The 72,089-nt window shown below is 43.1% G+C and overlaps 1 protein-coding gene across 2 annotated transcripts; it reads left to right on the top strand.

The window, feature by feature from the left end:
• Positions 1–14,645: 14,645 nt before the first annotated feature.
• Positions 14,646–63,188, top strand: TBP (TATA-box binding protein). Of its 2 annotated transcripts, none has more exons than XM_075203414.1 (8): positions 14,646–14,802; positions 24,190–24,317; positions 40,116–40,438; positions 47,033–47,120; positions 52,969–53,060; positions 53,576–53,743; positions 56,356–56,450; positions 62,317–63,188. In XM_075203414.1, exons 2-8 carry the CDS (start codon positions 24,270–24,272, stop codon positions 62,394–62,396), a joined length of 894 nt encoding a protein of 297 aa, XP_075059515.1. In that variant the 5' UTR covers positions 14,646–14,802; positions 24,190–24,269; the 3' UTR covers positions 62,397–63,188. The 2 variants fall into 2 exon arrangements, with proteins under 2 accessions (XP_075059515.1, XP_075059516.1); XM_075203415.1 differs by lacking the exon at positions 14,646–14,802 and adding an exon at positions 14,833–14,885.
• The last annotated feature ends 8,901 nt before the right edge of the window (positions 63,189–72,089 follow it).

Here is a 72,089-nt window from a genome sequence, read left to right as displayed (position 1 = left end):
ATTAAGAAGGGAGATTGGTCTATAGTTCTGACATTTAGATGGGTCCTTGCCCGGTTTGGGTATCGTGACAATACGTGACTCCAGCATCTCAGCAGGGAAATTCCCCTGATGAGTGCCTGCATTAAATAACTGTTCTAGGAGTGGGGTAAGTTCGGTCTGGAATGTAGCATAAAAATTGTTAATAAATCCGTCAGCTTCCGGAGCTTTATCTTTAGGTAGGGATTTAATAACGCGTGTAATCTCAGCCTGAGACCATGGGGCATTCAAGGAAATCAGAGAGTCAGAGTCTAAAGATGGTAATTTTAGTTGGCTCAAAAAGTTCTCAATCAAATTTGGGGTCGGTTGGGGGGAGATATCACACTCAGACAGATTGTAAAGTTTAGAGTAGTAAGCTGCGAATTTATTGGCTATATCTCGTGGGTTGTACGTTCTGAGATCGGTTTCATCTACTAAAAATTTAATACGATTTTGGGCCCTTTGCCCTCTCAACTTTCTAGCGAGCAACCTCCCTGCTCTATTCCCTGAAACGTAGTATTTCTGTCTCAGTTTACTCAAGGCTTGTTGAGTATGAAAAAGTAATAATTTTTGCAATTGATCTTTTACTAGGGATAGGCGAGCCTTAAGACCTTCTGAGGGATGGGCTTTATTCAAAGACTCAAGGGAGGACAACTCCGTCTCCAACCTCCTTTGGTTGCTAAGGTATGCGCGCTTGAGTCTGGCTCCAGTCTGAATAGCTGTGCCTCGCATTACAGCTTTGAGCGTGTTAGGAACTCCCAAGTCAGTACAGTGAAACTCGGTAACTACTCTGAAGGCCAGGTGTTCGCTGGAGCCCCTAGTGGTGGGGACAGACTGGGCTGCGGGCCGACCGAGGGTCGAGTAACGTATACTGACTTAAAGGAGTTCCCAGGAGTGGAGTGATTGGTGGACTGTAGTATAAGAAGAATCCTAGGTCAAAAGATAACAGGCACAGATGCAATATCCAAGGGCAAGCGAAGGGTCAAACTCACAGGCAGAGAAGCAAAATCCGAATTCCAGGCAAAAGGTCAAGGTCAGAAGAGAAGGGTCACAGGTTCAATAACAAGCAGGGGTCAAAACACGGGTAGTCAAATCCAAGGTAGCAGGAACCAAAATGGATAGCACAAGCAGGCAGCAGAACTAAGGACAGAATGCTATGACCGGCAGTGAGGCTGCAGACCTCACTGCCCTAAATACCACAAGCCACCAATCAGAGCCTAGCTCTAAATCTCTAACAGCCCCCATGATAATTACATTAATCAGCCCACAGGCTGTGTTAAATTGCACGCATGCGCCCGGCCACTAGTACAGCCGGGACGCAGCTCTAGATTATCAGCGTTGGACCGTTGCCTTGGCAACGGCCGACCAGGAAGTGGAAATGATGTCCCGGTCATCAAGGTGACAGCTGGGACGCTAGCAGAAGCAGGAGACGAGCCGCGGCGGCTCGTAACAGTACCCCCCTTGAGGAGGGGTTAAGGAACCCCGACACCCCGGTTTAGTAGGAAATTTCCTGAAAAATTCTCTAATGAGTCTCCCAGCATGGAGACGCCTCCGCATTATCCAGCATCGCTCCTCAGGGCCATAACCCTTCCAGTGTACCAGAAACTGAACTTGGCCTTGGACTCTCCTTGAGTCAAGGATTCTTTCAATGATATATTCCTGGTCTCCATTCACATCCAACGGCTGGGGCCTGCTAGAGGAAGGCTGACTGAATCTGCTGGGAGCAGCGACTTTCTTCAGAAGCGAACAATGGAAAGTAGATGGTATTTTTAAAGACGGTGGGAGTTTCAACCTGAAAGCCACTTATCTTTTTCTCAATTGAAAATGGTCCAATGTATCGGGGCCCCAGTTTCTTGCAAGGTTGCCTCAACTTGATGTTCCGTGTGGACAACAAAACTCGATCTCCCACCTTCAGAGAACATGGCACACGATGACGATCAGCGAAAGCCTTGGATTTTTGCGAGGCTTGACCCAGGGCAGAGTGCACCTTTTTCCAGATAGATCTCAACCTAGCCGTAAAAGCAGGTGTTCCAGAATCCCCACTGGGAACAGCAGTAGAGAAAGAGTTAGACTTCGGGTGAAATCCAAGGTTGCAGAAGAACGGAGATGTGTGTATTGTGGAATGGCAGGAATTGTTGTAAGCTAATTCCGCCCAGGGCAAGAGAGAGGACCAGTTATCATGAAATTTTGAAACATAGATGCGTAAAAACTGTTCCAAGGACTGTTCGGTTCTTTCTGTCTGACCATTCGACTGCGGGTGATACGCTGAGGACAAACTGATAGTGATCCCAATGGACTTACAAAAAGATCTCCAGAATCGTGCAATAAACTGAGATCCTCTGTCCGAGACGATGTCTTCAGGAAGACCATGGAGACGAAAGATGTGGGTCAGGAACAAGGTAGCCAAAGTCCTGGCATCCGGTAGTTTGGGTAAGGATATAAAATGTGCCATCTTACTGAATCGGTCCACGACTACCCAAATGGTGTTATGGCCTGCAGATACTGGAAGGTCAACAATAAAATCCATGGAGCAGGCAAAGGTAGCAGTAGACCAGCAGGACGGTTCCTAGCAGATTTGTTTCTAGCACACTCAGGACAGTCACGAACGTAAGTCTCCACATCATCCGATAAGGTGGGCCACCAAAGCCAGCGAGAAAGGATTTCAATAGTCCTACGAATTCCCGGATGACCAGCAGAGCGGTTGTTGTGACCCTCTATGAGGACAGGTTTCCTTAGATGAACCGGGACAAATAACTTGTTGAGAGGTGTCTGAACGGGAGCAATTTTCTGGAAGTGTTGGATAGTGGCTCCCAGATCCTGGGTGAGTCCGAGATGAATTGAAGTGGAAGGAATAATAGACTGCGAGTCAGGAGTTTGAGGATGCTGAGCCAAAAAACTTTGGGACAAAGAATCAGCCTTAATATTTTTTGCACCTGGACGAAATGTGATGATGAACCTAAATCTGGTGAAGAATAAGGCCCAGCAAGCCTGCCTGGGATTCAGAGTTTTTGCAGTCTGAATATATTGGAGGTTTTTATGGTCTGTGAAGATGGTAATGGTGTGTGCAGCCCCCTCCAACCAATGTCGCCATTCCTCCAATGGCAACTTAACAGCCAATAGTTCACGGTTTCCGACGTCATAATTACATTCCGCTGGCAGAAATTTTCTCGAGAAAAATGCACAAGGATGTAGTTTTTTACTCTGTGAGTCTTTCTGAGAGAGAATGGCACCAGCACCGACATCCGAAGCATTCACCTCCACAATAAACGGAAGTCCTGGGTCAGGGTGTCTAAGGACTGGGGCGGAAATGAATGCAGCTTTGAGAGCTGAAAAACTCGCCAGTGCTTCTGCGGACCACTCCGCTGGGTTTGCTCCTTTTCGAGTAAGGGCAGTGATAGGAGCCACTAACGAGGAGAATGAGCCAATAAACCTACGGTAATAATTGGCGAAGCCAAGGAATCTTTGGATCGCCTTCAAGTTAGTAGGTAGGACCCAATCCTGAATTGCCTGCACCTTGGCGGGATCCATAGCGAATCCTGATGAGGAGATGATATAACCCAGGAATGCCACTGTGGACACCTCGAATTCGCATTTCTCCCGTTTTGCGTACAGATGATGTTCACGCAATCTCAATAAAACCTGGCAGACATGCTGACGATGCTGAGATAGGGATTCAGAATAAATTAAGATGTCATCCAAATAAACAACCACTGTTTTTCCCAAGAACTCACGTAATACATCATTAATCAGATCCTGAAAGACTGCCGGGGCGTTGCACAAACCGAATGGCATTACGAGATATTCGTAATGTCCCGAGTGGGTATTAAAGGCAGTCTTCCACTCATCCCCCTTCCTGATTCGGATAAGATTGTAGGCCCCTCGGAGGTCAATTTTAGAGAATACAGTAGCTGTTTTTAATTGATCGAACAGAACAGAGATCAAGGGTAACGGATACATGTTCTTAATCGTGATGCTATTTAGTCCACGGAAATCGATGCAAGGCCTGAGGCTGCCATCTTTTTTAGAAACGAAAAAACAACCTGCGCCAACCGGGGACTTAGAAGGGCGGATGAACCCTTTCTCCAGGTTTTCTTTTACGTATAATTCCATCACATCACTGAAGTCCTGATAGGGTACCGGCAACAATTCTGGACTAGGCTGTATAATTCTAAGAGGCAAGGTCAAGCAGGACGTAGAGCACCCGGGACTCCAACGGACAATCTCCCCTGTTTTCCAATCAATAAGAGGGTTATGACTGCGACGCCATGGATACCCCAATATCAAAGGAGCAGAGGGACAAGAGATGAGATAAAAGGAGAGCTCCTCCGTATGGAGGACTCCTACAGACAACCGAACCATTGGAGTCCTGGCGAGAATCCTTCCCCCAGGCAAGGGGTTACCATCCAAACCACATGTGGTGATGCTTGATCCTAACCTGATATGTGGAATATCAAGTGTCTGAGCCAAATGCATATCCAGGAAATTACCAGCCGCACCACTGTCAAGAAAAGCTTTCAGGTCCATGGATCTCTCACGGAAAGTTAGACGTCCAGGGACTAATAAGAAATTGTCTGAAGAGGTAATCTGAAGACCCAAGCGCACCTCTTCACCTGCACTTAGGCTTTGGAGTTTCCCGGCTTGCTGGGACATGAACGGACTAAGTGGCCTGGTTGACCACAATACATACACAAACCTAGTGAGCGTCTTCTGGAGCGTTCCTCCGGAGGCAAACTATAAGCGCCCAATTGCATAGATTCAGAGGAATCGGGCAAAGTGTTATCGGAGCTTGTGAAAACGTCCATCGGAGCAGCGGACTCCCGTTCAGCCTTTCTCTCTCTGATCCGACGATCAATTTTTATGACAAGTTGCATCAGGTTCTCCAGCGTGTCGGATATCGGATACTGAACTAAGGAATCCTTAATCTGCTCAGTAAGTCCTAAGCGAAATTGGCTTCGCAATGCTGGGTCGTTCCAGGCGCTATCAGTGGACCATCGCCGAAATTGGGCACAATACTCTTCCGCTGAGCGACGTCCTTGCCTTAGCGTACGGAGATGAGCCTCAGCTGAGGCTACCCTGTCCGGGTCATCGTACTATAACCCCAGAGCTTGAAAGAAGGCATCCACAGACTGTAAGGCTGGACTTGTTGAAGGCAAGGAGAAGGCCCAAGACTGCGGGTCGCCCTGGAGTAATGAGATGATGATCCCTACCCTCTGCTGTTCGGAACCAGAGGAACGTGGTTTCAGACGAAAGTACAATTTGCAGCTCTCTTTGAAATTCCGGAAGGCTGGCCTGCTTCCAGAGAATCGGTCAGGCAAATTCATCTTAGGCTCCGGTGTGTCACCAGCGGGAACTTGCTGGAGCTGCCGGTCTCTGGAAACCCCTTCTTGGACTGCCAGACGCTGGGATAAGGTCTGCACCACTTGGGAAACCGCCTGTATCTGTTTGGCCAGAATCTGGGCTGGGGACAGATTCGACTCTTCTCCGTCCATGGCCGTATGATACCAATCCTTCTTGGCCGGTTATAATGTTAGGAACTCCCAAGTCAGTACAGTGAAACTCGGGAACTACTCTGAAGGCCAGGTGTTCGCTGGAGCCCCTAGTGGTGGGGACAGACTGGGCTGCGGGCCGACCAAGGGTCAAGTAACGTATACTGACTTAAAGGAGTTCCCAGGAGTGGAGTGATTGGTGGACTGTAGTATTAGAAGAATCCTAGGTCAAAAGGTCACAGGCACAGATGCAATATCCAAGGGCAAGAGAAGGGTCAAACTCAAAGGCAGAGAAGCAAAATCCGAATTCCAGGCAAAAGGTCAAGGTCAGAAGAGAAGGGTCACAGGTCCAATAACAAGCAGGGGTCAAAACACGGGTAGTCAAATCCAAGGTAGCAGGAACCAAAATGGATAGCACAAGCAGGCAGCAGAACTGAGGACAGAACGCTATAACCGGCAGTGAGGCTGCAGACCTCACTGCCCTAAATACCACAAGCCACCAATCAGAGCCTAGCTCTGAGTCTCACACAGCCCCCATGATAATTACATTAATCAGCACACAGGCTGTGTTAAATTGCGCGCATGCGCCCGCCACTAGTACCTGCGGGACGCAGCGCTAGATTATCAGCGTCGGACCGTTGCCTTGGCAACGGCCGACCAGGAAGTGGAAATGACGTCCCGGTCGTCAAGGTGACGGCTGGGACGCTAGCAGAAGCAGGAGACGAGCCGCGGCGGCTCGTAACAGAGCGTGCAGCAGAAATTAAAGGAGGTATCCTCCGGAGAGTTGGTGTCAGTATATATATCAAGCGTTTCTTTATGGGCAAGCTTTGCCTCGAGAGAGGTCAGAAGGTATGGGGCCATTCACCAAGAACCAGGGGGAATTACTTGCTGTGGGTATCGCCAGGTCCAAACCACCGAAGCATGGTCAGACCACGATATCGGGAGGATTTTAGTTGACTTGGTATTCTGCAAAGACCATTTGTCCGACAGGATGAGGTCTATTCTAGAATAGGAGTTATGTACCGCAGAGTAGTATGTGAAATCTTGCTCTAGGGGGGCGTGCGTCCTCCAGACATCGTAGAGTCCATACTCCGCCAATAGTCTGGCAAAGGCAGCAGAGGGACCCTGAGTATTATCCGCTGAGCGGGAAGAAGTCAATGATGATCTGTCTAATTTAGGGTCAGAAACAATGTTAAAGTCTCCCATAAGAATGAGCGTGCCCTGTTTATATTTCTCAATTTTTCGAAATGTGCTTCTGAGGAAAGGGATTTGTCTTGAATTGGGCGCATATAGTGAGACGATTGTGACCAATTTACCATCTAGCAATCCCACCACAACAAGATATCTCCCATTTTTATCCTCGAACTTAGAGATAAGAGTAAAATTAGATTTGGAGCTGAACAGGAGAGCTACTCCGCTGCGTTTAAAGGGAGCATTTGCTGTATAGCAAACTGGGAATCTGTGGTCTTTAAAGGTAGGGGGGGCTCTAGCCAAGAAATGGGTTTCTTGTACTGCTACAATATCGGCTTTTTGCTTATAAAAAAAAGATAATGCTAAACGTCTTTTAGCAGGAGAGTTCAATCCCCTTACATTTAGAGATAGAAACTTGACCATTTTGGCTTACTATGAGTCTTTGGGGACCTCGCGGAGAGATTACCCTTGGTAAGTAGAAAGACGTGCTTGCCTACAGGGGAAGGGGGACTAAGGGGAAGAGGAAAGCTGCAGGGAGGATGGAAGGATGATAAAAAACAAAAACAAACATAAATAACCCCAATGCTGGGATTAAAGTAGTTGCCAGAGAGAGACATCATCTGGCAAAATGATGTGACTATGGGGACATGGCCCTAGAAAACAGTGTACCCACCCAGGATAGTAACAGAGTTGAATGGCAAAGAGCAACAAAAAAATGAAAAATACCATAAACAAAATAAAAACAATTACAATTATCACCTGTAAAGTTAACATTACGTGAAACACAGAAAATCCTGCTATATATTGAAGGAGTAAATAAATAACCTGAACAAGCCTATCAATTAAGGATATAATTTTGTTATTAAGTAAGAAAAAATATATATCAACTAGATATCCTATATATATACACGTTCAAGGAGTCCCACTCAGCTCTAAGGCTGAAACTGCTCACCGACCGAAGGTATGCGATCTGACCTCCCTCTGGGACTTCACTTCGTTATTAGTTGGGATCGTAAACTGTAGTGAAGCAGACTTCAAAGAGACCAGAGGGCATAATGTAGAACTGGATCGCCTCGCCAGGAGGCAGGCCTTCAGATAGAAGTGGTAGCCGTAGTCAAGAGATAATCTGCGAGACTGCATGCAAACACGGCTAGACCTTCCAAGATCAAGACGACAGGGCTGAGGCTGTGGTCGCGGTTTGAATGTCCCAGAATTTCAGGAGTTGGATACCTTCCTCCACAGCGGCAATCACATGGGTGGAATTGTTACGCTGGATAATAAGCTTAACTGGAAAGCCCCAACGATATTGAATTTGGTTCTCCCTGAGCGCTTTAGTTATAGGCTGGAACGTGCGGCGTTTAGCAACAGTGGCTGTGGAAAAGTCCGGAAACAATTGCAGATTTTGTAAAGCCTCTTCCGCAGCCTGTGTTCTGGCTGCCCGTAGGATTCTTTCCTTGATGTGGAAGAAGTGTATCTGCATTAGCATGTCGCGAGGTGCCGACTCCAGCCCGCCTCTCGGTTTCGGCAATCTATGAATGCAGTCTAGAAGTAGATCTTGATCAGAGGCTTCAGGAAGGAGTTTCTTGAATAGGCTTTTAGCAAAGTCCGGAAGTTCTGAAATTGAGATCGATTCTGGGACGCCCCGCAGCTTCAAGTTGTTTCTCCTGGATCGATCTTCCACATCAGCCAACTTATCAGCCATCCCATAGACATAGGTTTCCAATTTCTCGTGGGACGTAATAAGGGCATTATGAGATGCTGCAAACTCTTCCATCTTGTCTTCAATGTGGGAGGTTCTCCCACCAACTTCCGCCACCTGCGCTTTGACCTCTCGGATCGAGGAGCGCATCTCAGATAGAACATCAGTTTTGAAAGAGTCAAACATTAATTGCATGGATTTAATAGTGACAGGGGCGTCCTGGTCCATTTGTGATAGAACCGAGGCGGCGGTAGACTGGATCTGAACTGGTGAGGTTGCTCTGGATCCCGGGCCGTCTGGACCTATGTGTTTAGGGACCGCTCCTGCGGAAGGTGAGGACTGAGGTTCGAAAAATTGCACGGCCGATGGTGTCTTTGAACACCTATGCCTTTTAGGAGCCATAGCGAGGCCAAGTCCCAAATGACGTATAGACGGGACTAGATACTTTAGATAATTTAAAAGATGGATCCGAGAGCCACGGTTGTTAACGTAGTGAGAGGCTAATCTAGGAGTAGCATATTTAGAAACTATACAGGTGATGAAGGGTTTAAAGCATCCTGGGTGGGTTACCCATTTCACGGTCACATTTGTCGCATCTCCATGTGTAACTTGCGTGTGGGTGGAGACTTAAATACAAGACTTGTTTAGCCGTGGAAGCCGGTCCGATGGCCGGGTAGGTCTGAATCTTTACACTTTCCAGACAAGTGGGGATCAGCCCTCACCAAAGTGGTATGTGATGGTAGGTCTGCATCTGGCTGCGCCCCTCAGGGGCCACCAAGAAAGGCCTTTCCTGCTTCTATACTGTTGTGGCAGCGATTGGTCTGGGGCCGTCCAATATTCTGTAAGCTGTCTTAGGAGATTTGGTTGCCCTTACCATAGGAGTAAGGAGTGCTGGCTCACTTTATTTATTTATTATTATTTTTTATGACCTGCCTGCTGGCATCTGTATGACTTGGACCTCAGCCGATGGGGTTAGCCTGGGCAGCATAGGCTGCCTGAATCTCTGGGCACACTGTGAATCGGAGACTTCAGCAGCATATATTTACCGCCGTGTCTGAGACAGTTGGCTCTTTCAGCCCAGATCCGGAGTCACCTCGCGAACCGGAAGTGCGGCCGCGGCAACGGACCGGGGACTTTCGTTTTTTGTGTGCCGCGAGTGAGATGTGGACCAGGAGGCTCGCGGGGAGCAGAAGCCAGACCGCCAATCAGAACAGGTAGGAGCATGTCTCCGTCAGGCGCCGGCACACACAGCGGTACCGCTCCATCCTCCCGGTGTCCCTCACCTAGCTGGTGGACATGAGGTGGTTATGAGGGGTGCTGGGTGCACAGGAAATGGGAGGGCTGCGGGCAGCTCAGGACCCGATAATGAAGGCTCCACTGATGGTTTTACTCGAGGCCGGGGATCTCCTCTCCGCTTGGCCCAGGTATCTCTCAGACGGCCCACAGCCACTATCTAGAGGTTTTGACCCCCAGGATCTCATGAGGGGGCATAACCCTAAAGGAGGCAAGAATTAGAGGCTGTTGTAGAGGCCAAACAAGGTCGAAAATTGCGGATTTCTGGTGTATCCTAGAGGAGCTGACAAACGCCATGTCTAGACAGTATGGCTGACAAGCCACGTCCCCCCGGTTTTTTAGTTAATATGGTAAGTCAGGCTGGGCTGGTAGATGTGCATATTCGTCACTCTCCAGACCTCACAGGGTTCTCCTTTTTTAGAGGTAGAAGTAGGTCAAGAATAGATAGGTTTTTTGTTAAAGGGAGCTCTGTCACATCAACTCCAAAGTTGATGACGGTAGAGTTCTCGGATCACGTTTGATTTTGCGTGTCTTTGAACACTTCAGAAACCCCTCAGAAAGGCAGAGGCCTGTGGCGTCTGAACTCCAGCCTTCTGGATGATGAGGAGGTTAGACAATCCTTTAGGGACTTCCTTGAAACCCATGAAACACTTTTGGACACAGCTTGGGCTAGGCCAGAGTGGTGGGAGGAATTTAAAGGAAGAACTCGGAGGTTCTTTAGGGAACTTGTAGTTCATAGGAATTGGATAAAAAAGAACGTCTGCCATGCCTTGAGATGGAAACTCGATTTCCTGATTTCTGAGGGTGGAGATAGTGGGGAAATCTCCCGGGTAAAATCCCATATAAAAGAGTGCCAGTATGACCGTTATGCCTCTTTGGTTTTGGAAAGGGACTACGGTAAGTACCACTCTCCGGATCCCTACCTTAACTGTAAGAGTTCGGTTGATGCGAAGGAGGTGAGGGAACTGCGCGATGACAGAGGGGTCCTCCGGAAGGACCAAGGAGGTATCTTGTTAGTCGTGCACTCCTTCTACTCTGGCCTTTTGTCTGGGAAGGTACTTATCAGAGAGAAGATGGACGGATTTTTGAGGGGCGTGTCTGGGCTTGGTGGCCATCAGGCTTCTATTGATCCCTTGGATTCTGAGATAACGGTGGACGAGGTCAGGAGGGCGATTGATAGTTTATCAAATAAAAAATCCCCAGGCCCAAATGGTTTAACTTCCTAGTTTTATAAAGCCTTTGTGGACCTCCTGGCCCCGCACCTAGTGGCGGTTTTTAACGAGAGCCTGGGTAGAGGGTTACTCCCTCCCTCCATGAGGCAATCCGCCCTTATTTTGCTATCCAAGGGAAAAGACCCATCCAGGATTGAGAATTGCCGCCCCATCGCTCTTCTCAATTCTGATAGAAAGATTCTGGCAAAGGTCATTTTTAACAGGATTATGGAAGTATCAGGCCTGTTGCTTTCCACTTCTCAGCACTGTACTGTGAAGGGTCGAAGCATCTTTAATGCTGTCCTTGGCATCCGGGAGGCTGTGGAGTGGTGCAGGGCTGAGAAGTGGGGTAAGTACCTTCTGGCGCTGGATCAATCTAAGATGTTTGATCGTGTCAATCATGAATATATGTGGGCACTTCTTGAAAGGTATGGTCTGCCAGTGAGGTTGGTTGATTGGCTACGTACCATTTATAGGCAGGCCGAGAGATTCCCTCTTGTAAATGGTTGGGTGGGTCCTACTTTTGCGGTGTCATCTGGATCCAGACAAGGTTGTCCCTTGAGCCCTCTCCTCTATGTATTTGCGATTGATCCTTTTATCAGGAGGATTGTGTCACACGCCGGACTCCCGCCGTCTCCCCGGGAGCCGGCGCGTGTGTCCGCTGATCCCTCTTCCCAAAGCCCTTCTTTTCCCTACTTACCTGGATCCACGCTGCTGCACCATCCAGCGCTGTCTGTCTCCTTCTTCCGTCCGGAGCCACTGGTTCTGCGCATGCGCAGAACTGTCTGGTCCTTTTCTGTGCTTGCACTGCCCTCTATTGGCTGACTAATTGGAACTGCACTATATCTACTCTCACTAATCAGAACTCAATGCTGGTTCTTTCAGTCAGTCCCTGACTCTAGTATTGGATACAGCTCCTGTGTTTTTGCTATTCTCCAACTTCCCAAGCTGCTATCTCTCCGGGAGAACCACCTCTAGGTGGCTACACTACCGAAGTTCCGATAGCCTTTCCAAGTGGCAACTTTATTCTTTTTCTTGCAAACCAGCTCCCAAGTGACTACGTTGCAGAACAACCCTGCTATTCCCACTCCCAAGTGGCAACGCTGCCGAACGTTCCGGCTTATCGCCATTATCAAGTGGCAAGACTATTCCTAACTGATTCTACGCTCCTTCTGTTGTGGTTCACTGGGACTTCCTTAGGGGACCGCGACCTGCAAGTGGAAGCCGCAAAAGCCCATATTCCCTTGCGGGAATCACTGGTGAACACCTTTCACTTGTTAGACTCCGCGCCCCTAGCGAGAGTAACGCCAATCCCGGCTGAACTACCAGGATCCGGTTTTAACCCCTCTGGTAACGTGACAGATTTAGAACAGTGCAGCTGGCTGTGGATGTTCCCTTGACGGTAGCGGCCTACACTGATGATGTCACAGTCGTCTTGTCAGACATGGCCGAGGCGCGTGGCATTGAAAATCTATTCTGCGAATATTCTGAGGCTTCGGGCTCAGAGATAAACCAAGATAAGAGTGAAGTTCTCTGGTTAGGGGAGGTAGGACTGCAGTTTGTCCTTCCGGATGCGCTCCCTCAGGCCAGTCAAGAGGTTAAAATCTTAGGCATTCTATTTGGTTCGGGTGATTATGCCCAGCTAAATTGGGAATTGAAACTGGCAGATGCCGCCTCTAAGGTGGATAACTGGAAGCTGCCCTACAGAGAACGGATTGATTTGATCAAGACTTACTTGATCCCAATTTTTTTGTACGTCAGTTACATATTTCTGTTGCCAGAATCATTAAGGGTCAAGGTCAGTTCCTTGTTCTTTCAGTTGTTATGGGGGAACAAGTTGAACCTCATCAAGAGGAATGTGACCTACAAACCGAAGGGTGAAGGTGGCCTGGTAATGGTAAACCCAGTGCTGTTCTTTAGTACTGCCTTCTTGAAGCTTCATCTCGGGAGTCTCTTTTTGGAGTTTCCCCCTCGGTGGGTAGCTGGCTTTTGTGTTTGGGTGCACCCCTTTCTCAACGCATGGTTGGATAGCGGGTCTCGTAAAAAGTCTTCGAGTTAAGCATGGTTCAGGGTTTAAAGGTGACAAGAAAATGGCAGATTGAGGTGGGTGAGGCAAAAAGCTCCTCTAGAAGGGTGTTGGAGAGGAGGATTTTGCGTACTCACTTTGATGTGCCCGTTACTAAAGGATTGCCCAGGTGATATGAGCTCGAAGGGTCTGTCTTTGGTGAATTCCAAGCGGATTCCTCCGAAGTTTAGAGATCTCACTTAGTTTACATTTCACAGGAGGCTCTTTGTTAAGGGGAACCTGAAGCATAGGGGTGTCGATGATCGTGGTTGTCCACGGGAGGAATGTCATGGGGAGGTGGAGACAATGGACCACTTCTTGCTTCAGTGTCCTTTTAATATAGAGGTTTACAAGGGAGTGTCCCACGCCTTAGGCCTTCCCTGTCTTTCGGGGCTTAGTTACCCTGAGTGGGTGTATGGAGCGCTCAAAAGGTGTGGGGATTTTGATTTAAGCCCTCGTTTTTTAGTTAGCGTAGTTGTTAGGTTTTACACATGGAGCACACAGTGTTTAGTGTCCATTAGGGGCAAAATCCTTCCCTGTAGTGAGGTGGTGGATAGTATTCTGCACGAGGTTTGGAAAATAAGGGAAATGGAGAGGGGCCGGATGGATGCTGCGAGCTGGCAGTCTCTGCATTCTTGGCTATCTATCCTGTTTTATCACTATTAGATTTTGTGGAAACACCTTTTTTTTTAAGTAAGGTTTACATACATTTAAAGTTTGCTTTCATTACCTGACAGTAAAGGATGTGTGGGTGGTATTATAGATTGGTGGCAGGGTTGTGGTAATGCAGAGTATTAGTGCTAAGGGTTGGCATGTTTTTCTCGTGAAAAGTTTTTTCTTTGAGTTGCGTTTTTTTGTCTTTTTTTTATATTTGTGAAGTGGTGTATTAGTTGTTTAGTGGTGGGATTGTAGTAGAATTGGGTGTGTGGAGGTTTGTTCATATTGGTCCTTTTTACCCTTTGGATAATGCATATAGTCTATTTTATCTTGGACAAAGTGATATTGATTTATTTCTGTTGCAATTTTTAATAAAAACATCAACACTTGCAAATCTGCAGCTACTTATTCAAAATGCTATCTGTGCCCACTTCGCCCCGATTGCATGCCCAAAACAGCGTTGGGCCAGGCAAAAGACAGATGTTTTATATGTAACTGACCACCCTGTGTTGATTCCCACTGTCAAATTGCTGGCCCAACGGCATTTAACACTTGCAAATCTGCAGCTACTTATTCAAAATTATAAAATATGGTGACTTTGCCTCCTGATTTCATGCCCATAACCTTGTTGGGTCAGGCGAAATGCTAATGCATTTTGTATAAGGGACCCCCTGTAGTGTTAATTTGATGTGAAATCAGTGATCCAAATTGATTTAATGCTTTAAAATAAGCTTTTCTGAATAAGAAGCTGGAGCATGAATTAGAAACTAATAAGAAACTGGCCGAATAAGAAGCTAACTTCAGCCTCGTTGAATAAACAACAACTGGATCGCTATTGCCATGTCGGAGAATACTGCTAATTGCTGCCTTGGATCTACCAGTGTCAATTTGTAATACCTAGCCAGAGCCATCATAGCAAACATTTTATTCCTTGTTGTCACGCTACAGGAGTTACCAATGAGCGACGCGTATAATAAACCACACCCATCCACTTCCTAAATACAAGATAGCCTAGCTGCTTCCATCTGTTCCCGGGTTGGGTGCACAGCGCGTAGTGAGCGGACGTGACGTGCCGGGTTGTGTACAAGATGTGGATTGGCTAAATAGTGTGTGAACAGGTCTGTGAGCTCATGCGCAGACGCTAGTGGCGCCGATGGTATGGTGTGCAGGTTTCGAGACGAAAAAGTGAGTGTGGGGCTGTGCCAATTGTTGCGGGGAATGGTAGCCAAGCTGACACGTGTGGAGCTCAGATCCGACAGTTTCCATTGGTACCCCGCACTTATTGCATTTTCTGTTTATTGTAACGTTATTTTAATGTCACATACCGCTAACTCTCACCGTGTATCACTAGTACATCGGTATAATCTCCCGCTCTCAATTTCTTTAGAATATCAGTAATAAGGACGAATTCGCCCCTACCCCCTTAAAAACAAGGGCACCGTTCTTCCTATATTTTTGTGTTTACTAATAGGTTGTATTCCCCACATATACTCTTTTGGCGTTTACCAAATCCTCATGCATGAATTTGGCTGAATGCTATAAATAAAAAAGCTGCCAAAATATAATAACTATAGAGAAAGCTTTTTGTGTGACCATGGTGTAACCAAGACAAATAATTTAGTTGCCCTACTGTTTTGGGTCAGTGTAAATGCCTCTTACTGACATTGCCTGCAACCGCCCCCTCCCAGTCTCATGCTGTTTATAACTAGTGTCTGTAGCCGTCCTCTCTTGGTTCACCTTGTACAACTTTAGCCGATCATCTCAGTCTCTACCTCCACTTTCCTGTTCTCTCTGGGGTCCATCATGTCTCTGTCCTTGGGCACCCTGCTGTTTTTGCTTTACACCTCCTCTCTGGGTGAGCTAATCTGCTCCTTTGGACCACAGTACCACCTTTGTGCGGGTAATATCTAGTATTGGCCTGACCTCCCTTGATCTCTCTCCATCCCTCCTCTAGCAGATTTCCAGTTGTGTCTGCATTCTCCTCCTGGTTGTCACAATGCTAAATATGTCCAAAGCCAAGCTCATTGTGTTAATTCCTTTGCAAGTCACTACTCCGTCCCTCCTCTCCTTCCTTGTTAGCAACACTACAATCTCCTCTGTACCTGAAATCTGCTGGATGATCATGACCCTTGACTGTTTTCTCTTATTCACTCACATCCAATCCCTCTCCCAATTCTGTTGCTTCCATCTCTGGAACATTGACAGAATGTGACCCTTCCTCTCCCTTGATGCCACCATCAACTCTTCTCGTGCTTCAACTATTGTAACCTTCTTCTATCAGAACCTACCTCCTCTTCAATCCACCCTTAATACAGCAGCAAGGCTGATCTCTCATGCTGCTCTGCTTCTGCCTTCCCCCTCTACCAATCCATCCACTGGCTCCCCATCCCATATAGAATCCAAATTAAACTACTCATTCTCCCCTATAGATTTCTTGCCTGCTTCTCTACCCCTTACATCTCCAGCCTCACATGACGCCACTTCTCACTCCTGATTTCAAGACTTTTCTCGTGCTTCTCCCCAACTACTTTCTACCTCTCTGACACTCCCTCAGTCTCCAATGCTTCACACGCTCTATCAAAACTTTTGTTCATCAGGCTGCTGTTGTTGCCCTCTTGTTGCCTCCCACTACCTACCTGTCTCGTCACCTTTGGCTACTCTTGCCATCCTTGGTATTGTCCCTTTGTAGTATTACTTGGTTTATGTTCCCCTTGAATTACTGCTTTTGTTACCTGTGCATTTCAGTTCTACTTATGCTATGTACATTTTTTTGTGACTGTTCTTTGCTTCTGAACTATGTCTTCCTTGTTTGTATTACTGCAGTGTACAGAGCTGCAGAACTTTGTAGTGCACAATAAATGCTAATGTAATGCAATAATTTTTTTCTTGCAAATTTGCTATTTTATTTTTTATTTGGGAAAAAAAAGTTTAATGTCACTGTTAAATGTAAATCTTGGTGTTATATTGCACATGTGGTTGTCTGCCAAGAGATTGCCCATTTCATAATACACCATTTCTAATTCTTGATAAAAATTACCCCTAAAAGGCCCACTTACCCCTCTTGATTGCTTTTCTGTAATTTCTGAAACAATAGTAGCTGTCGGAATTCTCAAAATGTGATTTCACTCAAGGCAGACTGGGGTGGGTTGGGTACGATATAACTATCCTGAGAATTCCGACACGCAGAATTCCTGCCAAAAAAAACCCGAAGGAGTGAAAAAACAAAAGCAAATTAAACAGACTTACCTTCAATCCAATGCTGGACACAGCATGGTGACAGCAAGGTATTCCAATGAAAGAACTGCGGCAATGCAATTTGACGTCATCGCAACGTCTGTCAATCTAAATTTAAAGCAGCAATGTGGGGACCCCTAAGGTCAAGTGTTTAAACACTCGGCCCCACATTACTGCTTTAAATTTAGATTGACAGACATCACGATGACGTCAAATTGCATTGCTGCACAGTTCTTTCATCGGAATACCTTGCTGTCACCATGCTGTGTCCAGCATTGGATTGAAGGTAAGTCTGTTTAATTTGCTTTTGTTTTTTCAGTCTTCTGGGTTTTTTTGGCAGGAATTCTGCATGTCGGAATGGTGGTAATCGTAAAAACGATTACCACCGGGTTGGGGCATGTTTCAACCTGCACTAACTGGTTCATTCTTGCTGAGCCTGCAATGTGGCAAGTCTGTCCTCTGTTATCTGTTTTAGAGTGAAGGTGTTCTGTATCAGAGGATACTGTTACACTAGAATGTTTAATTTTTCTCGTGGTTATTTTGTGTTTAATTCTGATGTTGTAAACAAATTTTAGAAATTGTGTTTTCCAGAAATGTCTTAAACTGTGAACAGCCTGAAAAGCTATTATGCATAATGTGGCATAATTCATACTAAATTAAGAAGCTCAAGAAATCACTTTTACAATTTCACAAGCCAACAAATATTATTTTTGATGTATTCATGAAAGATCCCAAACATTCAATTTCCATTACAAAAATGATTCTTAATGGACAAAGAAACAGATAAATTACAACTTGTACTATTAGCAGTATTGCCAGCATTAATGATTTAGCCTAATATAAAAGGCATATTCAAACTAGTTCAAGTTTGAAATACGTCGGCTTAATTACTCATAATTGTTGGAGATGCCTGATGTCTAACTGAAGTTTAAACTGTACTGCCGTTGTACATGATCAACTTCCTTTTCAGAGAAGTAATACATTATTCCAGTACCCTTTGTGATGGGGGGTGGACAGAGAAAATAATACATACAGGAACGTAACAAATGTCTTTATTTTGTAGAGACCAGTGAAATGATTGAGCAAGGCCATAGGGGTGCATGAATTTAACTTCAACAACACATTCCCCCTCATCTTTTGATGGGCAGTTTTTTTTTGATTGGTACCATCATAAACCCATGCTTTCTCTTTCCTACCATTGGGGGACACTGAGACATTGGGGTCTAGGAGTCTTAGCACTTATCAACTTGTTTGATGTTCACTCTCCTCTCCTACTATGCCCCCTCCTCTCCTGTAGCTTCCTCAGTTTAATTTAAGTGCCTAGGAGATTGGTCACTTTCTGTATAGGTACCTGCCTATACTTGTATTGGTTAGTGTTTTTTTTTCATGTTTTTATTTTACTTTCCCTTTCAGGTGCAGTGCTGGGATTGAATTCAAGCCCAGAGGAGTGAATAAGACTTTAGTTCTATTCACTCTGGGGTCCCAGCGCAGGTAAGCAGTAGCTTAGCCTCTGTTACCTCGCACCTCTGCCGGCAGCCTGTCCATCCCCTAGACCAGGGGTGTCCAACCTTTTAGCTTCCCTGGGCCACATTGGAAGACGACGAGTTGGTTTGGGCTGCACATAAGATACACTAACAATAACGATAGCTGATCATCCAAAAAACCATAGAAAACATAGTTAACATATATATATATATATATATATATATATATATATATATATATATATGAGAAAAAAAAGTGATTATATATATATATATATATATATATATATATATATATATATATATATATATATATATATATATATATATATATATTCTCTAGCTAGCTATCTCTTTTTTTTTTTTTTTCTTTCTTCAAATCCCCCTATACTTACCTTTCAATCGCCCTGTTCAAAAAATCTTCTATTTATTATATTATAATCACTTTTTGTATTGTTTCGATGCAATATCAATAAAGTGCATTTAAGCCAGGCATTGTATATCAGGGTGCCCTGACCAGGCCTGCGGTATCTGACATATACATCACTGTGACCCCAAATTGTGACCTGTTTTGCTTATTACACCACTATGTTAGTTAAGGGATAACAACTTATAATGGGCCAAAGAGAATAATATATAATACCCCATTAGTATTACAAGTAGAAGTATGTAGCAGGGAGATAAGGTCCATGATGCTCCAGGATCAGGTGACTTTTATTCACTGGTCAGCGTCCCTTGAAATAATAAAAAAAAAATGCCCCTTAACTTACCTTTTAATCGGCTTGTTCTCCTGTCCTCTTCTCTTCTTTTCTCCAATTCTGTGCTGCTGGTTGTTCTTCTCGCGCGGGTGTGTCCTCTGTGCTGCGCTCCGCAATGGATGTTGGGCGTGATGAGATCACCCCCGACATTCATTGCGAGCACCGTACGGAGGAGGAGACAAGGGAGGGAGCCGGAGTACCAGCTGACGTGACCGCAAGGTAAGTATTTTCTTTTTTTCTTTTTTTTTTTCAGGACTTTTTTTGCCCATTAACAGTGCTGCCCCCTTGCCACAACCAAAACTCCTTCTGGGCCACATTTACAGGCGTGCTGGGTCGCATGCTGATCGGCACTTCATGCAGGCGGCCATATTATTGGAGGCGGAACTTCCGTTCAGGCTCTACTCGGTTTCCTGGCACGGACGGTTCCCATTGAAAACACTGCAATCACATGCGGTGGCCAGAACAAAGAAGCCAGCACTATGGCTGAGAAGGGGACAATAAAGAGCAAAGGACCCTCTGGTTCTGCTGTGTTATACTATACCTGTGCCAAGTGTAATTGTAAATTATCTATTGGGCAGACGACCCAGAATGCTCTTTGTGCAGCTTGTACCGCTGATACCCAGCAGCAACGCAACCCAGCTCAGGTGTCTGCGGCTCTGGAGGAACCAATCTGGTTTAGATCCTTGACAACGGCCATGGCGGAACTCCCTAAGGTGATGATACGGTCCACAGAGGTGCGTGAACACTATTTCCAACTCATTTTCACCCAGTCAGGATGGTGTAGACGTTCCTTCAGGGGATTCTCCACGTGCAACCCTCCCCTTTCATCACCCAGTGGAGCCCTGGAACCTCAATTTAGTGCTCAATGCACTCATCAGGCCTCCGTTTGAACCCTTAGTCAGTGGACTTACGCCATCCCACTTGGAAGACTTTGTTCCTGTTGAAGACCAAGGATATCTTTGTTTCGACGCTGGCCACCCCATTTATGCGCCTCAGAGAGGACAATCGATTGCCCGCTTGATTATCTCCACCATTCGGGTGTCATGTTCGGGCCAAGCAGCCTGTTCCGACCAGATTAAAAGGGCATTCTACTAGGGAGGTAGGCGCCTCTTGGACGGTGCATCGGCGGAGCAGTTGCGAAGCCAGCGATGTGGTTATCCGTCCACACCTTCACTAAGTTATACACTGCAGGGCTTCGCGTCTGCCGATGCAAGCTTTGGCCGCAGGATTCTGCGCGCAGCAGTTCCAGAGAAATCCCTTCCTTGAGGAAGCTTTGGTATATCCCCAATGTCTTGCAGTGTCCCCCAATGGTAGGAAAGAAAAGAAGATTTTTACTCGCCGTAAAATCCATTTCTCTGACTATTGGGGGACACTGCGCACCCTCCCTTGCTCTGTATATAGTTTTATGTGTGTGTATAAAATGTTTTAATTGTTTAAACCCTACGGGTGTCTCCCTTTCCTCGCACACTTGGTTAGTCAAAACTGAAGTAGCTACAGGAGAGGAGGGGCATAGTAGGAGAGGAGAGTGAAGATCAAACAAGTTGATAAGTGCCAAGACTCCTAGACCCACTTGCTATACCCCAATGTCTTGCAGTGTCCCCCAATGGAGTCGGAGAAATGGATTTTACGGTGAGTAAAAATCTTATGTATGAATTTGTACTGATTTGTGACATATTCACTGATGGATTTTTCTGATTTGAGAAATGGAAAATGGAACTGAAGTTTTTATCTGAACTTGCTTTGTTCCTATTAAATTGTTAGATACAGTGATGAAATCCTCTTGCACCGGGTACTGTTTTTGCCTTGGAAAAGCAGTCTTGTAGTTGCTTGTGTGTTTCTGAAAGTGTTTCTTTTGATGTTAGCATGTAATTTATATTTGCAACTCTTGACTTGCAGAAATTGAAGACTTTTTCTGCTGAGTCGATCACATCACCTGTTAGTATCTGTAGGCTATCTCTGGCAACCAGATGCTTATTTGTTCCACCAATGCCATCACAAGGAGATCTAGCATGACTGGTTGTAAAAAAATGCACATGATGCTTTCAAAGTGAAGTCTTGATCATGGCAGTATGAGTTGAAAAAGTTTTTGCAATTCTTATAATGCCCAGCACACCATCACTGAAATAACACACATTTTTCACAGCAGGAATGTTTATCTTGATGTAATGAATAATTAATTTCTGTGTTTGGTACACAAATGCTACATCATGCTCCAATTCATCAGACAAGACACATAAACTTGTGATGGACAGGTTATCAGACTGGGGAACATGAGTGTAGATTACAGCTGGGCACAATGTACAACCATTGTTTGTCCAATGATACCCTTGAACTTCATCCTGAATAACGTAAGAATTGTTTTCACTAAAGTCCAGTAGAACAATAGCTGTGTCAATTTCAAGGTTGGTCTTTATTTCTTTTACAACTGATTGTGCCTTAGCATTAAATGAACGAGACAAGTTTTTTTTTTTTTTCTATTTTATCGATCAAAGTTTCTAAATGTTCATCAAATGTTGCAGTGCTTCTCAACATCTGTCCTGTCAGAAGATACCCACTAACTGTAAGAAACTTCATCTTAACGGTCAGTCTTCAAATTTCTCAAGTAGAATTCTTTTTCATTTTTCACTTGGACACTGATAACAGTGTTGTAGCATGTGATCTGTTATATTTTGAACAGACTAAATATGTAATTAGGTCCTGGTAGGTCTCTTCTGTATGACAGGCATAAAGCAGAGGATTTACATTTTGATGGATTGTGCAAACACATACATGGGGGAATTCAATTGGCCACGTTACTGTTAAAAGTAACGCGGCCTGCGCATTATTACCCTTATTACGGTAATAGTGCCCGTAATTCTAATGCTGGCTTTTTGCTCCCTGAGCTGTGAGCAAAAAGCCAGGTTAATATTACCATAATAACGGTAATATATTTAGCGTGGCAGACCCTGCCAACAAGCACCATTTTGGATACAGAATTTCGAGAAGCCTATTTTAATGCTAGGCTATTTTAATTTGAATGCAACATAATTAATTTAAATTAGAACGTAACAACCATTTTTGCATATTTACATTTTTTTTTTCACCTGTCTCTGGAATATTCATCATTTTGGAAAGGTTTTCTAAAACGTCTCATGGTTTTGTTTTGTGTGTTTTTTTTTTTTTGTTTTTTTTCCTTGTCTCCAGTAAAGCAGACATTCCCTTTTCATTAAGGAGCACTCTTGCTTGACAGACTGCATACTCGCTAACATATATTTCCATAACTTTTTTTTTTTTTACTCCATGAAGTAGGAGCTAGAGTCAAAAACTTGTATGTATTCTCTTCATGTCATCAGTGTCATAAGTTTTTAGGTTTAATTTTACAAGTTTATCCATATCGCTTGCTTTTTGTTGCAAATGTTTTGGCAGTCCTTCTCGAGAGAATATTCTTTGTCTATGATTCTACTAACCTTATTTCTCAGAGTGGAGCGTACAGATTTAATTTTTCTTTTAGTATATGAAGATTTGCTATGGGATTCAATTGCATGGAATTTCAAAGGTGACTCCCCTAATTCTGTCAGTATTTGCTCCAAGTTTCATCTTTTGAAATTGATGTTTCTAAATAGGACATACTCTGGTCATTGTTTAAATCCACCTCTTCAATGTCATGAGCCAGGTTTACAAATTTTGGGTGTTTCTGTACCTTTTCTTGACATGCTTCACATATTTTCTGACCAGGGATTGATTTTACAAGATCTTGGATTTTATTTCGTTTTTCAGAGAAGTCACTGTCTATAATCCTAAGTGCTTTTGTTTTATTTTTTTTCTTCATGTGAAGCTTAAATGGATCCATACAAGCTGTCTGATATATACTGTATTTCTTGCTATAATATGCTTTGTGATGCTCACCAACATTTAATAACATAGAATGTGTTGCACCACTGCAGGACAAAAGGTCATTTTCTGGAACACTTAATGTTTTGGATTAAACCCAGTTTGACCACTTTTGTGTAGCTGGTGTTCTGGCACTCCATTTCAGTTTCTTTTCCGACACTACAGTTTTTCAACAGGCTGTTTTAGTTTCGGACGTTTTTGGAAAACACAGAAATTTCTTTTACAACAGTAGAATAAAACACAAAATAATTCTAGTGTAACGGTATCTTCTACAGAACACTTTCACTCTAAAACAGATAGCAGCAGATGAACCTGTTAAGGCAGGTTGGAGCATGATTCAACTTGCACTGAGTGAAATCACCTTTTGAGAATGCCGACAGCTACTATTGTTTCAGAAATTACAGATTGTGATTGGCAAAGGATACAAATTTCAAAGTGATATGTGGATTAGGCGCTGAGATGTGAATTGTTTTTTGAGACATGGCACACTAAAAATGGAGAATCAGGAGTGGCATTTCTGAGCAATTTTACATAACTGTGACCCCCTATATTTGAAACTGAGGCCTAGAGAAGATACATTTTACATGGGTTAGTAGATGTATGGTAGTATTGTGTACTAAGTTTCATAAAAATCTGAGTTGGTGGTTGTCATCGCCTGGGTCAACTAACATGGATTGACCCTGGGTGCAGTGTAATACTTTGCAATAATATTGAAAAATGTTGGAGGTTATTGCGCTCATACCTCCTAATACTGGTGGTCAGTGGTCTCACACACACTACTAACTAATGCTCATGTACTGTCTGTTCTAATAGGAGAAATTGGCTTATTCCATTATAATAATTTGACTATTTGTCTCCAAGCACTGGGTGGCAAAAAAAACCAGCGGGGTGGAGAGACACTTACCATGAAACCTTGAGAAATAAAGCTGCACAAAGTGGGCTCCAGGGAGGGGTTGCGCTAATTGGCTGTAGGTGGTGAAGCAGCTTTACGAGATGTTATAAAAAGTAACCCTTACATATGCACTGTCTTCCCTGGTGTTGAGCTTCCAAAATAGTAGAGACACTGGACATGGTAACATGTTTAGGGTATGTTTTCTGATCTTGTGTAATGGCTAACATGAAGGCATTTATTTGTCAGACCTACAACAGAAGCGATAGCTGTACCAGATCTGTATTGGTGCTTCTATGTTAGTTTATCAGTTATTTTTTTTGGTGCTTTTCCCCAGATTGAGAACCTGTTGGGATGATTTGAGAAAAACACATCGAAATAGGGAACGTTTGGAAATCTGATTGAACTGCAAAGAAAATGGATCAAAACAGTTTGCCGCCTTTCCAGGGGCTGGCATCACCCCAAGTGAGTAAATTATCACTTTTCTTTGAACAATTGAGAGGTAATGCTTTCCTGAAAGTATAGCACTTGTGTTAATTGTGGATCTAATTAAGGATGTAAAGCCGATGGCCAGGTAAGAATTTGGGGCCTCACTTAGAGTAAAACAAGAAGCAAAATGTTGCAGCGCTTTCACTAAATTCCCTTGCAGTGCTTTTACAGCTCTCAACGATGATAGGAATTGAAGTATGGAGTACAAAGCATGTCTGTTAAAGGTGCTTTAAAATTAAACACATTGGGTATTTTGTTTTTCCTTTTTGTATTTTTTTTAATGGGACAGTTTAGATATGTATGATCTAGAACTTTACCTATATTCTCTGTATTTTACTGCTTGCAGAGCTCACTATTCAGTAGTGTGCCGTTCTTTGTCTCATAATCTCTTTTCTTCCAACTCCCTCTTGTAAATCTTATATGGGTGTGTTCCTAGTGGCATTGTGATCATTGCCAACACCCAAAGGGTCCAAAAATGGTACAAGGAAAAGGTGGTAGATGCCACTCCCTAAGTTTGCTGATAGCCTGCATAGAAGGATAGAACGGAACAATGTCTACCATTTGCATTCCCAGGTTCTTTCAGTTAAGGAAATACTTTTTTAGAGTGCCTTAAATTGCCCAGAATGCTCATATTAGACATAATTGTAAGATGTATTTTACTACAGGTTACATGTAAATATAGGGTGTTTTTGTCTTCCTTTTGCCTGCTTTGCTGCCACACCCCCAGTAATGGCAGTCATAATTTGCCACTAGAATATGCCTACAAAAGCTGTTATATTGTGAAAGGATTATCGCACATACGTAAAACACATGGTAGAAGTTTGCGAGAGAGCTATTTTGGTCCCATAATCTGCTTGTTTGCAGAGTTTAGGTTAGTTAGTTTAGAGTTTGTAACAACACCTTTCGAGTAAAAATGGTGCATATAGGTGGAAAATGTAAATTTGTAAGTGCAAAAGAAAAAAACTACCTCCTTTTTTAAATGTGAAAATTACCAGAGTTGTGTAAAAATATTTTACCAAAAAATAACATCTTTGCTTTAAAGTTAAATCTGTGCAGCTATTTATGGTATCATACCTCCCAGTGTCCCGATTTCAGTGGACCGTCCCGCCCGACTTACAATTTGTCCCACTATCGGAGCGCCACGCACTGTTTCCATAGCAGCCAGTTTCCCTGGTGGTCTAGCAGGACAGGACGTCTGTCCAAAAATCAATACTGTACAAGCGCGAACTGCGCAAACAGGAAGTTCCTGGGTGGTAATTGGGCTTGATGGTGGGGGGGACGGACGACGACAACTTGGGGGTCATGTCTTATTTGTTCCTCTTTTGGAACTACAAATGTTGGGATGTATGTGGTATTCATTTACAATCAGTGCTTTCATAAACTGTTTGTACACATACTTTATGTAACCTGGAGAGGCACCATTTAAGTGGAAAGTCTCTAGCATCTAATAAATGATATAAATTAGTTTGTTAATGTCACATTTACTGATGTAAAAAATGTATAAAAACACTTATTATATTCATGTGACTTTGCAATAAACACTCAAATATCGCACTACCTGTGTGCTAACGTAATGTGTTGCACGCCTAATGGTAAAATCTTTTTAAAAAAAAATAAATAAAAAAAATAATTAAAATCCATTTCTGTTGAGTAGAGAAGGTGCTGCCCATTAGGAAGCGTCATATTTGTTACAAAGTAATCTGCAACAGGTTATGAAATGTGCCGTAGGATGCTGTATTACCATGTCAACAAACTTGGTTGGAATCTAAATTTGTAGCAAATAGTTATGCCATATGTAACTAGAAGTCATTGAAATTGGGACCTTTTGAATGACAAGCAATATTGTAATGGTTTAAGTTCCAAGAAGAGGCATCCAACTGCTCCCAGTGGCTGCAAAGGAGCAACAATTGCTCTGGGCAAATGGAGGATGGCAGCAGGTAAGTGATACCCCTTCCCAGTTCACTGTGTGGGGGAGGAAGGTAAAAGACAGTGAGCCCTCTGGTTGTCTTTCCTAATAGAGGCAGCCATGCACTGGATTGGTGGAGGGGGCTATCCTGCAAAAGGGCAGCCTGAAAGAAAATCTGCTTTGTTTTTTGTTTTTTTTTTATTAAACCCCCCCCCCCCCCCAACCGCATTTTTTTTCAGTTTTTCAATTGCTGTAATTCATTACAGGGGATTCCTCAGGTTTTTGGGTCCATATCAAAGTTTCTCTGATGGAATTGAGGAAACAAGAAATCCCATCACAACAGCTACAGTGCTGGAGGTCCAGACATCCTATAAGACAGTGTCCTCACAGGAAAGGTGTATAAAAATCCATTTGTTAACATCCTCTATAATGAACTGCACACTCTGCATCAGTAAGGAAGGTGCTTTGGTGGTGGTTTCCTCCTCCATAGGAGATTTCCTATGGTGAGATGGCATATGTGAGATCTCCAGTTGGAATTTAAAAGATGGCATCACAGAAAGACTTCTCTAAATCATTCCATTACCATGTCAGGACACCAGACAGTATCTCAGGAGGTGGCTAAAGACAGTGTCCCTTTTGGAGTCTGAGTCCAATTCTTGGAACAGATACCAGTACCACAGCCTGGGAAGCTCTGCTTCAGGGACTAGTCAATTGGTCAAGAAAATTCTTAAAAAATGTAAAAATATTCAAGAAAAATCCTACTCTCGTATCGATCTGTTTCTGAGCTGAGCACAAATGTTTCAGCACATTACTTTGGCGAACATCATACCAAATACGTGGTCTGACCACTCCATCCTATCGCTGATGATCAACCTCCTTCAAAACCCTCGGGGACGGACCTCGTGGAAACTGAATGAGACGGTCCTTAAACTACCCCAGTTCAAGGAGAACGTTTCGTCATCATACAGTACTTCACGTTAAATTCTGATTTGGAGGTCCATATGCCCACAACTTGGGAGGCCCATAAGGCAGTTATATGGGGGGGAGATTATTCAGTTTGCTTCCAGGCGGAAAAAAGAACGCTCTCTGACACTCCATAAATTGTCTGACCAACTCGGAGATCTCGAAACTCTACACTAGCAGACTCATTGCCACACACTATTCCAAAGTATACAAATAATCAGGGGAGAGATCCAAACGATACAATGGGAGCGAACTGACCGCCAACTTAGATGGTTAAAGCAGACATTTTATTAACCGGGAGACAAGGCGGACAGAATACTGGCCAACAGGCTTAAGGCAAAACGCACCTTGCAGGCCATTCCCTCAATTAGGGATAAAAAAGGAGCCTTGTCTTTTTACCCAAGAGTTATCAACAACACATTCCGATCCTATTACGAGGCAATTGTACAACCTCCACCCTGCACATTCTACTCCGGACCCAGATGATGGACACCTATCTGGATAAATGCTCCATACCCACGCTTTCCCAACCATAGATAACCGCCCTCAACTGTGAAATCACGGAAGAGGAAGTAACATTGGCCCTCATATCCCAGAAGAGCTCTAAGGCCCCAGGCACTGTTGGATTTATGATGTCCTATTAGAAGATCTTTTCCAAAGAACTAATGCCCCAACTAACTTCGATGTATAACCACCTAATGCAGGGAGGGACATTCCATAACGAAACCACACGTTCTACTATAGTTGTAATTCCAAAACCAAACAAGGACCTGACGCGTTGCACCAATTATCACCCAATGTCACTTCTCAATGCGGATATAAAACTATTTGCCATGGTATTAGCTACTTGTCTAAACTGCCACCTAACATTTTTCCTGACCAGGTAGGCTTTGTTCCCACCAGACTAGCCCTGGAGAACACAAGTAGAACTATAGCCATTATCGCACACGCCAATAAAAATAAAGTTTCCTCGTTCATCCTAGCTCTAGACGCAGAGAAGGCCTTTGTCCTTCATGGTCCTTTATGTTCCACACACTTAGGCTCCTTGGAAGCAAAAGTCTCTTTCTCACCGCTATTCAAGTCCTCTATCATCTCCCCTCTTCATCTGTACATACCAATAGGTTACTGTCTTCCGCCTTCCCCTTAAGAAATGGTACAAGACAGGGATACCCTCTATCGCCTCTAATCTACGCCCTTTGTATAGAACCCCTAGCAGCTGCAATTCACCAGAATCCAGATATTCTGGGGATTCAAATAGGACCTTGCCATTTTAAACTGTCCTTATTTTCAGATGATGTCTTAATGCTCTCCAACCCCATAATCTCACTTCCCTACTTGCTTAAGGAGCTAGCGGAATATGGCTATCTCAAATTATAAAATCAATAGCTCTACATCTGAGGCCCTTGCCCTCCAGGGATCGGATGTAATAAACCTCTATGCTCAAGATTAAATTCTCATTTCAATGGCGCCCCAAATCTCTACGTTACCTAGGGATACTTATTACCACACACTTTTCTAAACTAACTATATCCCACTTTTAGGCACAATCAAAAGGGACTTAATCAAATGGAATCCCCTATACATCTTGTGGTTTGGTAGAATAAATGTGATAACAATGAATGTCCTCCCCCCAAAGTTTTATACCTTCGGCGCTCCTGCTTAGCCAAACCGCCTGTATCTGGGGGGTATGGGCTACCGATTTTTGAACATTACTATCAGGCAGTCAACCTCGGTCGCATTATCTCCTGCCATACAACCCCAGGAAAAAAAAGAAAAAGATGGGTAGACTTAGAGAATGCACTAACACCTGACCACATTCTACAATACCTTCCTTGGCTCCCACGTACCCAGAGACCAGCCTCGGTATACTCTTGCCCCACTATACAATTCATGCTAAACATATGGGACAAACTTATCAGGAAGAAGACTGACATCGCTACATTCCCTTCACCTCTTACTCCACTTTGGCACCATCCGGCATTCCCTTCAGGGAATTCAATCTCGTATATCACACCCTGGCAGAAAGCAGGTATAACCCAATTCCAACACATCTCAGTGGAATATGTTCAACGCACATTTTCAGATCTTGTTAAAAGAGCGGGCCTCCAGTCTTCCTTGCATTTCTCCTACATTCAAATTAGAGGGTTTATCCAGGCCCAATGCAAATCCTCCAAATTGTGGAAACCTACCTCCTTCGAGAAATTTTGCATGCACCGAGTGGTTTCCCAGGATTGGTGTCCCTCATACCATGATATCTTATCACCGACCACTGAGACTTTGGAACCGTTTTGAGACAACATGGGAGTGTGACACTGAGGACTTTGGACAAGGAGGCTTGGTCTAAGCTGAGCCTCAGGATATCTAAGATATCAGTCAATACCTCAATCGGGGAAAACGCATTCAAAGTTTACACACGTTGGTATCTGGTTCCCACATGATTACACAGACTTTATCCGGACATGTCTGATCTCTGCTGGAGGGGGAGTGGGGACCTTTTACCATATTTGGTGGCAATGCCCTCGCATCTCAAATTTGTGGCGACAGGTGATGGTGCTGCTTACTCAGATCTTGGACAGTGACATAATCCTCGAACCCCCCCCCCGGTCATGCTGCTTTGCTCTCTGGTGAAAACCATTGATAAACAGGGACAAACTTGTACAACACGTCTGTGTAGCTACCTGCTTACAAATTGCTGCAGATTGGAAATCCTCATCCCCTCCATGTCTCCAGTCGGTGATCTCTCGGGTGTGGTATATAGTGTTGATGGAGTACATCGCAAGCCTTTTTAAAGGATAAGGTTTTAAACTTTCATAAGACCTTGGATTCATGTTACACATTTTATCACACTCAATTACCTGGTACTAGTTGAGCCACTCCCTCACTTCTAGAAATTTAAGTATTTTTCTCTTTTTTTTTTTCTTCTTTCTCCCCAAATATTGTCTTTTACCCCCTGGGGCGGTAGTGGTGCAGATCACCCAGTCCTAGATGGACATATATCTGGTCTTACCTTCACACCCCCTTTCCCTTCCCTGGTCCCTTTCCCTTTCCTACATTTTTTTTCAGAAAAATACAACATTTGTACTCTTCCCAGTTGGATTTCAGGATTAGATTGAGATCCAGGCATTACCTGTCAGAACAGGTTTACTATATTTCACTATTGCAATAAGTTATTTTGGAAAATGCTCCCTACTCTACGAATATATTTAGTAGCACTTGTATAAACTCTATTTCCTAGCTATATAAATTTATATGCAATTAATGTAATTTTTATTTATAAGTCCAACATCTAATGCCAATTGTTTTTCACTTTATGTTCCTGTTGTCGAAAATAGATTTAGAAAAAAAAAAAGAGAGAAAATTCTTCACACAAATGTCTAGAAATAAGAGCAGTATCTTCCTCTAGGAGGGTAGTATCTGACTGAGCAGCGGTAGCCCTTAGAAATTGTCAGGGAGGTTCCTTAAGTCAGGCCTGTATGGTGGTGGTAGCAAAGATTTTGTCCTGGGCAAAGAGGTAACTCAGTGCTGCGTGTAGCAGCGAAACTGAGTGTGTTGGGCAGATTGCCTCAGCAGAAAAGATACACCCAGTATAGTGGTCCCTGAAAGTGTTTCAGCTATTGACAGGAAGGTTTGGCCTTCCTCAAGTGGAAATGATGGCTGCAAAAAGAAATGCTAATTTTTCTAGGTTTCTTACTCTCTCCATGGATCCAGAATCTTGAGGGAATAGATGCTCTGAAGGTTCCATTGATATTTTATGAGGTTTGTCTTCTCTGTTTGCACTTGCACGCATACTATGGTATGGAAACTGAAATGAAGCTTTTCAGGAGAAATGGAGTATCAGTACAGGTAATCAGTTTCTTGGCTTCAAAGATTTTGATTGTGATTCTTTCAAGCAGTGAAGTGTTGGTCCCTCCACCAGACCCTTTGTGGTCGCATGGGATCTTAATTTGGAGCTAAATGCACTGATGTCTGAACACTAAGCCTCTGCAAGCAGTTTGATGCTGAAGGTTTCTGATGGCAATTCCATCTGCCCGCAGAGTTGGGGAACTGCAGGCACTGTGGTACATGGAGCCTTTTCTTAATGTCTATAGCAGGGATCAGCAACCTTTTTCTATCCATGCGCCAGCAAAAAAAATCTTCTGAAGCCCAGGTGTGTGTGTATATTTTCGAAGAGTACTGTTACAGTGTTTATGCCATACACCACTTCATTTACTGTTTTGATGGACTATCAAATTCCATTCACTTACATTATCCACACTGCCACTTATAAATTTTAACTTCGACCACTGTGTACATGTATTCATGTAACATTTAGTTATTTCTTATTTTATAAAGCTAATATAATAATGGGACCAACAAATAAACGTTCATGTTATGTCAAACAATAGTGCCCCCAGTTCATATTCTGCCACACAGTTCTGCCTCATACTTACCTTAGATGCCGGTCTTCCGTTCCACAGGAGCTGCTTCACTCAGCTGCTGTCAAACTTCTGTGCCACGCTGAGCTCTGCTGCTGTCAAACTAAAACATCCAAAGATGGCTGCAGAGCTATGAGCGCCAGACAGAAGTGGTCCACGTGCCGGGGGTTGCCGACCCCTGTTCTATAGGGATAAGGTCATTCTTGAAGCCAAGCCATAACTTCTACTCAAGGTAGTCTGTTTCTTATTGATCAGGAAGTTCTACTACCCTCTTTCTGTCCTTATCCAAAAGACAAGAATGAAAGAGAGCTGCATTCACTGGAGTATTAATTCCCATGACTAAGCCATCATAGGCGAAACGTACATCTGGCCAGAGTCACGTCGCGTGATGTGACGTCAGACCCATAAGTGATAGGGACTGTTTGCGGCATTTAGCCGCTAGTGTTTTGCTATCTACCCCTATTAGATTTTTAATACAGCTATGTCTGATTACTACCTCATGATGAGTGAAAGTAGGAGTCTATTTTAGTGTGCTTGTTTGACTGCAATTTGGCAGAAAATCTATAAGATGCTGTTCCTCCAATGTCTAGAGGGCGATTAGTAATGGCACACTGCTAATATAGTTGTTTACCCCAAATCGCTACTAAACTACATAGCTAATTAACACACAGTATTTAGATCTGAGTAACTGAGTGGAGAGTCAAAGAGGTTAATGGGGAATAATAAGTAATGATTGACCCTTCTCTATACCAACTCGTGAATATAATAATCTGTGAAATTAAATAGTGAAAGAACATTGTTGCAAACAAACTGCAATGTAACATACATAACTGTGGACCTGGATATAAATATCAATACTAGGCATATACCTAACATATAGCGTTGCTTATGACCAATATATGAAAATGTTGTTTATATAGGACCACAGAGAGACATATAAGGAATTGGGTATGTCCATATGGCTTACTTAAAAGGACTACAGACAGACAAATAACGAGCAACAAACAGGCAATATAATTATATAATTAGAAGTGTTGTACACTGTGTTGCCATTTTATGGAAAGATACTTAGCCCCCAATATAAATAAGCAACCTTGGCCATATTGATAAGATGATATATTTTCATGTAGCAACTTTGCTATGAAAACATTCTCATTGGTCTAAGCTATGTGAGCCCCGATATTTGTGTCGTACCACAGGGTCTATTTTTGTATTTTAATCCTTTTTTTTTTTTTTTTTTTTTCTCCCCTTCTCAGTTTGATTTTTATATAATTGGCCTATCCTTTTCTGGTTAAATGATATTTTAACAGTATCTAATAAAATTTTGTTTTAATTATTTATGGCAACCCATCGAGACTGGAGTGCTTCAAGATTCGACTCTTGTCTGTCTTTTCTCTCTGCCTTCACTGGAGTAAAGACAGCTCTAAATAAGCTGTGGCTTAGTTATGGCTGTAATGGAGTTGCTTGTAGAAAATTAATGATCGATAAGCATAATTCTTATAAAGTATCAACTCCCACACTCCTAAAACATACTCGTAGGTTAATTGGCTGCTATAAAATTGCCCTTGGTGTCTCTCGGTCTGTGTGTGTATGTTAGGGGATTTAGATTGTAAGCTCCAATGGGGCAGGGACTGATGTGAGTTCTCTGTACAGCGCTGCGGAATTAGTGGCGCTATATAAATAAATAAGATGGTGAATAAAATCCATAGTTTATGTAACCAGTCTTGCCACCTAAATCAAGCGTAAACCAACAAGGCCTTGGAACAATTGAGTAGCAGTAAATTAATCATTTCTAACTAGTAATTGAGTGTTATGAGACTGAATTGTATCGCCATTTATTAGACTTTTATCAAGTAGTCATGATTTATGAAAATATTGTTAAACTTGCGGATTGAGTATATATTACTGCTGTACTCTTTTGGCTAGTGTGTCTGTATATAAAATTTAATGTTAAATAATTATCTTGTCACTAATGTATTAACTTGAAATTGCTCATGGTTAATACATTGTTTTGATCAGATTCTCATTGCAGTATATTTGTGTGTGGTATTCTGTGTAGGTACACCCCTGGTGGTCATTCTCCACACCCCCACAGGACTAAAGGAGACTTGGGTGGAGGCACTGCTGTTTGAGAACAGTGTGTGAGAAACACACACCAGCTTAATTGTCTCATAACAACCCTTCTGAAGTGAGGAGAATTTTTTTTATTTGTAATTACTAATATGTTAGTGTGACGGGATGGGCTTTCTTCACCACCCGGGCTGTAGGGGGAAAGATTGAATATAGGGATGTTCTTGCTGCACAGTTTCCTTTTCAGTCGGTAACCGACTGTTACTGACCACTCCTGGTGTCTCCTTACCACCAGACACTCGCCGACTGCGAATGCCCACTGTGCAGCAGTTGTAGGAGCATTCGGCTGCCATCACTGGGCTCCTTTTGCGGCACCCAGAACTGCCTCTTTCTGGTATAGCTCCTGCAGTGCCTCTTTGCTGTGGGCTGACTGGTACCTCCTGACCGCTTACTATGGATCAGGACTGCTGGGTAGTGGACAGAGTGTTGACACAGTCGCTGTCTGTGCCCATTCGCTGGCTGTCCTGGTTGAACAGGATTCAACGCCGGACAGCCAGCGAATGGATTAGTGTGTAAGCTCTTATCTCTTGGTCACTGAATACAGCAGGTAATAGTCGCAGGCAGAATATTCAAGCAGCATGGTTATTGCTCAAGAGTCCTAACAAGTTTGTGATACTGGTGATCATCCAGAAGTAAAATGGAAAACAATATATTACATGGTAAGACAGAGCTCCTTTTTTATACACATGTTGTCAAGGGGTAGTTCAGCCTCCTGATCCGACCAGGCAGGGAACCGTCTGATATCGCATCAGATAATTTAACATCAGGATGTGATATTTCTCTAGACGTGGCGTTAATGCAATTTTAACAAATTTTACATCAATTTCCTAAGTGATTTGCTGGTTGCATTATTTATGTAGTTCGTCTATCTTTTATTTAACACAATTTCGCTTTCACCTCAACCTGTGACTTCCTCAGATTTGCTGTCAACATTGTTAGGAGGTATTCTGTCTCTGACAACAGCTAACGACCTCCTGCTGGGTCTTCAGGCTAAAGCAGTTTTTTGTCACTTCTTGAAATGACTTATTTAGCATTTCCTGCTTTCAGCAAAACAGACTTCCTCTAACCTGGCATAATGCATTAGAAATCAATATATTTCCTGTACCAAAATACACGCAATATAAAAAAAAAACTACATTTGCAATGATATAAATTGGCGCACTGCGCTAATAATTATTATCCTTTATTTGTTAGGCGCCACAAGGTTTCCACGGCGCCGTACACAGTACAAAACAGTCGACTATATAGGGTGAAACAGTACAAAACAATAAACAAAAATACCAATACTTCAGAAACTCCAGGCAGGCTGATGCAAGAAACGGAGCAGAAGAACAGGTAGGGAGACATGAGGGAAGAGAGCCCTGCTCAAGTGAGCTTACATCCTGAGGGAGAACAGAACAGGCACAGGGGGAGCCAGAAAGGTAAGGGGGAGAGCGAGTTGAGAGCGAGTGGCGGGGTTATGTGGATGGTTGGTATGCTTTAAGGAAGAGGTGGGTTTTCAGTGCACGTTTGAAGGAGCACAGAGTAGGAGAGAGACGGATGGAACGAGGGAGTTCATTCCAGTGAAGGGGGGCAGCGCGGGAAAAGTCTTGGATTCTGGAATGGGAAGAGGTGATAAGAGTTGAGGAGAGGCGTCAATCGTTGGCCGAGCGCAGGGAGCGGGCAGGAGTGTGAATGGAGAGGAGGCTAGAGATATAAGGGGCAGTAGAGTTGGAGAGAGCCTTGTAAATGGTGGTGAGGAGTTTGAAAAGGATTTTGTAGGGGAAGGGGAGCCAGTGTAAGGAAAGGCAGAGAGGGGAGGCCGAGGAGGAGCGGCGTGAGAGGAAGATGAGTCTCGCGGCCGCATTGAGTATAGAGCGGAGGGGGGAGAGATGGGAGTGGGGGAGGCCGGTGAGGAGGAGGTTGCAGTAATCCAGGCGGGAGATGAGTGCGTGGATGATAGTCTTAGTGGCATCCTGAGAGAGAAAGGGACTGATGCGGGCGATGTTGCGTAGTTGGAAACGACAGGCTTGGGCAAGGGCATGAATATGGGGGGCAAAAGAGAGAGAGGAGTCGAGGGTGACACCCAGGCAGCGGAGTTGGGTGACCGAGGAGATGGTGGTGTTGTTGACGACAATAGAGAGGTCGTGGTGGGATGGGAGTCTGGACGGAGGAAAGACAATGAGTTCCGTCTTGGAGATATTAATTTTGAGAAAACGCTCGGACATCCAGGAGGAGATGGCGGAGAGGCAGTCAGATATACGAGAGAGGAGGGTAGAAGAAAGATCAGGAGAAGAGGTGTAAAGTTGAATGTCGTCAGCATACAGGTGATATTGAAGACCGAAGGAGGAGATGAGAGCACCAAGGGAGGAAGTGTAGAGCGAGAAGAGAAGAGGGCCGAGGGCAGAGCCCTGCGGGACTCCTACAGGGAGAGGGCAGGCGGAGGAGGAAGAGCCGGACGTGGATACAGAGAAGGAGCGGTTAGCAAGGTATGAGGTGAACCATGCGTGGACAGATCCGGAGAGGCCGAAAGAGAGAAGGGTTTGCAGCAGGAGGGGGTGGTCCACGGTGTCAAAGGCTGCAGAGAGGTCAAGGAGGATTAGTAGGGAGAAGTGACCCTTGGATTTGGCCGATAGGAGGTCATTAGTAACCTTGGCCAGTGCAGTTTCGGTGGAGTGAAGAGGACGGTAGTCGGATTGGAGGGGGTCAAGGAGGGAAAAGACCGTGAGGTGCCTGGTTAGGCGCCTGCAGACAATCCGCTCGAGTAATTTGGAGGCAAAGGGGAGCAGTGAGGGCGATAATTGGCGAGAGAGGTGGGGTCAAGATTGGGTTTTTTGAGGATGGGAGAGTTAAGAGCGTGTTTAAATGAGCAGGGGACTACACCAGAGGAGAGTGATAAGTTGAAGAGGTGAGCAAGGTAGGAGCAGACAGTGGCAGAAAGAGAGCAAAGGAGGTGGGAGGGGATGGGATTGAGAGGACAGGTCGAGGGAGGAGAGGAAAGAATGAGGGAGCTAACTTCTTCCCCTGTTGTGGGGCAAAAGGAGCACCAGAGTTGATTGGTGAGAGGAGAGGCGATGAGGTTGGTGAGAGGAGAGGCGATGAGGTTGGTGGGAGAAGGGGAAGAGGAGATGTTCAGTCTGATTGTCACCTTTTTCTCTCCCAAAATTGAGGCCAAGTCCGAAGCGGAGAGGGACGGCGGGACGGGAGGGGGAGAGAGGAGGGAGTTGAAGGTGGCAAAGAGGCAGTGGGGTTTGGAGGTTTGAGAGGAAATGAGGGACTTGAAGAAGGATTGTTTAGCGAGAGAGAGGGCGGAGCAGAAAGAGGAGAGAATAAATTTAAAGTGAAGGAAGTCGGCCAGGGAGCGAGATTTCCTCCAGAGGCGTTCAGCAGTGCGAGAGCACTTTTGGAGGAAGCGGGTGAGTTTGGAGTGCCAGGGTTGGGGAATAAGGCGGCGTCTGCAGATAGCGGAGGCATCAAGGGCAGTGTTGAGGGAGAGGTTGTAGAGAGAGGACTCCTCGTCAGGACAGGCCAGGGAAGGAAGAGGTGATAGTAGAGTTTCAAGAGAGGAGGAGAAAGAGGAAGGGTCAATATCATCAAGGTTGCGCCTAGTGAGGGTGGTTTTAGGCGCGGCGGGAGTGGGAGGATGACAGAGTGAAGGAGAGGAGATGGTGGTCAGAGAGTGGGAAGGGAGAGTTAGAGAAGTCTGAGAGATCACAGAGATGAGAGAAGACAAGGCCGAGGGAGTGATCAAGACAGTGGGTGGGGGGAAGAGGTCCACTGAGTGAGGCCAAGAGAGGAGGAAAGGGCGAGAAGTTTGATGGTGGCGGGGTCAGAACGGTTGTCAATGGGGATGTTAAAGTCGCCAAGTATGATGGAGGGGAGGTCAGAGGCGAGGTAGTGGGGGAGCCAGGCAGCGAAGTTGTCAAGGAAGAGGGACGTGGGGCCAGGGGGACGGTAGATGACGGAGACACGGAGGTGGATAGGGGAGAAGAGACGGATAGAGTGAACTTCGAAGGAGAGGGAAGGTAAAGTAGGAATAACCCGGAAAGTACAGTTAGGGGACAGGAGGAGGCCCACTCCACCTCCTGGGCGCTCATCCGGTCTGGTGGAGTGAGTGAAGGAGAGACCCCCATAGGAGAGAGCAGCAGGAGAGGCAGTGTCAGAAGTAAGCCAGGTTTCCGTGATGGCAAGAAGATTTAGAGAGTTGGAGATGAAGAGGTCATGGACGGAGGATAGTTTGTTACGGATTGACCTCGAATTCCAGAGGGCGCATGAGAAAGGGAGGATGGGAGATGCGGATGAGATTGTCGGGGTTGGAGGAGCGAGGGGGAGGGTGAGAGGTGGGGTGGTGAGAGTTGGGCAGGAGAAGGGGGGTGGGGGAAAGGATAGGTATGGGAAATGAGCGGGGTGGCATAGTACAGAGCAAGATCAAAGGCAGTGGCGAAGACAATATGAAATGCAGTTAAATGCAATTCAGTAAAATTAATATAAAGTGCAGATGCAATGACATGAAATGAAATAAGAGAATGAAAAATGGGATGAAATGAAATAAAAGCGAATAAAAATTAGTGTGAATAAAATATTAAGATAAGATGCAAAGCAATAAGATAAACCATAAGATAAAATAGATTTATTTTATCGTATTGTAGTGTATTCCAAGTCAATAAATAAATCAAAGTAATCGGATAAAACGGGCTGCAGAAAGCCGGTACCAGGTGTGAGGCACGGGAGAGTCCAGAAACCGGAGAGTCCTGGTTGGAGAGTCCGGAGACCGGGGAAGGGGAGTGCAGGGCTAATCACCACAGGTCGTTGTAGTCGTCAGTGTAGTGTAGACCAGAGGTCAGGAACAACCAAGGCAGCGGGAGACGTGGCCAGGCTGCCCGCAGGGTGAAGACAAGGCAGCAGGAGATGTGATGGCGGCAGGTGTCCAGAGGAACTGGCCGGCAGACCAGGTGAGGGAGAGGCAGCAGGAGATAGCAATGTCCAGAGATCGGGGCCGAACACCACAGAGATCAGGAGCAGGCAGCGGGAGACCAGCAGGAGATGAGATGGCGGCAGAACAGGCGGCGGGTGTCCAAAGGAAATGGCCAGACGGGGGAGACACACGGAGAGGCAGCAGGAAGAAAGCAGTCCTGAGATCAGGGCCGATCACCACTGAGGTCAGAGAACAGGAGCAGGCAGCGGGAGACCAGCAGGGACTGGAAGACCAGGCGGCGGATGTCCAGGCAGACCAGGCGGCAGGGAGACCCAAGCGGATCGGGTCGGGAGGCGGTGGTCAGCCCGTGTTTCGGGGGTAGACGGCAGGAGACAGCAGGGGGTCCGATCAGGCGGATCCAGGCAGCGGGAGAGGCACCCTCACCGAAGAAAGCAGAGCACGGCGGGAGGCGTCGCACTGGAGGACCGGAGGTAAGAACCAGGGGGGTAGTAGGCCCAAGCCGCGGCCTGTAGTAGTGGAGGCGGCGGCGGTCAGTGGTGGGCATATGGATAGATGGGGCCGACGAGGTTAGTGGAGGGCAGCATTACCCAGTTTACCCAGTGAGGGATTCAGGACCCATGGCTATCTGAGCAGGGCTCCAGCAGGCAGCTGGAGAGCGCAACCACACGTCTGCACTCGTCGGTGTCCGGAAGTAAATGTTCTGATAATTAAAATATATTTATGCAATAAGTGATCCAGTCACAGTGGAGACATGGAAATTTAGAGGTATGCACAGTGGCAGGTAGCTTTACAGTGACCAGTAAAGTATTGCTTAGATAAAGATATGGGTAATAGCCAGAATGACAGTCGTGTTATACACAGCCTGTGCCTGACGCTTGAGAAGTTTCATGTCGCCTAGTGCGTCTGCAAAATTACTCCTACCTGTGCATCAAAAAAAAAAAAAAAAAAAAGCTGTATGCTCACTGATTACTTCCCAACCCCTAGTGCACCTTCTGGGAATGGTTTTGTGCACTGACACTGATATTACTGCTGCTAGAGTGTCTCCTGCCCAGGTTATGTCACTGGTGTTTCTGGTGCAAGTCAAGCTAAGTGCTGAAATATTTGTCTATTGGAAATGGTTACTGGCATTTAGCTCCTGCAGACCTCATACTCTAGACACACTGAAGATGTCATTGTCATTCACAGCCGTCTCCATAGCAAGTGAAGTGGAAAACACAGACTAGGGGTACTTTCTCTACTAATGAGGTCACAGCTTGCTTACCGTGGTGAACTTGCGATTGGGATTTGTCCAGCCCTTGTCAAAGTTGAATGTTTTGTTCTGATATTTACTCTTGAATAGAAACTTACAAAACAATGTGTTATCCGTGAGCATTTCAATTTTGTTTTCTTAAGGCACAACCTTATTTCTAGAATACTACATTTTATTTTTTTATTTTTCTCCATAGGGAGCAATGACTCCTGGAATCCCTATCTTCAGTCCAATGATGCCCTATGGAACTGGTTTGACGCCACAGCCTGTGCAAACCACAAACAGTTTATCAATTCTTGAAGAACAGCAGAGGCAGCAACAGCAGCAGGCGCAGCAGTCTACATCCCAGCAAGGCACTCAGGGGACAAGTCAAACCCCACAACTGTTCCACTCACAGACTCTAACCACAGCGCCTCTTCCAGGCAACACGCCATTATATCCCTCACCCATGACTCCTATGACTCCCATTACCCCAGCCACACCTGCCTCAGAAAGTTCTGGGATTGTACCTCAGTTGCAGTAAGTACAGTGTTTTGTTGAATCCAAACTCAAAATCTTTAAGGAAGGAGTTTCTCATTTTAAATATTGCTCTCCCAATGTGTAGCCTAGAGGTACCTGGACTTCCTAACATAGTGCTGTAAGTAGGCTCAGAAATCGATCTGCTCACAGAACACATACTGGGACTAACCTGTTTTTGTTTTTTTTGGGGTTTTTTTTTCCCTGCATCTTTTCTTTATTGAAATTTTAAAGGCAGTGTTGACAATTAAGTACATGAGCAGAGGTATCAAAGGCCAAACTACCAAAATGGGAACATTATAGCGAAGTAAACATTCAGAAATACAATGATATGAATAGAAGAAAGGAGAAAAAGATGAAGGGGGGAAAAAAAGGGAGGAGGGAGACAGATGGAGAAAAGGGGAGGGAGGTTGATCCTGACAAAAAAATAGGGGAGGGCGGGAGAAATCAATTAAAGTTGCTGCTAGATGGAGGGATGAGGGCATGATTGATAAGGGATGCATACTTTCCAGAATCCTGAAAAGTAAGCCATATACTCCAAATCGCATAATAATCAGTAAATGTATTGACTGATGTTAGAACGAACTTGTCCATTGCTCTATAGAATTCCAACATCTGGAACCAGTCTCTAATGGATGGGGGGATAGGTGATCTCCAGTGGGTTGGTATCACTGCTTTTGCAGCCAAAATGAGATGTTTTAGAATGGATTTTTTTTTGATTTTTTTTTTAAACAAGAAATTGGGGTATTGGTCTTGTTAAGGAGCCAAAATACTGGGTGATCGGGGGTTTCAGCCCTCAATATTTTGGCTGATAACTCTGACCTGAGTCCAAAAGGTATGGAGTACTGGGCAGCCCCACCAAATGTGTGTGTGGGTGTGCCCGGGGCTTTCTGGCATCTCCAACAAGAATCCGATTTTTTTTTTTTTTTTTTCCTCCCCCCCTCCCCCCCTGAAAACCCTCTCGCCACCATAAATTTTTGCTAGTTGAGCTGGGCACCTGTACCATCTCGAGAGGACTTTATAGTGGGTTTCTACAGCAGAGATGCTGACGGAGCATGCATGAGTTGTCAGCAATCTGAGACCAGTCTGCCTCCCGTACCCTGTCTCCAAAATTCTGTTCCCAAGCTGTAGTGAACCTTGGCAAGGAGCTAAACAGATTTTCTACTAGGTGTTCATAGATATTGTACAGTAAATGAAAAGGGCAGCTTGTAACGGAGCACATTGTTTCAAAAACAGTGAGGTCTACACAGGGGAGCCCAGATGACAAGAAGTGCTTAATTTGGAGATATCTCCAGACTTCAGAGTGTGTTTGTTCCCATTTAGTCTGAATGTCGCCAAAGGAGGACACACCCAAGGGGCTGGTCAGCTGGCCGACTCGTGTGATCTCCACCTGAGCCCATTTCTTAAATATTCTAATGTTTGTGTTTATTTGTAGTAGTACAGTGATCATTTGCATTGAATGACAAATCTTTTTTACTAAGATATAAACATACTCTAGCAAGTTATTGATATTCTTAAAATGTTGGCATGAATTTTGATTGAGAATTCATCATGGTGGAACAAATAACATGAAGCTTTAATTATAGTGACCCTAATGTGTGGAACAGTACCATGTCGGAAGTGGGCTGCCGGGGAGATGGTTTCCCCCATTGAAGCCTCTTCTTGGCAAAAACCTGCCAGAACTTTGTCTGCTGAAGTGTCTTACCCTAAATATCCCTATTGTAAGTCCCTGGACTCAGTCCATTAATCCTCCTCCATGAAGGCTGTATTGACAGCGTCTCGCAGCACATCCAGTGCGGAAGCAGGGTAGTGTGATGCAGCTATGTAAGGGTTTATACCATAAGGTGTAAGGGCTTTAATCCTAAAAAACTTGAATTTTTTATATATATTTTTGTATACAGAAGGTCAGCCAATTTTGGAGAGGTGGTGTGATTTATGTATCAAATATATCACGACAAGAGACTTGAGTGGATATATATGGTTAAAACCCTTACACCTTATGGGCTCAACCGTGACTTTGACTTGGGATCATTTCTCAAGGTCTAAATTTTATCATTTTTTATTTTTACTTCTATTTAATTTTTTTCATATTTATTTCTTCATGTTTTTTCAATAATTTTTTTTAATATTTTTTAATTTTTTTTACCAATAAGCTTGTCATTTTATATCCTCTAAAGTGTCACCACATGCGCTAAACCTATGAGGATACAGCAAGCTCTATATAAAATCGCATACACTCACTGAGGAACATCCTTGAAAAAGTCCTTTAACTGGATGAAACGCGTTGGATGAATTTTGATCTCGCACAACCACTGTAGCTGCATCACACTACACTGCTTCCGCACTGGATGTGCGGCGAGACGCTGTCAATACAGCCTTCATGGAGGAGGATTAATGGACTGAGTCCAGGGACTTACAATAGGGATATTTAGGGTAAGACACTTTTTAATCATTCTACATTTTGTTTATGCTAACCGCTTCTATCGCTATCTGTGTAATTACACAGATTAGCGCTACATCACCACAGAAGAGTTTTATAAACATTTTTTCATAACGCATTATGTTTGTTTATTTTCTGTGCGCTCTCTATTTTTTCTTGTAGGAATTGGCATGTTTGTCTTCCTCGCAACAATGGTTGGTTGTTGGAGGCTTCATCAGCCAACAAGCCTCGTATGTGTCAGGGACACACCCAGGTCCATTTACAAGGAGGTTCTGGAGGGCAGATTAAGGACTACTGGATGAATCCTCCTCCCATCCTTTAGACAGGGTTGAGTAACTCATTTAGTGGTCAGAAAAACCCTCAACCTCTTAGGATGCACATCAACTGGATGTTCCTTTTTCCTTATTTAAAAGGAAAAAGAAGCAGATTGTTTATTTTCCATTCATCTCTGCAGTTGACTGAACTTTTTGTGAGACTTTGCAGAGAATAGATAGATTTCAGTTTCTGCAGAGGTTCTGGTTCAACTATGTAAAACCTATATTGTTGGCTCTTTGGGCAGAGGCCCTCTTTTATTTCATGTCATTGTATGTCATCATTCTGTGTGCAGCGCCATGTAGTATGTCGGCACCTTCTAAATAAAAATTAACATAGTAACGACCCCTTCTTGGATGCAGCTATGGAAAAATTGGAGATCCCACAGGAATCGTGCAGGCCACAGGAAGAATGCTATTTTCTCCCAGTTAATGTTCCAAAGCTAAAAGAACAGATTCTGGTACTTGTTTCTCAGGGGGGAAAAAAAGAAGTTCTGCAAGGGGGCAATTATTGGCCCCATGAGGGGGGTCACCAAAGGGAAAGTAGGCATTCTGGTTCCAAGCAGACAAAAACAGTCCATATGATGGGTTTCCTCCCCTCCTATAGAGATCTGTGGTGGGGGCATGTCTTGTTCTTTTGGGACAAGTGGATCAGGTCCTTTTCGGGCTCTAAGTCGAAAGCTTTTAAAAGTGAGGCAATGTCACGCAAAAGGTTTTTCTTCACACAGTAGAGCAGAGAGACAGCCCCTGTTGTCGGGAGGGTTTGGGTTATTACGCAAACCTATTCCTGAAACTGAAGCTCGTTTGTTCGGTCATCTGTGTCATGGAGCAACACTAATTTCTCGGCATCATGGACCTAAAATATGCCAGTTTTCATGCCCAATCTGGGAGAGACATCAGCCTTCTCTGGTTTGAGGTGGAGAGATCCCATTACCAGTTCACAGTGCTACCCTTTAGTCTGGCCATAGCACCAAGTGTGTTAACAAAAGGTCAACAGGCGTGACTGTCCTTCTTTAACTGGATGACCTTTTCAAAAAGGAGAGCTTTGGCCCTCATCTCCTGACCCATTTGAGCTTGACACAAGAATAGCTGTAATTGCACTGCTGGGTGATGAACTATCAATAGTCCAGTCTTAACCCAACACATTATTTTTCTGTGTCTCCTATTCGAAACCATTTGTCAGTTTTAATAGTTTAAGATTTTGGCCATTCAGAAACTGGTGAAAGCACTGTTCTCTCAGATTTTCTATGCTCCATTGCATGAAACTAATAGGAGCATTGAAAGTGGACTTGAGCAAACTGCAGTGCTTCGTAGAAAGATAGACTTCTAGAACTAGATTCTAGCTAGGTGGTCAAGGTCAGACCCTCATTTTTGGCAACAGTTTTTCAGACTTTCGCCATGGACTCCTTTCTCTTCTGTGCTGGTTGTCCTTTCATCTGGCACTGGGCCATTGTGACTACAGATGCCAGCCTGCAGTGCTGGGGAGCAGTGATTCTGAACCTCTGACTGTATAGTCTTTGGTCCCCAGAGGAGGCAAAGCTATTTATAAACATTTGCAAGGTCAGAACAATGCTAAATGCTCTGTGGCAGGCTCAGTTCCTTCTGAGGTGCAGATGCTTTCAAATCCCATCCAACAGAGTTATGGCTGTTGCATATATAAGCCACCCAAGGGGTACAAAGAGCCCTTTGTCAATGAAGTAGACAGGTAAGATAATGCGCTGGGGGGAACCTTATGTCCCAGTGATCTCTGTGGAATTTATTCCAGGGTAGATCGGATGGGAATGCCAGCTCAAAAAGTCTGCCTCCACCTGAGGTTTTCAAGTGGTGGCAATACGATCTCTCGGCTAAACCACAAAGTACCTTGGTATTGTGTAAGAACAAGGGATCCAAAAGCATACCTAGTGGACGCCATGACCGTCCCTTGGAAGTAGATAATATATCTAATGTATCTCTTCCTTGAATGCTAAAGGAAGCCAAGAGAGGCTATCCCAGTAACTCTGGTAGCACCAGACCAACTGAGGAGATGATGGTACGCCAACATTCTAGGTATGGTGACAGAACCACCATGCAGGCTGCCTCTAATAGAAGATATTCTATGTCGGGGCTGAAACTTCGCTTGGTTTGCTTTAATGGCATGGCTGTTGGAGCCATGAACCTACAAGTTAAGGGGCTATTTGAGAAGGTCATTTTAGACCATGATCAAGGCCAGGGAACCTCAGCGACTCAAATAAATTGGCAATGATTGTGTAACACCTACACAAGCAGGTGTGAAATAAAAAAAGCAGTTCACACCTTTAACTTGACATGCCTCTTGTCCTTCTTGAAAGATGGCCTAGACAGTGGGTTGCATGTAGCCTCTTAAAACCTAAGTGTCTGCTTAATCTTACAGAGAAACTAGCCACTATTCTTTAGAGAGTTCTTCACATCCAACTGTCTTGTGTTACACCAATAGTTCTGTAGAATCTAAACTCTGGCCTTCTGCCATTCGAGCCTCTTGAATCTGTAATCTTACATTCGTAACTTGGAAGATGGGCTTTTTTTTGTTTAGTCTTGTTCTTTGTTTTTTTTTTGGGGGTTTTTTTCCCCCGGCTTCTTTCTGGCTGCTCTGTCTTGGTAGACACACATGTTTTTCACAATGACAGAGCTGTACAGTAGTGTCTAAATTTAATTGAGGCAAAGATCTGTTGGTTATGGATAGAAGTTTGAGGATTTATGTGGGTGGGTTGTCATTGTGTTTAACAGCCTGCTTGTTCTGTTTTATTGGCCTTTCTCATTATCAGCTATTTATATAGTGCCACTAATTCTGCAGTGCTGTACAGAGAACTCATCTGTCCCTGCCCCTTTGGAGCTTAGTCTAAATGTCCTAACATATACAGATGCAGACCAAGAGAGACTTTTTTTAATTTAGGTCAATTTTAATAGCAGCCAATTGACCTACTAGTATGCTTTCACTTGTGCACATCAGACTGTTGCAAGATGATTAAAGGTACGATCAATTTAGGCTTCTATCTCGACTCCAGTTCTGAATATTACAGACCACAAGTAACATGGTCCCGCAGTTGAACAGTTGTCAGTCAGCAACCTGGTCCTCATTCTTTCCTTTAACAAATTTTACAGGTTCAGTACCTCTGCTTTCAAATATGCCAGCTGTGGACAGTTTTGCACACAACTGAGCATACCCTCCCAGGGGCATTTTTGGAACATCCCTATGTTGAAGCAGTGGGCCTTCCCCCCTCCCTCCCACAATAGTTTGAAAGAGGATTTTTGTACTCGCCGTAAAATACATTTCCCTTCATTTTTGGGGGACACTGCCTTCCTGCCCCTTTGTATTCTGCTTTGTTTTGTGGTTGTGTTCTTGCTTGCCTAGTGCAGTCCTGTCCTAATGGGCTTTGAGTTTTTTGTTTTTTTTCAAAAAAATTAAACAAACGCCTGTTGGCACAAAATTTGGTAATTGCTTGACTTGCTATATAGAAAAATCTGGTCTAGAAATGAGGAGAAAGAGGGTTGTACACTCTAATTTAAGATGGAGAGGAACTTGTAATTTTAAATCGGGTATAGCAAATCTTAACCACTCTTATTGGTTGTGTTACATAATTTTGGTAATGCGTTGAAAACTATTAAACTATGGGCCCCAGTGAGGAGAACTTAAAATTTGGTAATTTGGAAGCCAATACTTTCAGTTGCATGTAATATAATTCACACTGGATGTGGTTTCACCTTGTTGCTTGGTCAAACGTAAAATATTGGCACCCTAAAAATATATTTGAGTGTGCTTTTTGGTTTTTCTTTAATTATATACAATATTTACTTGCTGTATTTCTTATGTCTTGGTAATTTTGTCTCTAGAAATATAGTTTCTACAGTGAATCTTGGCTGCAAACTGGACCTAAAAACAATTGCACTTAGAGCTCGAAATGCTGAATACAATCCAAAGGTAAGTACTCTGAATAAATTCTCAGTAGGAAGCAGTTTTGTTTTTTGTTTTTTTTGTTTTGCATTTATTCTTTCTTTTATAAAATAGTATTCCAAAATACTTCTTGCCATAAAGACAAGCTTAACAATTGAGTTAGTTACATAGCTACAAATAATAATTATTTCTCAAACAATTAGGTTTCATGAACACAGTAGGGAAACTGTCTCCAAATTTACTTAACTAATGTTAAATCAAATTACATTTATACAATTTCTTACAATGTATTTTCAAGGAAACTTTTAGATCTCCATATCCATTTGATAAAAACCTATAGATTAGAATTTGCCTCTGCGTATTACCCCAACTAAAAATGATACATCTGTAAATGGCGTATAGAATAATAGCATTAGTGGCACTATATAAATAGCTGATGTAGTGTTAAGTAACAAATATTACATTTATTGAAGTCTAATGATAACACTTAAGTGTAATCAAAGAATAAAATATAATGTCAAAAGGTAATATGAAGTAAGAATAATTACAACGGGTATAGTTTAGAGGGAGTGAAAGTGAATAAAGACTATTCCCATGGGTGACTTAAGTGTGGTGTCAAAATAAGTGTAAAGGGAATTGCTGTGGGAGAGATACCATCAAGAAAATTACAAAGGAGAAATTGTATATGGTCATAAAATATTAAAAAATTTTCAGTGAAGAAAATAAGTTAAGTGACAAACGTTTTAAATGTCAACGCATGTTAAGTGAGGGGTAGAAATAAAAATGAATGACTGAAATTTTCAGTAAGTATTGTATAGTGTTAAAATTGAGTGATTAACTAGGGATAATAATAAGAATTACTGTGGGCATTTCATGAGAATATTCTAGACTTGCATTTCAAGAAGTCCCTTATATCAACTAAACCAAAGGAGATTTTACTTTTATAAAGAAACCTTTTCAAAAGCAGCAATATCATTAACACTTACAGTCCAGCCATGATTCTTAGAACACCTTGTGAATATAATTGTCTAAGCTTTTTACTTGTGGAGTTACCTGACCCAAATCCAGTCCGGTATTGTTGGACTATTTCCCTTATAACAATACTAAGTCGTAGAGCCAAAGCCTTAGCCAATATTTTGAGATCTTAGGATAAGGGGGTTTCGGTTTTTATCAGGCTTGGGTATCGCACCTATCTGAACCTAAGACATAGATGGGGAGTGTTTCCGTCTGATATGTTTTATGAAGTGTTTCAGGATAATTAAACACCCAGGTACTTCAGTTTGACTGGAAATCAATCTACACCTCATGCCTTCCCGTTAGGGAAGGGAACAATCGTCATTTCCATCTCCCTATGAATAGGCGTATCCAAAAAATCTATTATCAGCAGGCAACTTGGCAAAATCTATTCCATCTAAAGTCTAAAAATAGATCTTCCAGTCTCTACTGGACTTGTGAGGTTTTTCTTACCCTTGTTGCCTAAAACCTCCAAAATGGATACATTTGTATTCTCAGCACTTGCCAAATAAGCTGCTCCCGTATGGGCATATATTACATGTCTAGCAATAAGTGTTCAAGAAAGAGAGAGAAAAGATATGTCTACATATTATTATATTATATATAATCATTCAATAAAGTTATACATTTTTAAAGGCTTTTGGCCATTGAGTGCCTCTACTCCTATATACACTCTTTTCTCTCTTTCTTGAACCCTACATTGACCTTTTAGAGTGTGTGAGTGCACCCTCCACTGAAAACTGAGAGAAAAATTATTCCCTCATTAAAAAAATTCAAAAACAGTAAAGGCACTCTACACTAATAGCCAGCTTGGTGCGGTGCAACTTGATTATTTAGATGTCTAGCAATAAGTAACCTACGTCTTTGTTTATCTAGTGAAAAATCAGTCTGTGCTTTTTGCCTTTTTGAATAATCCACTGTATTTACACAAACTGAGTGTAAAGTATGTGTCTGTGTACATATGCATACACACACACACACACACACACACACACACACACACACACACACACACACACACACACGTGTGTGTATAGATATATCTATCTCTATTTATCTGGCACTTCCACTCCTGATGTGGCCCCTTTATTACCTGCACATTGTGTGATTTATAGCAGCTCTAAATGAGTTGCCAATGGATCGACAAGGTGAGTAACTCCAATCCTCCCAGTGAAAGGGAATGGGGAGTTAAGTTGCGTCAGCCTCCTAGGATCAGGGTGCAGTCTGTTGTTCAGTTAGGAGGGGGAATCAGGTGGTGGTAGCCCACACTATGCATAAACCAGCTAGAAAAAGGTGATGGGTCCTGGGGTGAGGTGCTGCCCTGAGCCAGCCTACTGCCTCCTCCTTGGCAAGCTTTAGCTCACCGACTGAAGTGTTCCACAACAGATACCCAGTCAACTGCTCCTTCTCCTTTTGAATCCCCAGGTGTATGGGAGCTGTTAGATATACAGCAGCTCAACCAGCAAAGGATCACACTAACCTCTTCTGCGTTAGTGATCACTTTTCCAGATTGTGTGCCCTGTGCCAGTAATCGTCACATTGAGGCTTCTCATCAGTAACATCTCTCTCCCCTCCCTTTGTGTTATGTAGTAACACCATAAGACAAGCCAGTTTGGTAGAATTCTATCCTGGTTCCTCCCCAGATGCTGGCTTGTCTGCTGTTTGGGTTGTTGGACACCACACACAGAGCAGAAGATGTAAGGTCTTAATTGGGTCTTTTTAAAGATTGTCTCAACACTAAAGGCTGTACCATTTGCTTTGTTCTATTTAAGGGTTTTCCTCTGGAAATGGGGCAAGACTAGTGATCATCATCCTCATTCATTTATATAGCGCCATTAATTCTGCAGCGCTGTACAGAGAACTCACTCACACCAGTCCCTGCCCTTTTGGGGCTTAGTCTAAATTCCCTAATATAGACACACAGACACAAACAGACAGGGAGGGGGAGACTAGGACCAATTTTGAAAGCAGCCAGTCAACCTACTAGTATGTTTTTGGAGTGTGAGAGGAAACCGGAGCACCCGGAGGAAACCCACGCAAACACAGGGAGAACATACAAACTCCACACAGATAAGGCAATGGTCGGGAATTGAACTCATGACCCCAGTGCTGTGAGGCAGAAGTGCTAACCGCTAGGCCACTGTGCTGCCCACACAAGAGACTTCTGTTTCCGAAGACTCGTTGCTTATTCCTTTTGGTGTTTGAGGATTGACAACCTCAACAAGGGCCTTATTTTTCCCATATGAGCTGGCAATGTTTCCCCCCATTGCTAGAGCTTTCCTAAGAACACAAGGATCATTCTACTCTATTACTATTTAGACCTATTAAACCATATTGTTTAATAATCTTGCACTAATCTTGAATCCAGATTTACAGGTTACCAATGTCATGTATTTTATATAAATTATTATATACATTTATAAATAACAAGCTTATTAATCATAATAATTTCATAACTAGCTCGTAAAAATAAAAAATCATCATATAACCTCTTCATGTCCAGCTTGTGCCCCTTTGTTGGGTTAAAACTATATTGCATAAAACAGAAGTATTTATATTCCTGTGATTTTTCAATTTTATTATATACACCATTGATTTTCCTATGTAAACTAAAAACAATGCACTTTTTCATCTGTTGTCACCACTTGCATAAATAAAGGGCTCAATCATTCTACTCCTATTAGTGGTAGGGTCTTTTTAAATTCCTTTTTAAAAATGTGATAACATTTAAAGCCCTACATATTACCAACCCATAAAGTTTTTTTTTTTTTTTTTAAATTGCAGACACATACAAACAAGTTTACTGATACTACTACTAAAGAATTCACCATACCTTTTTTCCATTAAAAAAACAAACAAAATAAAACCCCCAACCAGCCCATCGCTTCAGAAGATGTTTTATGAAAAGTGTGCTCTCCCCGCAGCAACTACCTTCAATCTTGCCCAGGAAGAGCACTTTTTCCGAAAATACAGATGTCCAGAGTAAAAATTGGGAACACATAGTACGTTGATTTTGATCATATAGTAATTATCCCTTTTAACCCAGTGCCTGATTCTGCCATTTTTCAAGGAAGCACACTGAATTATTTGGTTCATGCTAACCTGTGCCATCTCGCCTCTATATTTAAAAATACTTAAGTGTTGTCGATAAGGGTCAGAAGGATACATATAGTCACTCTAAGTAATTCAAGCAATTATACTAATCTCCAGACAAAGGTCAGGACATTGAGGGGGGTTCAAATCTACACCACAGTTAGTCTCTCACCAATGGGCAACTCGTATTGGTTAGTATATCATGTAAGACCCCTGCTGTTCCTCCACTATGCCATCCATTGATTCCATGTGTGTTCATGTAAAAGATGGAAGCCTGTGATGAAGACCTGAGGCAAAGGAGACTGGATAGAACTAGTTGGCAGCAAAGGAAAGAGCAGATTTCAGAATGAAGTTGTCTTTGGTGAGACCTCATGCTATGGGCAGCATGGTGGCTAAGTGGTTAGCACTTCTGCCTTGCAGCACTGGGGTCATGACCATGGCCTTATCTGTGTGGAGTTTGTATGTTGTCCCCATGTTTGCGTGGGTTTCCTCCGGGTACTCCGGTTTCTTCCCACACTCCAAAAACATACTAGTAGGTTAATTGGCTGCTATCAATTTGACCCTAGTCTCTCTCTCCATGTCTGTCTGTTTGAGTGTGTTTGTTCGGAAATTTGGACTGTAAGCTCCAATGGGGCAGGCACTGATGTGAGTGAGTTCTCTGTACAGCGCTGCGGAATTAGTGGCGCTATATAAATGGTGATGATTGCAGGAGGTACAGGAAGTGACCATTTCTTATTTGTGACTTGAATAAAAACCTGTACAATATAAACAGTTGGTCTTCATATAAGCGTTGGAGTTGTTAGAGTAGTGCAGGAACAGCACATTACTTGCTCACGATTGTATCATGCAAGATTTGCTGCATTATTGTGGCGTAGATTTGAAGAACATTACACACAAGTTTTTGTTTTTTCCATGTCCTGACATGCGCCAGGGATTTCTATAATTGCCATAATAAAATATATCTGCTTGAACTCCACTTTTCCTCCTTTTACGTCTAAGCCTAATTCAGGCAGGAATACAATTGAATGTCCATGGGGAACTGATAATAGAAAGCAGAATGGAGAAGATTTATTTCAACACAATAATGTGGGCCACCACAGACCCCCAGCAAATTCTCACAATTAGATGAGTTGCCCCACAAATCTCACTTGCTTTTTCAATCAATAGTTCCCATAAAAATATTACATCACCTGCAAATCTCGCCTTTCAAACTGGGGCACTTTGCCAGAAAACCAGCCTTAACTCTAGAAGATGATATTGTGCAGCTTTAGGGCTCCTGTTTCTGCCTGATAAAAAAACATTCCAACAATGTTACTTTCACAAACTTGTGTTTAAAATTCTTCAAAATTATAGATATTTGACTGAAAGCTTAGGGACTCTTCTTATTTATGCAAATCAGACTTGCCATCTTAACACTAGCAAAAGATGGCATGATGCTGGCCACCAGCAAACAATCTATCCATTTGTTCATATTGGCTGAAATGCTCCACGTGTTACTGCGTCTGCTGCCAGACAAACTATCATAATGCTGTTTGGTTTTAATTGGGCAGCATGAAAAATTTAGTCACCGGGCCATCTTGAATGCATGTTTTGTTGATGGTCTGCTCTTAAATCAAAGCTGTTCAAATTGTCATTCCGCCATATTTAGGTTGTATTCATAGTGCTTGGGGAATTTCAGTAGCTTTGTGCAAAAGTGTGGAAACCCTTGTTCATATGTTTATACTTTGTGTATTAATCTATATCTTCCTATGCATATTCTTTATCCCAGCGTTTTGCTGCCGTTATAATGCGAATTAGAGAGCCACGTACAACAGCACTCATATTTAGTTCGGGCAAAATGGTTTGCACAGGAGCTAAAAGGTAAGTGTTTTACTTCTGTTTGACTAGCTTTGTTTTATATAAAAGAAAATGCAAATTTGAGTTTGTACTAGACCACCACTTTACTTGCTGCATTAACCTTTAAATTAATGACAAGGTATTCTAAAGATTAATAGGGGGTGGTTGTTATTATGAAAACTGGTGCACTGGAGAAGATGCTGTAACTTGTAATGTTTTACTTTCTAAACTGAAATGAGAACATAAGTTGATGGTTTCAATTAGTTACCTTACTCCCTCCCCACCCCCTTGTTCTAATTTGGCTTGTAACTTTTATAACCATTTGAAAACCTATAGAATTTTTCTCTTAATACGAAGACATTTGCTTTCCAGTGCAGGTACTTTTCCTTCCCTTAACTCCCTCCTGATCCCACAGGAACATACCTTTTGTCAAAAAGCCTAATACCGTTAAAGGAGATTGATAAAGCAACAAGAGACCACACTGCAACATACAGACCTGCTACTTTTGTTGTTGAATCTTATTTTTGTCTGTCTTTTAGTGAAGAGCAGTCACGGTTAGCAGCCCGAAAGTATGCAAGAGTTGTACAGAAGCTGGGGTTTCCTGCAAAGTTCTTAGATTTTAAAATTCAAAATATGGTGGGGAGCTGTGACGTGAAGTTCCCAATCAGATTAGAAGGCTTGGTCCTCACGCATCAACAGTTCAGCAGGTAATGATTTACCGCTGTAATTATGCCTCCTTTTTACTCAAAATAATTGTAAGTATTTGCAATAGATGGGTGTAAATCATAACACAGGATGATCTCTCAATTAGCCCAGAAGAGGTTATTTGAGGACCATTGTGTCCAACAAGGTCATCTTACAAGGCATAGATTAACTTTAACTTTTGCTGTGATTTCCCAGACATAAACAACTAGAAGGCTGCTACAATGCTTTGCGCTAAGTTATTGTAGGGATGCATTGAATCAATATTTAGAGAACCGCTGTGACTGGATCACATATAAATAACTTATGGCATAAATTTACTTAAAGGAAATAGCGCAGGGCGCTTATTTTATATAATTGCACATGCACTTATTTTTGATATTGTGTATATTTTGGTAAGGGAAATCGTTATTCCTGAGACCAGGAAAGAAAATTTGTTTTTTTCTGTTTTAACCTTTCTAAAGCAAATGCTTATTTCTGATGTATATATCTGATACAATGAGCCTTTGTGGATGGAAGCCTTTTGTGTATTGTGATGTGGGAAAATGGCTTGTTTTGGTTTGTGATGTTCAGTGGGGATGTGTATTCTGAAGAAAGACCCCATATGTTAATAGGCTCTTTTAATGTGTGAGGTTTTACTTGGAGACAGGAAGGTTTAATTTAAAACGTGCTGCTAGATTTCTAAAACAACGATGCAGGATATCACAGCGTTTCTAGAATTTCACAGATAAGTGCAATTCATGTAAATCTATGTTTTGTTAAACAGGGTACATCCTGATTCTAAAAATAGCCTGTGTCCAAATCTGTATAAAAATATAAACACTGTCCTGTACACTGAAATGTATCATACTGATGTTCCATCTGACCTGACCACTGATACCTTTAAGTGGAACTGTCCTTGTCGGGGCACCTGAGCGAAATAAAACATCAAGCTTTGCTTCAAGACCATGCTTGACAACGTCTTCAATATTTCTGTTATCCTGTGACCTGCAGATTAGACCCTAAATCTAATCCGTTCACTGATTCTGAGGTTGGACCCAACTCTCCAGTACCACCGCTCTGCCACTACCCTGCAGCTCTGGTCAGTGATAGGCCAGGGGGGATCTATTCACAGCAACCCTGATCCATAGTAAGAGGTCAGGAGTATACTAGCAGTGACAGTTACCCAGAAGGAACGTGGTTCTGAGTGCCATAAAGGAGCTCAGTGGTGGCAGCATTGTAAGTCCCTCCTACTGCGGCAAGAGGGTGCATTTGGGATAACGTAAGGGAACGGTGGCAAAGTAAGCCCAGCCAGTTTCCAGCAACAACAGACAGGGTGGCATAGGCGGTCCATCCTGTCACTACCGCTAAAAACAAATGTTAATCTTATCCATGTTTTATATATTATTTTCAGTGTTAAGCTGACGTTCAACTGCAGCTATTGTTAAAATAAAATATTGCCTCCTTGGTCCACTAAACATCTTTAGGAGAGTGTTCTGTCTTGGTCTTCTGATTTACTGTAACATAAATTACCCTGCCCCTCCTTATGAACCCACAAAACCGCATAGTTCACTTGTATAAAGCCTCTAACTTTGCCTGCACCTTACACTCCTGCAGCAGAGTGGTAGCATGACGGACATAGTAATGTTACGAGAGCACCTGTTAAGCAGTTATTCTCAAACTACTTACACATTATGTAGAGCATTTCGGGCAATGTTTTTTTCTAGCAGCAGGAAAAACCTTGTGAAATACTGGCCAGGTCCTCACTTATCCATAGCATCCAGTAGTGACATGATCTACTGAAAAAAGTGACTGGAATGTTTGGTTATGGGCATTATTTCATCTTTGTCTGTCACATTGTACTTGGGTGTACTTAAGTTCAATGTGACAAAATGATGCACTTTGACAGAGTGTAGACCAGCTTGCCTGTTAGTAACACAGTATTGCCCGTCTTGTATTATGGCTTGGTCCATAGGAAGCATAATTATTTTAGTACTCTGATTCTGCCCTCTAAAGAGAACAGTCCTCCAAAATGGTCACATCTTACAATGCTACCTATGTATTATGTCAACATTAAGCCCTTGAGGCAATCTTTTTAAGCAGTATCTCTCAGCAGACATTACACATCTGCACATACCTTTCTGGAAGAGTCTGCTTTTTATCTTAATTTTTAAGAAGTTTAAACCTTAACTCAGTTGGAGGAAAAGACCATGCTTGCACTGCCTGCTGTTTACATTCTGCACGTTAAAAGTCTTACGATGGACTTCTTGAAGTGTCTTCATTTCCGCATGTGTACTTTGTTTCAAATGTTTCTTCATATACATTTAGTCATGCATGTATGTTGTAGTTTTGCTAAAGCTTTAAAAAAAAAAAAAATTATCCCCAGAGACTCCTGACTTTTCACTGTCCTGGGCTGATAACCTCACAGCTGCAGAAAAGTCAGTCTTGTAGAGGTATGTTGAAGTACAAAATAAAAATAAGCCAATTTTTAATGGCTCTCATATGGTCAGCAACCTTTTTGTTTAATATAGGAAAAGTACTATTGTCACTTCGTCTTGCTTAATTTTTTTTAAGGAACATCATTTCACAAGAGCAACTTGACTTTTTTTTTTTTTTTTTTTTTTTTATCTCTTTCCAGCTATGAGCCAGAGTTATTTCCAGGTCTTATCTACAGAATGATCAAACCAAGAATTGTTCTTCTGATTTTTGTTTCTGGAAAGGTTGTATTAACTGGTAAGTGACAGATTCAAATTCTTTTAAGTAGTCATTGTGTGTCAAGTAAGTACATGTAACCAGAACGAGCACACAGTTTAGCCGTGATAGCAAAGTTACTAGGAAACATCCACCACAAGGCAAAACAAAATGTGTCTCAGTGTACAATATAGAAATAGTTCTGACTTTCATACAGAATGATATAGAGGAGGGGGTCTCCTGGGCATCTTGCCACCTTTTATCCATCTGGTCAGGCTGATGTACTGTATGCCACAAGGGCCTTAGCAAGGAGAAGGAAGTAGGAATTTAGTCTCTTCTGACCCTGTTTTAATCTAACCAGGAATTATTTAAACTGGAGAATGGGTTTTGGGAGTGTTGTACCTGAATTCTATACCCCAATTAGGGAGAATGAAAACAATAGTGGGTTTGTAGCGTGAACTCTTTAGTCTTTATTCTATTTCGGTGTATTAACAATGTTAATGACCTAGTGCCAAATACCTTTTTGCTTCTCTTTCTCAACATCCTGGAAGCACAAGAGCTTTGAAAGAATAACACATTACCAGAGATTGTAGTCTAAGGGGCAGATTCACTTAGCTACGATGTTCCTCAAACATTGTGGCTGCACACTTTGTTACTATGGTAGAATAAAAGAGCGGCCCCGGAATGGTCACAAGATACTTCTAATTGAATTCTCCTCTAAGCCTTCAAGCTCTTGCATTAGAACTATATTGAGAGGTTGAAAGAATCTTCCAGATATCCGAGGATTGACGACCTGGTGGTAGCAGTCCGGCAGGCATTAGGTCTTCTAGACCTAGAAGAGACTAGGGCTACAGATCATAGTCTCTTTAAAAAGGTCAGGAGACGGGCGATCCTCTTTCTTCCATCTGTGGAGCTGAAAGAAATCACAGAAGCATCTTGGAAGCTACCTGATCACAGGTTTGTTATTCCACAAAGGTACCTGGCTCTATACCCATTACAGGAAAATGACCTAAATAGTTGGAAACAGGTCCAAAGGGTTGATACGCTAGTGGCATGCTTGGCTCACCACACCACTTTCCCTGTTCCAGGGACAGCTACCCTGCAAGATCCCACTGACTGTAAGATAGAGGCTTTATTAAAGTCCATCTACTGCATTTAGACCCATGTTTTCATCTGCATGGGTTGCCACGGCTATGGAAACATGGGCTGACCAGTTGGCAACGAGTCTGCAAGATTCAGACTTGCTCCCCCTTGCCATACATCTCAAGGAGGCTTCAGGATACTTATGAGGCTGCCCAAAACGCAGCCTCATCTCCTCCTCGGGCTCCGTGACGGCCAGGAGGACCCTATGACTGAGGTCCTGGGACACCGAATCAAAGAAATCTCTGTAATCTCTCTCCCTTATTCAGGTAGAGTACTATTTGGGCCTGAATTGGACAGCATAATCTGGCAAGCCACAGGAGGCAAAAGTACTTTCCTCCCGGTCAATATCCCAAAGCGTAGGGCACCAAAGTTTGGCTCACTTAGACAGCCCTTTCAGGGGGGCTCATGTGGTGGGGGCCAGACACACAGGCCCAGACCACCTGGCACCAGAGCACACTCTCACAGAGGTCTTTATCCTCCTCCACTAACCGTCCTTCCAAAATCCCAGGTAAGCCTTCAGTTTCGCGCCCCCCTCCTTCCCACGGTGGCGGAAGTGGGGGGGGACATCTGCTTCTGTTTAAAGATCAGTGGGCCATTGGATTCACAGGATAATAACCAGAGGATACATAATAGACCTGTCTGGTTTTCGCAACCAGCTTGCCTCGTGACCCACAAAGAAGACAGGCAATGTTCATCTGTGTGGCCTCTTCTTTCAAATGGAGTCATCCGCAACGTCCCTGAACACCAAAAAGACTCCAACCTCTTTTGGTCCAAATGCCAGATGACTCTTTCCGCCCTATTCTGATCCTAAAACGGTTGAACTTACACCTGCAGGCGGACAGATTTTGAATATAATCCTTCAGATCAGTTATCAATGGACTGGAAGCAGACCAGTTCATGGCGTCAATAGCCATCAGACTCCTATCTCCACGTACCTATTTGGAAGGCACATCGAGCCTTCCTCAGATTCACAGTGGGACCTTCTCTCTACCAGTTCAGAGCTCTTCCATTTGGCATCTCAACAGCACCAAGGATGTTTACAAAAATAATGGCAGTAATGGTGGCTTGTCTTTATTCCAAAGGAGTACAGGTCGTGCCATACCTGGATGATCTACTAATCAAAGCTGCCTCTGCTCACCTGCTAGACCAGCATCTGCAGCTCACCATCAAGATCCTGGAGATGCATGGGTGGCTCATAAACCAGTCCAAATCCCAGGTAACGCCTTGCCAGAGAATGACCTTTCTGGGACTAATAATGGATACCTACAAACAAAAGGTATTCCTTTCAGATGTTGGGACAAATACCAATCTTTGCGAGACGCTAGGACACGAGTTCTGACCTGCCACAGACCGTCGATCCTCTTATGCATGAGCCTTCTATGGAAGATGGTGTCAACCTTTGAGACTCTTTCTTATGGTCGACTTCACACTTGCTGCTTCCAATTGGACCTCTTAAAGTGGTCAGGATCTCATCAAAGATTATAATGCTAATTGATACGCTTGTCACCAGAGGCGAGACAATCCCTCAGATGGTGGATGGTCCAGGACAATCTGGTAGTCGACAGGTCCTTTGCCCTATGGGTCTGGATCTTGGTATCCAGACACCAGCCATTGGAGATGGGGGACTGTGGTCCTTCATTACGACTTCATGGACTCTGATCCGCTCGGGAGACTTCTTTACCCATCAACATACTGTAACTGAAAGCCATGCTAAAGGCCTTACAGGGCAGCCAGACCATCCTTCACGGCTGCCCGGTCCGTCTGCAGTCAGACGACACCACGATAGTCTCTTATGTCAACAGACGGGGGCACCAGGTGTGCAGGAGCAATGAAGGTGGCAGCTCAGATCTTGACCTGACCGAAAACCACATTCCCTCCATCTACGCAGTCTTTTTTCCAGGCTTCCAGAACTGGGAAGCGGACTATTTAATCCGGCATGCAATTCTGCTGGGGAAATGGTGTTCCTACATTAGATGGTGTGAGTCGACCCTGCCACACTGCTTCGTTCTGCCTCTCAAGGGTTCTTTCTTTTCTCCAGGATCACCTGGGTTCATTAAAAGTGCAGATCTCTGCCCTGTCGATGTTTTTTCACCTTCGCCTGCCAGACATTCCAGATGGCAGGACCTTCCTACAGAGAGTTCTGCATATCCAACCTACATTTATTTCGTCCACGGCATCCTGGGACCTTTAACCTGGTCTTTAATATGCTTGAAGGACCTCCCTTTGAACTGTTACTTACTGCTGGAATTACGGTTCTTAACATGGAAGGTAGTGATCCTACAAGTCATTGTGTCCGCTCGTAGAGTTTCCGCACTGGGTGCTCTCTCGTAGTGAACCACATCTCGTCTTTAACGATGATAGGGCGGTTCTCAGAATAGTTACTACTTTCCTGCTAAAAGTGGTGTCCAGTTTTCAGTTTTCATGTTAACCAAGAAATGGTTGTCTCTGTGTTCACAGGGGAACCACAGTCTTCAGGAGCATGTTCTCTGACTACATCCAGAAAACTGCATAGATCTCCGAATCTATGTCCACAGGACATCAAACATTCGCCACACGGACTCTTTAGTTTGACTACTCAAAACAAGGATGGCCGGCCTCCAAACAATTGCTAGATGGCTTGCGTCGACTATTAAGTAGGCTTATATCAATGCTATCTGATCTGTACCAGATATTATTGTTGCCCATTCTACCCGTTCAGTGGGGGTTGTCTTGGGCTGCGCGAAATAGGTTCTCAGCGGACCAGTTATGCAGAGCAGCCACTTTGTCTTCGGTCCATACTTTTATTTTATCATTTCCAGTTTTGGCCATAGTGCTCTACGTACCAGGCTGTCGGAGCGGTCCCTCCCTTAGGTGGGCTGCTTTAGAACGTCCCAATGGTAGCAGTGTCCCCCAGATAGAATGAAAGAGGATTTTTATACTTGCGATAAATCCATTTCTCTGATTCCATCTGGGGGACATTGTTTCCCTCCCCTCTTCTGTTTGGTTGACTCCCCTTCCTTGGGGCTTTATAATTAAACTGAAGAGGCTACAGGAGGGTTGCAGAGGGGAGGGGTTTGTCAGCTTGATACATTAATAAGTTCACTAGTTAAGTGCCAAACTCCACTCACCTCACACAACCCATGGTAGCAGTGTCTCTCAGATGGAATCGGAGAAACAGATTTATCGGAAGCATAAAGCCTCTCTTATGTCTACCATTTAATTGAAACCAGTGTCCTAAATATAATTTGGGCATCATAGAGATATTTGTTAAGATTTGGGAGGGGAGGGACTGCCTAACTGGGTTCTGCAAAACAGATTGCTACAGTCTGTCCTCTAATGCAAATAGAATAATTTCTGTGTGAAACAAATTGGGAATATTTAGATGAGGGACTTGTAAAGTATATACAGCATTTTGGGGATTGTGGCAAGCGTTTTATGTTCAAGCAAGTGATGAGCAGTTTAGACAGTATGTGTGGTTTCTCTTACAAACTGGGTCAAGTATGTGAGAAGGTCTTTAGGGTATGGGAGAGGCCACCGCTCCCAGATGTATGACGATCTACCCACTGGAGAGAGTATTTGTAATACTGTGCCATTAAAATATAGTGTTTATTCATAGATACCAGATTTTTACATCTTTTTATTCCCGTAAAGCATTACATTTAGAAGCTTCATATAAATGAATGCTTAATGGCTATGAGAAACTGATCATTCACCCTTCCCTATCAAGGAACACCATTTAGTATCCTCCAGGGATAACATATGGTAGGTTGATGTCACTTAGTGGGCCATGGTTTGGGTTGTGTTGGGTTAACATTTTGCATTTAGACTCCAAACACACTGCATGCTATGTACCTGGAATATATGAAGTGCAAACTGAAAAAATGTAAAACATTTCCACATTAAGTAAACGTTTCATTTACCTGTAGCGTGGGGTTAATCTCAATCCAGCCCGAACCCACCAAAGGCTCCCACGGACTAGAACTGGCTCCTTTTCTCTACAACAGCTTGCCTGATCCAAACCAAGTAATCATGTCACTTCACATGAATCCGTTCACAAGAAAAAAAGAACACAACACTAGACCACTGGTTACTTTGGAGTAGCTAGACATATTGGGGGAGGGGGGGGTGCTAACAACTGAATTACTTTAGTGAGAGTTGATAGCCACCCATAAGCAACATGCTACTTGTGCTGCTTGGTGGTACATGGTATCAAAAATACAGATTCTCAATGATTTTATAAAATGGCATGTGCGTGTAATGCTTGATTGTGTGAATAGTATGTGTTGCTTTATGTAGGCATAATAATGGGTTCCAGTGTGCCTACTCATGAGTCTACATTGTTTGCTGCTGGTGCATTGTGTTCCTGTTAACTGTGTGAAATTTGCTCTTCCTGTTTTGATGTGGGTTTTCTCTGAGTGCACAAAACCACATTTTAAGGTTAGTTGGCTTCTGAAGTAATTTAGACCTTGTGTTTATGGAAACTAGATTGTAAGTTCCACTGAGGTAAGTACTAATGTCTGAATAAAGTTTTCTAATTGTAAAATGTGTAGTTGTATAACTTAAAAGGGAATTTAAAATAGTCCAGATGTTTTCTTTATTTTTTTTATTTTATTTTATTTTTTTGTACAAAGTATCCCTTGTTCCGGGTTACTACCCTCACATCATGTGTCCTAGCACTGGGCACTCAGCAATCAAGCGCTGTATTTTCCTTGCACATAGCCATATCCACTGAAGGCTTTAGACATGCCTAACTCAATATATTTTTATTTTATTTTTCTCCCTTCAGGTGCTAAAGTCCGAGCAGAGATCTACGAAGCGTTTGAAAATATATATCCTATCCTAAAAGGCTTTAGAAAGACTACATAACAGCTGCTTTTGCCATTTTATCTCTGTATGTGTTATGAAAGAGAATTCTTTTTTTTTTTTTTTTTTTTTTAACTGGCAAGGTGCACTGTTAAAGAAAATATGGACTCTATAGTGTTCCATGGACTTCAGTATGTTCCTGTGACATTAAGCTTTTTCACATAACTTTTTTTTCTTTTTATTTAATTGCCAAATGTGATTTTAATCAAGATTGTATGTGGAAGGCTTTTGACTTTTAAAAAGTTATATTTAAATTATCCAGTTTTATGAAAATTTTTAGTTCATTTAGCATCTGTATTTGATTGTAAATAAGGACTGTAGTTGGACCATGAGTTGTGAGTTCCAGGAGCAGAATGAGTTTTATAAACTGCCCATGTTTAATGAAATTAATATGCCTCAAGGATGATATTGGGATCCAGAGAGGACTCAACTATTGTATGTCTAGGCAAAGTGCTCTGTATTATACTTGATGGGTATATTTTGGTATTGCTTCACATTTAAGGCAGATTTTAGTAAGTTATTATGCAGTCCTCTAATCTCCATGTTATTATCAACTATGTTCCGTTTGAATGTGGTATGGATCTTCAATTGTAGAACTCTTGTTTGTATTATCCCTGCCATTAAATAGAACAATTACACTAGGTTTTACTACTAAAGCCACTTTAAAACATTGTATATTTGCTCAATCACAATTTTTTTTTAAGCTGCTGAATAACCCTATTTTTCTTTTGTGCCAGAAACATTCCTGAATTTCAGTGTTCAGCTGGGCATAATAAATTTATTAGCTTTCTGAAATGTTTGTCTTCTGTTTCTTGAAATTGAGCATGTATTTTGTAGCGGGACTAAGCTTAAGTGAGAAGTTGGTGAATCTAAATCAGTCTGAACAATTGGTGTTTCCACTAACATTTTGGACTACAATGGACTGTGCCCCCTAAATTAAATGCACACAGATTCTGATTTTCGGTTTGAAGGACTGTAGATCAATTGGTATTTTAACATAAAATGTTTTCTGAAAAGTGTAAACTGATTTAAAATACCTTCATATTCAAATCTATATTTCTTCATATGGAATTCCTCAAATCATTAAATAGATATTAAGGGTTGTCTCTACCTCCCCACGTCCCCCCCCGGGTAGGGAGGGGAGGAGCCTACTTCATTCCAGGAAACTCATGATTACAAAATAAAAAGTAGGTACGTTTTCAGCTTAGTGCTTCAAATTATGCAGATATAGATAAAATATATATATATATATATATATATATATATATATATATATATATATATATAATATAAATATATTTTATTATACCCCCCAGTAAGTCCAAAAAATAGCAAGAAATTATATACGTGCTTTGGCACATGCATGCCAAACAAAATAAGATGAGACTAGAAATCTTCAGACAATACTTCCTTCTAAATTGATCATTTCTGAAAGATAAAATCAAAACTTCTGGTGAGGAAACATATTTCTTCTAAATATAGATTTGGATAATAAAGAAAAACCATATAGTATACTAGGTAAGTTACCTAATTTATCTCCACTCGAAAACATCATTGGTACAAATAGAGTTCTATTACGACAGGTGTGCAGTCTTTTTAAAAGTGTAAATTTCTCTCCAAACTTGTGTTTACTCAAATTGCTTGTACGCTCTAGGACTTTTATCACAAAATGTCCCTTCAATGTACCGCTCGCAAAATCATGACATGGGTAGGAAAAAGCGGTAAAGTACAAGATATTTTTCCATTAAATTGTATATTAAAACGCCCATTTAATCTACATAAGAACATATGATGGCAAGTTTAGAAATCGAGAGTAATCTGTATAAATGCAGGGTGTGTTCCCTACCAGAAAGTCGGCATGTATGATCAGGGAAGAAAGTATGGATGGAATCCATTCCAGGTCTGTATCCTTCCTTCAGCGTATGACTAAATTATTAGAGTGACAATTGGTCAAATAATCAAAGGTCTGTTTATCTCATGGTTGTTAAGGAATATCACATTCTGGCTCCGAGACAGTACATGTTACCTGGTAGAGCACTTTTACATATTATAGTGATTGAACTCCATATGCATTTCTAGGTCATTAGTATACCATATGATGTGCAGCTGCTCCCGATATGCATACGGGTTGCCAATTATCTGGCTTTAATTTATTTGGCCAAGGAAACCCCATATAGACGAAGATAAAATATTCACATATAGCCATTTAGTACCTCCTCATGCACCGCTATCTCAGTGTTGTATTCGTTTACTGATTATTTCATTACCATGTAAATTCCTATCATGAATTGACACATTAACATGCTGTGTGATTATATTATGTAATTAGCATAGAATGCATTATGGGGTGGAGGCAGTGGGATGGGATGCTCTCAGCAATGTTTTGCTATAAAACCTTTTGTCCTAGCATTCATGTGGATGTTACTTTGACATGTACCACCTATCTATAAACATTGTTGCATACCAAGTACATCCCTTCATGGCAATGGCCTCTTTCAGCAGTATAATGCCACACTGCAAAAAATTATCCAGGAATGGTTTGAGGAACATGGCAAAGAGTTCAAGGTGTTGACCTGACCTCCAAATTCCCTAGATCTCAAGCTGATTGAGCATCTGTTGGATGTGCTGGAAAAACTGTTCCGAGTCACGGCAGCCCCACCTTGCAACTTACTGTGCTTAAAGGATCTGGTGCTAAAAGTCTTGTTGCTAGATAACAGAAGTCTTGTGGAGTCCATTCCTCAACTAATCAGAGCTATTTTGCAATGCAAGGGAGACCTACACAATATTAGGCTGTTGCTGATTGGTGTAGAGTTGTCAGTTTATTAGTAATCGGTTTCTCATGAGTGTTTGTCATGATCATAGTTTTTCAGTAATTTCAATGTCCTTTACATTCTTTTCAAAATCAACTGACTATTTGGATATCACACCATGTAATCTTTGACCCTTTAGCAAGCAATATTACAGCCTTTAGTTTCTACACATATTTAGTATAGCTACCCACATGACAGGTCTACTGGTTTTGAGCGCTGAATAAATCCCCTATTCTTGAACTTGCAAAAATCTTTACACATCTGTCTTTTGACAGAAATACTTTTTTTTTTTTTTTGTCTCCGAAAAACCTCAGCATCCTCATGCTGTGAAGGAACAAGATGGATTTTTTTTTCTCTTGTTCATAACCTATCCAGTCTGCTGCAGGAAACTTCACTTAGGGAGTCAAGATATGTCTATATTGGGGAGATGGCCTCAGAACAGCCTGTTTCCTTCGTACCATCACCAATGTCACAAATACTTTGGTAAAAGTCATTGGGTATGTCGCCAGCCTAAAAGGCAGCCAGGCAAACGACACCCCATTATGCAGAATCTGAAACATTTCCTGTGCTGTACTGCTACAGGAACATGAAAATATGGCTACTGAAGGTCTATGGCTGTCATAAGTTCCCCTTCACTAATGGCCCTTGCAATGGAATTCACGAATTCCGTTTGAAAATGCTTTGCATGTACAAATTTGTTAAGTTTTCTCGCATCCAAAACCGTGTGAAAAGCCCCTGAAGCTTTCTTGTCAAGGGAAAAAGAAAAAGCTTTGCTTTTTATTAGATCTTGCAGACTTTAATGTAACACTTCTATCTCTAGCTTGCTTGACGGGGTTTTGGACAGAGAACTTTCCTCTGGGATAATGACTGATTTCTATTCTGTATCATTATTGGGGTATGCTCCTCACGGTAGTCATTGTTGTGAACTTTGACTTGATTTTGCCATCCTTAAGTCTGAATGGTTGAGCAATTATAGGCCTAGGCTGTCCTTTCAAACTGTTGAGATAAAGGTGGTACATTTCTGGCTCTACAGTCTTGTGGGAATCTGTGTTTCATGGTATCTAATTTACAAAAGGAATAATGCCTTCAAATGGAAGAGTAGCCAGACTATTTCTTGACTCTGTATCCGTCATAACAATGTGACTCTCCTTACTACTGATGTAGATGCCATAGATTTTGTAGGAAAAAAAATCGTATCCTTCAAATATGCTTTTTTTGCATAATGTCCTCACTTTTTAGTAGACTGTCTGTTTATCTTTCCTGGATGCCTGTATTGAGATTTCACCCCACATTCGTAGAAGAGCTATAGCCACCAGTGATTTTAATGTAGTCTCAGGTGAAACATGAATTTTCTGCAAAAAACTTTCTGCTTTCCTGTCTATAGGATCCCTTTTAAAGGTCCACTATCCTTTAGCGGAATATTTGTTCTAGTAGACATACTTTCTCTTTTCTACCATTGGGGGACACTGCGAGACATTGGGTATAGTAGGTGGGACTAGGAGTTTAGGCACTTAACTTGTTTGTTCCTCACACTCCTTTTTCTATTGTGATTGTGTATTTCATGGACAATTCTAAAAAAATTCTGAAATGGGACTTCCAGGGGTAAGAGTTCTGCTGGTACGTCTGCAGTGCGTTATATATGTGCCACGAAAAATATATATATATATATATATATATATATATATATATATATATATATATATATATATATATAGTGTGTGTGTGTATAATCCATGGTAAGATACCAGCTGGTTTGTCCATATTGCAATGTGTATCTATAATATAAAAGCCTAGCGGCGTGTGTTAGTCTGTGTGTGGAAAAAACTACCGGGTGACAGTGCTCAAGCTGCAGTGCCACCTGCTGGACGGAGTTAGATAATGCTAAGAATTTAGTAGGTCAGTGTAGTATATAATATATAAAAGTAAAAGCCTAGCGGCGTGTGTGTGTGGAAAAAAATATTTTCTCAGAAAGGGCTCATCCAATTGACCTGAAATTTGGTATACTGACATTATTTGACCAAAAAAATAGAATAGTGAAGTCGGTTAACTTTCATCATCCCCCCCCGTGGGCGGGGTAGTAAAGGCTAAATTTACGAGTTGAGGGCTCAAACTCCTTTTCGTAAGGTAATTTTACCTCATGAATACACATTAAAAAGGGTGCTTGCGTCTGGAAGTAACGCTCTTCCCCTGAGGAGGCCTGGGCTAGGCCCAAATGCATGACAAGAACCTTTTTAAGACCTTAAGTATCTTGATTTGACTAGAATGCATGAGTATCATGCACGGGTTAACTTGTATAATATATGGGCCAAAGGGATAAGATACAGATTTATTCTGTTACACCTGTCTTACTATTGTATTATGTCTATAATGGCACCTCCAGGGGTAGACACCAGCTGGTTCGTCTGTACTACATTTATATATGTACCAAAATGACGTGATTCAGTTTTATTCTGTAACACATTGCTTAGCATTGACTTGTACTTCATTCGGACTCGATGGTATGTCTAAGCTGCATTATATCCATGCCAAATATATTTTTTATATTATCTTTAAAATAGCTTAGCCTGATGCTCTCTGTGCAGCTTACGATGCTAAGGTCTGCGAACGAGGTGCTCCCACTTTGGTGTCAGCCGCTGTGGAGAAGCCAGTCTGGGCTAAATCACTGACTGCATCAATGGCCGAACTTACTAAGGTGATGTTAGGGTCTGAAAAGGTACGTGAATCCCCTTTTTTTTCTCACGCTTCTACACATACTCAGCCCACACAGATCATATCTGTCGCAGGCACATCTTCCCAGACAGAAGCGGCTGGATCTCTGCCCAGGTCTGATTCCACCCAGATAGACACATTTGCTCACCATCTCACAGGGGTAAGCATAATTTTGTTTTTCAGAGTGGTTTACAGGCGGGATCAGGATATGGTCCCTTCCTCAACAGAGGATGGCTAGTTGGATCTTTATTTACAGACAAATATTAACTCTGAGAATATCCATGCTGAGAGTAGATGTGGAATAATCAGCTTAAGCATTACACACTTTAACTCTTGCCGAAGTTGAGTTTGCGGCCCCATCTGCACCTCCTCAGATGATGGGCAGGGTGTCTGACCTTTGGCAAAAAGCCAAATAAACAATTACTAGACTGGACATCTTTTTCCTCTCCTGGCAGAGAAATTAGTTAGATGGGAAGGAACCCCTGGGATTGACAATCCTGTGACTCGTATATTCACTTATTCTGCTAGCCCTACGCTGGGCAGAGGCCCATGGAAGATTTTCTCTGACTGGAAGTGTAATCTGGCCTCCACTCAGCTTAACTGACGGCTGCCAGTTTGTTTTACACCCTACACGGTCAAAGCTGGGTTTTGAAAAATGCCATTCAGCCATGGTCAGAGCAGTGAGCCAGAGGAATTCTGGAGGCCTTTCCAATTACGGCGCTTATCACTTTTGCAGAATTACAGTGTAGTCTCAAGGGGCTACTGGGGGTAAGAGTAGATCTCTTCCCATCAGCTCCACAGACTTTAACCCATTGTTCCTTTTCTTTCTTGGGGTCGGGGTGCCCCATTAAGTAATCACTGCTTGGCTCCCATAGGAGCATATAGTACCTGCACAGGTGCAGTTAGGTGAGGATCCTATATACCTGGTGGTATTCCCAGAGGTTTGGGTATTTTATTCCAACCTCTTCCTGGCCCACAGACGGATCTTTTCCTTCCATTTTTAAGCTGGCAGTCCCTGAACATGCAGGCCTGCATTCTCTTGTTTCGGATGTAGTCACTGCGCACAGTCATTGCAGTCAGTGAACAGAAGGAGTTCCTGCCCTCAATATACATCATGGAGATCTTCTTGCATGTACCAGTCTGGAAGGGGGCACCGGTATATTTTTCGCTTTGGCGGTACAGAAATTTCAGTTCCGGCCCAGGGTCCTGCCTTTTTATTCTGCACATTGCACCTTGTGATTTTCTAAGGCTATGACTGTCATGACAGGGCTATGCCGCACCCGGCGAGTCACTATAGTACCCTGTCTGGACGACCATTTTCCGAGGGCTTTGACATCTTTCTCACAGAGAGATCTCCATCTGGTTCCTGGAAGCACACGTCTGGGTGCAGAAACTACAAAGTTCCCCACTCAATATGCCGCAGCAGCTACGTTTATTAGACCTCGGGCTCTATTCTGGGTCCAACAGGGTCTTCCTACCGCAGGAAAGGGCATTATTTCAGTGCTGGAAAAGTATGCTCCTGGCGCGGACAGAAGCTTTCTCTTATCAGTTGCATGAGGCTTCTGGAATACAGGGTACCAACGTTCGGGGTAGAAATGTTTGCATGCTCCAATCTCGACTTCTCCAGAGGGAAATTCTCCGGATAGGAGCTGGTTTCCTGGTTATTGGACTCATAGATCATCGCTCTGTCTGGTCAGTTGATCACCAGGTCCAGAACCCCGGTCCTGACAGGCTCTAGTCTGTTACATGGAGGCAGATTAATAGGGTTCTTAGGGTTCCAGGGTCTTTTGCCCAACATCCACAGCGCAGCACAGAGGAGACAACCGCGCGAGAAGAACAATAAGCAGCACAGAATTGGAGAAAAGAAGAGGACAGGAGAACAAGCCGATTAGAAGGTAAGTTAAGGGGGATTTTTTTTATTTCAAGGGACGCTGATAAGTGAATAAAAGTCACCTGGTCCTGGAGCATCATGGACCTCATCTCCCCGCTACATACTTCTACTTAGAATAATATATAATGCCCCATTAGTATTACCTTTGGCCCATTATAAGTTGTTATCCTTTAACTAACATAGTGGTGTAATTATCAAAACAGGTCACAATTTGGGGTCACAGTGGTGTATATGTCAGGTACCGCAGGCCTGGTCAGGGCACCCTGATATACAATGCCTGGCTTAAATGATATTGCATCGAAACAATACCAAAAGTGATTATAGTATAACTCGTCTGCCAATGTGGCCCAGGGAAGCTAAAAGTTTGGACACCCCTGCTCTAGACAGTCAGATAACCCCAATATAGCTATATTGTGCACAAAATTCTCCTTTTTGTTTATGCTGACACAGTGATTTTTAAATTTTGTTTGTTTCTGAGCGCCGGGCAACATCTTTCGTTTATTTGCACATTGGTCTTATTTGTCCTTGGCTGCCGGCTCAAATTATTTTATACACTTGTACACATTTCATTAATTTAAAGAAGCGCACCTTTTTCTCTTTCACTATTTCTTAGACAGTCAGATAATGCCACGGCTGTTACATTTCTGTAGCATCACGGGGGAATATGCGGCCCGAGAACAGTGTGAGAAACGACCAGGTGATGTCCTGAGCAGCGTGTCATGTTCCCATACTTTTGTCCATTATCCCGGCATAAAAAAGTGGGAGGCTGAGAGTCTCGGCAGGCAGGCAATTAACCAGGGGGAATGGTCTCTCAACGGAGAAGTCCTTTGCCTTCCTGGTGGAGTCTTGGGTGCACTTCGGACTTTGTTCCAGGGCGTCCATACTTATTTCTCAGGTCACCCCTTTACTGCCCATAATCTGGAGACTCTTAAGTGGGATTCTTCGATGCCAGGATGTTCCCTGAAGCTTCTCTCTGGTGTACCTGTCACTTCCACTTCCCAGGTTCTCACGGGTGCTGAGGATTTTCTAAAGAAGTACGGCTTTCAGCTATCCTGAGGCCATTCATTTCCCTTGCAGTATATGGTTCTCAGGCATTGGCGGCTGGTGGCGACACCTCCCTTCCGCCTACCTCTGTGGCCAAATGTGAACGGTCGGGGGCCTCTTTCTGCCACTCTTTATATTATTTAGCTTGGCACAGTGGCATTGGAGAACCCTAACCTTATGTCCAGAGGTTCTTCGCAGGGAGCTGCTTGGTACCTTGAATAGAGCCTGTACGGCATTTTCCTCATCAGTTCTCCTGGGTCTGGAAACAGTACAGCGTTTGGTGTGAATCCTAGAGTTTTCACACGTCCCAGTGCTAGCTCTCTAGGTGGCTTGCTTTGATATGGGACTTTGCCTAGGTTCCCGCAAGGTGCAGTTCCCGGTGCTCTAAATCAATTTTAGCTCCGGTTTACAGATATCTTCAGTCCTTTCTTCAAGTGTTCTCTGTCGGTTCAGCTCCCATTTTGGTTGATGAGGTGAAGCCATGATATCTAGTTCGGGTGATCAGAGAGATTGTTTTGGTCACTTTTGAATTGCAGACTCTGAGGAAAAAAATGTTAATCCCAGGGTAGAGGTGTTTCCTTGGCTATCGCCCCTGTTTGCAGGGGGTCCGGTGGCAGTAGTGTGGATTGCACTCCCACATTTTACTTTCCAGGAGGATAGAGAGGTGCGTCGCTCCAGCCAAATTTGGTTCAGAGGATAGTATCTGCATTACACTTGACTCGAGCTTGTGGTCAAGCACTCTGTTATTCTTCCTCCTTTTACGTGTGACACTCTTCATCGACTAGAAGTGGTTCGTGCCCTTCGCTGCCAGATTGACCGCAGAGTCTCTATCCGTGAAACTAATATCCTTTTCGTCCTCTTGGAGGCTCAATACCGGGACTGATCAATTTCCAGACAGTCATGCCCGCTACATCCCTTCCACCATTCTGTGGGATGTTCGCACCCCTTATCCTGTTCTGGTGACTTTAAAGCTCACTCTCGGCATGTCAGTGCTTCGATAAAGCAGTTGTGCAGGATGGCAACATCTACATCTTCTGCAGAGTCTCTTGGTTGCTGTCACGAGCCGCGGCAGTACTCACAGCCGCCGCGGCTCGCTTACTGTGCCCTCTGGCGTTCCGGCCGTCACCTTGACGACCGGGACGTCGCTTCCGGATCCTGGCAACGTCGAAAGCTTTGTGTTTTGCGCTGCATCCCGGCAGCGGAGGGAGCCGGGTGCGCACGCGCAGCAGCCTGCAACCTGTG

Source organism: Mixophyes fleayi, chromosome 3 (genome assembly GCF_038048845.1).
Source record: "Mixophyes fleayi isolate aMixFle1 chromosome 3, aMixFle1.hap1, whole genome shotgun sequence".
NCBI lineage: Eukaryota > Metazoa > Chordata > Amphibia > Anura > Limnodynastidae > Mixophyes > Mixophyes fleayi.
This window is presented reverse-complemented; position numbering and strand designations above follow the sequence as displayed.

Excerpts from the sequence above, each read along its gene's own strand:
- TBP (XM_075203414.1), top strand. The coding sequence starts at position 24,270 with ATGGATCAAAACAGTTTGCCGCCTTTCCAGGGGCTGGCATCACCCCAA. Across the intron at positions 47,121-52,968 it reads ATGCTGAATACAATCCAAAG|CGTTTTGCTGCCGTTATAAT; the intron begins GTAAGTACTCTG and ends TCTTTATCCCAG. Across the intron at positions 56,451-62,316 it reads TGGAAAGGTTGTATTAACTG|GTGCTAAAGTCCGAGCAGAG; the intron begins GTAAGTGACAGA and ends TTCTCCCTTCAG.